General features: G+C 43.2%; 2 protein-coding genes across 2 annotated transcripts; both read left to right on the forward strand.

The window, feature by feature from the left end:
- The first annotated feature begins 29,935 nt into the window (after positions 1–29,935).
- LOC127314230 (putative methylesterase 12, chloroplastic) lies at positions 29,936–33,909 on the forward strand. Its single transcript, XM_051344683.2, has 5 exons — positions 29,936–30,862; positions 32,528–32,767; positions 32,854–32,997; positions 33,076–33,210; positions 33,329–33,909. Exons 1-5 carry the CDS (start codon positions 30,554–30,556, stop codon positions 33,665–33,667), a joined length of 1,167 nt encoding a protein of 388 aa, XP_051200643.1. The 5' UTR covers positions 29,936–30,553; the 3' UTR covers positions 33,668–33,909.
- Positions 33,910–34,528: 619 nt separating this feature from the next.
- On the forward strand, positions 34,529–35,226 carry LOC127312276 (putative ripening-related protein 5). The gene has a single exon (XM_051342824.2). It carries the CDS (start codon positions 34,624–34,626, stop codon positions 35,197–35,199), a length of 576 nt encoding a protein of 191 aa, XP_051198784.1. The 5' UTR covers positions 34,529–34,623; the 3' UTR covers positions 35,200–35,226.
- Positions 35,227–72,089: the final 36,863 nt, after the last annotated feature.

Here is a 72,089-nt window from a genome sequence, read left to right on the forward strand (position 1 = left end):
TTGTTAACAAGGGTGATCAAGTCTTGCCACCAAATAAATTTTACATAACATAAGAAGAATTAAACCTCAAATCAATCATGTTACCTTGAATTGTATTGACATTGATCCAATCATAATATTTTGATATCCTTGTTCAGGCTCATATATAGGACAATCAATGGTTCCCACTTTGATAGTTCTCACATTAGAAATTGTATTGACTCCACATGCTTTCTCAATCCTCTTGGGAAAATAAACGGTATGCTCCTTGTCATCAACATTGAAAGTAACTTTTTCTTTATTGCAATCAATAACAGTCCCTGCGGTGTTAAGAAAAGGTCTCCCAAGAATAATAGACATATTATCATCTTCAGGCATTTCCAACACAACAAAATCAGTTAATATCAAGCAGTTATTAGTAACTTGAACAGGAACATCCTCACATATACCAACAGGAATAGCAGTAGATTTATCAGCCATTTGCAAAGATATATCAGTTGGTATCAACTTATCTAAATAAAGTCTCTTATAGAGAGAGAAAGGCATAACACTAACACCCGCTCCCAAATCACGTAGAGCAGTTCTAACATAATTATTCTTAATAGAACAAGGAATAGTCGGTATACCTGGGTCGCCAAGCTTCTTTGGAACCTTACCATTGAAAGAATAATTAGCAAGCATAGTGGAAATCTCCTCATTAGGAATTTTCCTTTTGTTAGAGACAATATCTTTCATATACTTTGAATAAGGAGGCAATTTAATAGCATCAGTCAAAGGGATTTGCAGGAATAAAGGTTTCATCCAATCACAAAATTTATTATAGTGTTCTTCTTCTTTGATTTTAGTTTCTTAGCAGGAAAAGGCATTTGCTTTTGAACCCAAGGTTCTCTTTCATTACCATGTTTATTTGCAATAAAATCTTCTTTAGTATACTTTTTATTTTTAGCATGCTTTTCAGGTTCATCTCCAACCTCTTCTTTATCAGAAGCATCATTCTTATCGTTATCTTTATCATGTTCATTACCACTTTCAGTTTCAGCATCTGAAATAGAAATACTATTAGGATCATTAACAGGCTCAGAGGATTCTACAACAGTTTTATGTTTCTTTTTCTTTTTCTTAGATGGAGCACTAGTTTCAGTTCGTTGAGAATCTTGTTCAACTCTTTTGGGATGCCCTTCAGGATATAGAGGATCCTGAGTAGAAACACCGCCTCTAGTTGTTACTTCATAAGCGTGTTTTTCTTTAGAATTATCTTTTAACAAGTCATTTTGCACTTTAGTGAGTTGATCAATTTGAGTTTGAACCATATGAAAATGTTTAACAAGCATCTTAACATCATTGGAGGTTCTCTCCACAATGCCATGCAATTCACTAATAGCTTGAGAATTTTCCATTAAATGATTCTCTATTCTCATATTAAAATTTTCTTGCTTAACAATATAATTATCAAACTCATCTAAGCATTGAGCAGGAGGTTTTGAATACGGAATATCTTCTCTAGTAAAGCGTTGAAGAGAGTGTACCTCAATCATGGATGAAGGGGGAGTTATCTTACATAAATCTTCTATGGGAGGTAAATTCTTCACATCTTCGGATTTAATACCCTTCTCTTTAAGATATTTCTTGGCTTCCCTCATATCTTCATCATTTAATTTAATCACACCCCTCTTCTTCAATATCGGTGTCGGGGTTGGTTCAGGTGTAGACCAATCATCATGATTCCGGCCTATTTTAGCCAATAATTCTTCAGCTTCGTCTGGAGTTCTTTTCCTGAAACCACAACCAGCACAACTATCCAGGTATGCCCTAGACTCAATGGTTAGTCCACTATAAAATATATCAAGTAAATCATGCTTTTCCAAATCATGGTCAGGCCGAGCTCTAATAAGAGAGCAAAATCTCGCCCAAGCCTCAGGCAATTTCTCTCCATCTTCCTGGTCAAAATTATAAATTCTCTGCAAAGCAATATGTTGAGCACTAGCAGGAAAGTATTTCCGGAAGAAAACATCAAGCAATTCTTTTGGACTATTAATAGAATCAGGTGGCAAACTATTATACCAAGTTTTAGCATCATCCTTTAATGAGAATGGAAAAATTTTAGCAACGAAATAAGTACGCTTCTTAACATCATCAGAAAACAAGCTACTCAAAGTAGATAGCTCAATCATGTGCTCTACATCACTTTCTTTTTCAGTACCACAAAAAGGTGTTTTCTCAACAATAGCTATATGAGATAGATCAAGAGAAAAATCATAATCCTTATCCTTAATGTTTATAGGAGATGTGGCAAATTTAGGATCAGGAGACAGTTTATATCTAACAGTATGTTCTGCAAGTAACTTTTTAATTTTTCTTGCATCAGTAGTAGCATTGCATTTTTCAATAAAATCATCATCAAGTTCTACATAATCTTCATCAAGATCATCACTAGAGTATTCAACAGACTCAGGTGAATTAACAGGTGTAGCAGCATTTTCATTAGGAGTTTCAGCATTTTCAATTTGTCTAGACCTAGCAATTGTAGCATCTAGAAAAGATCCCAATGAACCACTATCATCAAGCACAGCAGAAGCATCATCAATATTATAAGAATTTTCAGATCTAGCAGAAGTACCAGCATGTGAAGCATGTGGTGGTGAAACAAGTTTATCAATCACAGATGGTGAATCAAGAGCAGCAGAGGTACTCAGAGTTGTACCTTTTCTTGTAGTGGATGGTAATATGGCGACCTTAGTATCGCGAGGTTTACCCATGATGGAGAATTTGCAGCGAACAATATCAATCCAAGTGAACTTCCAAATAAAGCTATGCTCCCCGGCAACGGCGCCAGAAAATAGTCTTGATGACCCACAAGTATAGGGGATCGCAACAGTCTTCGAGGGAAGTAAAACCCAATTTATTGATTCGACACAAGGGGAGACAAAGAATACTTGAAAGCCTTAATAGCGAAGTTGTCAATTCAGCTGCACCTGGAAACAGACTTGCTCGCAAGAGTTTATCAGTAGTAACAGTTTTATAGCAGTAGCAGTAGTGAAATAACAGCAGTAGAGTAACAAAGACAGCAGTAGTGATTATAGTAAACGGCAGGATTAAAATACTGTAGGCACAGGGATGGATAAATGGGCGTTGCATGGATGAGAGAAACTCATGTAACAATCAAAGCAGGGCATTTGCAGATAATAATAAAACGGTATCCAAGTACTAATCAATCAATAGGCATGTGTTCCATATATAGTCGTACGTGCTCGCAATGAGAAACTTGCACAACATCTTTTGTCCTACCAGCCGGTGGCAACCGGGCCTCTAGGGAATCTACTGGATATTAAGGTACTCCTTTTAATAGAGTACCGGAGCAAAGCATTAACACTCCGTGAACACATGTGATCCTCACATCACCGCCTTCCCCTCCGGTTGTCCCAATTTCTGTCACTTTGGGGCCTCGGGTTCCGGACAGCAACATGTGTATACAACTTGCAGGTAAGATCATAAACAACGAATATCTTCATGAATCAATAACATGTTCAGATCTGAGATCATGGCACTCGGGCCCTAGTGACAAGCATTAAGCATAACAAGTTGCAACAATATCATAAAAGTAACATCTACGGATACTAGGCACCATGCCCTAACAATCTTATGACTATTACATGACCAATCTCATCCAATCCCTACCATCCCCTTCGGCCTACAGCGGGGGAACTACTCACACATGGATGGGGGAAACATGGCTTGTCGATGGAGAGGCGTCGGTGGTGATGATGGCGATGATCTCCTCCAATTCCCCGTCCCGGCGGAGTGCCAGAACGGAGTTTCTGGTCCCGAGACGGAGTTTCGCGACAGTGGCGGCGTACTGGATGGTTTCTGGCGATTTCGACTAACTCCCGTGCGTTTTTAGGTCGAAGGCGTTAAGTAGTCCAAAGGAGGGCGTCGGGGGCCAGCCGAGGCCGCCACACACTAGGGCCGCGCGCCCCCCTCCTGGACCGCGCCGGCCTAACGTGTGGGGCCCTCGGGCCCCCACCTGGCTTGCCCTTCTGGCTCCGCCCATATTCTGGGAAAATAGGACCTTCCGCATAAATTCCGAGGATTTTCCTGAAAGTTGGATTTCTGCACAAAAACGAGACACCAGAGCAGTTCTGCTGAAAACAGCGTTAGTCCGTGTTAGTTGCATCCAAAATACACAAATTACAGGCAAAACAATAGCAAAAGTGTTCGGGAAAGTAGATACGTTTTGGACGTATCATTGTGTACAGACAACCAACTTACCGCCCGCCACCTTCACCCTAAAGGTCCCCCCTCCCTAGTCTAGACCACCCTATCGCTCAAGTCCTCTCCAAAACCACTCACACTCTCCTACGTGTTTCTTCGCCCAAGCTGCCCTCACCATCTGAATTCCCTCCTTTCCGGTGCTTCTCTGACCTCTTCCATCCCTAGAGTGTAGTTTCATCATCATACCCCTCACCACACAGAAAACAAAAAAACAAGAAGAATGGCTCCCCGTGGCGAAAGTCGACATTCAATCCCTTATAATCAGCATTGCTCCCGTGCAAACGGGTCAATCGCTCCCGAACCTAGCACAAACAAAACCCATCGAAGATAATAGGACAGATGGGTCAATCATGCACACACTCGAACGAGGAATTAAACCCAACAATCCACATACATAGACACCGCATATCTACAAGCCATGCCACAACAAAAATCCTTCCCCTAAATTTCTACGGATCTACACCACCAGGATCACCGATGGAAGCTACATCTAAACTGGAACAACAGAACACGGACCCGATAGAGCTCCGCATGTGTGCAAGCCACATCCCTACCATGCTCCGCTCGGCCTCAGGCCATGCACTGACAGCTCGTATCGCACCAACCATAGCACCCTCCACTCCGATTCAATCTGCGCGCGCGCCAAGACACCAATCGTCGCCACACTCACGCGGTGCTACGCTAGCCGCCTGCCTGGCCCCCAATTTTTACCCGCACGCAGGCCTAGTGGCACTACCGCTCGATCCGCTCCAGTACGACACTATCGGGAAAGTGCAGCGGCACTGCCGCGTCACCCAAGCAGCACAACTGGGCCACCAACAACGACACTACCACCTGGCCCAAGGGGCACTGTCTGCACAAACCAGCGGCAGTACTTCTCCTGTACAAGCTTGACCCACAATTTTGACCTCAATTTTGACAATTTTTAAGATCCCATTTTGACTTAAATTACTGGGCATTGACAAATCGTTACATACTTTTCCGTGCCTACATGAACATCACGACAACGACGTCGGCACACAGATTTTCGAGTGGTTCATTGACACTATTATCGAAATGGCAAGTTGTGTGTTTCAACACTGCCTAACGTTTTCATCTATGTATAACTTTCTCTAAACTTGTAATGCAATTTCCTTTGTTTGGGTATCTAGTCTATTGAGAGTGGCTTCAGAGTGTTAAGAAGCATTGCACAAGTGCCCTGACTGTGAGAGGGTGTGTACGTTGAGTTGAGCAAAGTTCCGAGGCAAGCTCAGTGATAAAGATATACAAAAGAAAAAGTGTGACATATAGAGAAATAAATCTTATAAGCATATAATAAAAGTGGAAAAAAAAGAAATACAAAAAAGTGTGTGTTCCACCAATACAAAGGAGTCCAAAGCTTCTAAGCGCAAAGAGAGAAAAGAAAAGAGTGGCATCTTGTGCAAATCTTGTTATTTCTTTCTTATGCAACTGAGCTACGGTTTATCTTGTGTTGGCATGACACCGAGCTAATAGTATTCGTTAGGATAGTTTTAGTTACTTGCTCACTTCCTTGGTCACGCTAAACTCATTGTGCCTTGTTCCGCGTGTTTCCGTGTTTCATTGACATAGATCACCATTATTGACATTTGGCTTTGGATTTTACCCACATTTGACAATAGACTCTTTCTTTGGTCTTTTTTGTTTGATATCCACATCGATCCTACCACATATAGAAGCTAGCCTTTTTGCGTGTGCTTTTGCGTGAGTAACCCATTACAGTTTTGACTTTGCTCTTGGTGTGAACCATTTTCCCGATGTTATCTCGAAAGGTGAGATACTTGTGTAGTTTTCCTTCCACCATATAAATATACACATTTCCTTGTGAGTGCAATGTGTAGGCACGAGATGGAGCTATACTTTGCCGAGTTAGATGCCCGAGTAGCTAAGATGACCCCTCTAGACAAGAATGCTTGTAAAGCGTACTTCATACGCCTTGAGAGGAAGAGTGATACACCGCATGAGTTGTATGAGGATACTTTGATTTCTAAGAACTTAACCTCTACTCCTCTTGTGTTGTATTTCTATTTTCTAGGTTGCTCGGATAATGATGACGTCCATCCCACGGAGATGAGGGACCCTACCATATGTGAGATGAGTGACTCCACAAGATGTGAGAATAAGTTCTACCACTTTGAGGACATGAGCGATACACCAAGTGAGTTGAGAGAAGTAGGTGATAGGTCAAGTGAGGCCATTTCAATTTCTAAGAACTTACCCTCTACCTCTAGTATGTTCTCTTATGTTTCAATAGGTTACATGGATGATGAGATGCCAATCATGCAGAAGATGTACATGGTTCATAAATATGATGATACCACATCATGCTTACATGAAGATGAGTATGTCGGCTACATGGAGCCAAGCACTACCACAACACCTACCTCATATGAGCGAGACTACAAAGGTACATATATGGGTGTTCATGATGCCATGATCCCACTAGTAGACATGATGACTTATGAGTGCATGCATGATGATAATGATGCAATTTATTTGCCATATGCTTCTTTCATGTCCCCATGTGATGCTTTGCTTGATAACATTGTTGATCATGTGGAATTAGTTGCTAAAGATAAAATGACGATGCCATTCTACGAGAGTTTCACTTTCTACCCAATTGCTTGCAATATGTTGAACAATTGTTCTTTCCCATGTATTGCGTGCAATTATAACGATGATGCTTGTGTTGTGAAAACCATGATGAAAAATTTCTCTTTCCTTAGGTTTTCCGACAATAGTGATAAAACTTTGAACGTGTTTTGCGCAAAATGCTTGCAATATTATCGCATTAATGCAACCAAAATGTTGAATAATTGCTCTTTCTAATGCTTGATTTGCAGTAATGTTAATATGCTTGTGAACAAGATTTCCCCCATAGCTCTCTCAAATAATGGAGATTTTGCCTTTGTCCATGTTGAGCATGTTCCCAAGTTTACCCCGTGATACGTTGCAAACGTATCTATAATTTTTGATGCTCCATGCTTGTTTTACACCAATTTATATATATTTTGCTTACACTTCGTTGCACTTTTATACATTTTTCGGCACTAACCTATTGACAAGATGTCACAGTACCAGTTCCCTATTTTATGTTATTTTGTATTTCAGAAAAGTTGTACAGGAAATATTGTCGAAATTGGACGAAACAAAAGCCAAAGATCTTATTTTACTGTAACAAAGACAAAGTCCTGAGTAGAGACGAAGAGGCTCCACAGGGCAGCCAGACCATGCCTGGCGCGGACCTGGCCCTGGCCGCGCCAAGGGGTGGTGTGCCCCCCAGGCACCCACCGACCTCGCTCTTCCGCCTATTTATCCACAATCTCGGGAAAAAACTAAATACCCGAGCCTCCATCCACAAAAAGTTTCGTCGCTGCCGCCATCGCCGACCCTAGCTCGGGAGGGTTCTGAAGCTCTTCCCGGCACCCTGCCGGAGAGGGAGATCATCACCGGAGGCCTCTTCATCGCCATGCCCCGCCTCCGAAGTGATGCGTGAGTATTTCATCCCTGGACTATGGGTCCATAGCAGTAGCTAGATGGTTGTCTTCTCCAATTTGTGCCCCATGTTTAGATCTTGTGAGCTGCCTATCATGATCAAAATCATCTTTATATAATGCTATATGTTGTGTTTGCTGGGATCCAATGAGTATTGAATACTATGTTGAGATTGATATATACTTGTCATATGTTATTTGTGATTTTGCATGCTCTCCGTTGCTAGTAGATACTCTGGCCAAGTAAATACTTGTGACTCCAAGAGGGAGTATTTATGCTCGATAGTAGGTTCATGCCTCTAGTTTTCTGGAAGACTGGAAATAACTTCTAAGATTGTAGATGTGTTGTTGCTACTAGGGAGAAAACAACAATGTTTTGTCTAAGCATAATTCTATTGTTTACTTTACACACACTGCTTAATGCGATAATCTGTTGCTTGCAACTTAATACTGGAAGGCGTTCAGATGATAACTTGAAGGTGATTATTAGTCATAGACGCAGTTGGATTACGGTCTATGTATTACGTTGTAATGCCCAAACGAATCTCATAGTAATCATCTTGTCATGTATGGCCTTGATTCTGTCAATTTCCCAGCTGTAATTTATTCACCCAGCATGTTATTTATATTTACAGAGAGACACCTGTAGTGAACTGTGGACCCCGGTCCTTTATTTTACACTGCAAATACATGTTCTTGTTGTTTCCAACTCCCACGGCAACAACTCTTTTATTGTTCTCTTTAATTTCACTGCAAACAAACATATCTTTCCACACTATACATTTATTCCTTTGTTTTCAGCAAAACCGGTGAGATTGACAACCTCACTCTAAGTTCGGGCAAAGTACTTTGGTTGTGTTGTGTGCAGGTTCCACATTGTTGATGACGTCGATAGTGCGCCCTGCCACAAGTCAGCTAGCAACACCTTCAGAAGTCACGCCTTTCTCATACTAGTTGATTAATCCTTGGTTTCTTACTGACTTGCTACTGTGCTCATCATACCTTCCTATTGGGGTTCCCCAGCGGTGTGCAATCTGCGCTCATTACCCCGCATATTCACAATATCTATTATGATGCTTTTCTTAATAATAATGATGTTGTGCAAATGAAATGGTGTATCATGATGGATGATGTGTTCATATAACATGCACACATATTGTTCTTCTTGTCACTCTTGAAACCAACGCAATTGAAGCCATTAGAACAAATGTCCCAATCTCCACCCCCACAATTTGAACCAGGAACTTTTGCTGAAGAAGATCGTGCACAACTAGATAGGCTTTGCTTTGTAAATCTCCGTTCTCTTATAACGTTTTGTTTCTCTACTCTAGTGGTGATTTGCGACCACACAAGGCACTGCCATCCTTCAAAGGAAGACGTTGCACCACCACCATTTGATTTGCATGGAATAGAGATATTTTTTTCTCCTCTAGTAACTCGGGCGCTTTTGCTTCTTAGTGTGTATCCCATCATTGGAGGAAACAAACTCCAGACCTTCCGAGTGTTCAAATCACATGGAGCTTCGACTGTATTGAGCATGTCCATGATTAGCCTCATACGTATTTTCTTCTTCACATGACTTGTGGTAGAAGCACCAATGTTGGTAAGTGATGCCTCATAGATTTGGCGATTACCTGATGTAACACCCCATGTTTAGAGGCCACAAATAAACAGAATATATATATGTGTATTGCATTCATGCATAAAAATCAGGTGGAAATTTAGAACTTTTTCATAGAACCTATCTAAGTAATGAAGCTTCACTTGAGTTGATGATTTAGAGTTAGTTCATCAATTTGCTTGTTACAAACTTTGAAATTACCTTTTCTAAAACTCTATTTTAGGAGGGTAGAAGTAACAATCAATGATAAAAGGTAACCAACAGATGAACAAATCATTACAAGAACAAAGATAAAACCCATTCTTAACTTATCTCATCATGTCGATTGTCACTTGTGATGTACAATTGTCTTGCGCATAGGAAATCATCTTGTATTACAATAAACATGTAATCTTCCAAATGTTGATCACATCTATTCTTCCTTATTTAAAACATAAACCACTCAAAAATATATTTTAACACCTCATACATAAATAAGGAGAACCATAAGGCCTAAAGTGCATAATAGCCATACATTATTAAACCACTCATGACTTAATAAATATATGGAATTCAATAAAACTAAGCTTATTTACATTATGTTAAATGGATCAAACAACTTGAATAAAATTAACTACGAGGGTTTTGCAACTCATATGATCATGCCTCAGGAAAATCAAAACCATTGGAACTAAAGTAATATTTAAATCCTATTTGATCATTCAAATTATTAATTATTTTATGAATTAATTATTATGGCCTAAAATGATCAGCCCACATTTGCAATTTAAGCTTTTAGCTTAAAGATGCAAATCAACTCACATATCCAATTCAGCCTCAAGCCCATCTAGTGACAAAAGCCACTTGTCATGACGAAAAAAGGCTATAAGGGGCAATAATCATGCCACCTAAGTTATCTCATCCCTAAGAAATTTCTATGAGCATGAAATCAAATAGCTTAGTCACACATGCAAGTGAGGAGTCATCACATAGGTGTCACCTTACTATGCATTCCAAAGAGAGACCTTGACATCAAGCAGCTTAGTCACACATGCAAGTGAGGAGTCATCACATACGTGTTAACTTTTTATGCATTCGAAGGCACCATAAATATCTCACCCATTGAACCTCAAGCCACACAAACTAGAGACCCCATGGGAAGAAGTTAGCGAGAGATTGAGAGAGAGCCAAGTGAAGCATCTAGGAGGAGAAGAGCAATAAGAAGAACAAGGTTTTTCATCATCATGTTGAACAAACTACTAAAGTTAGGAAGGTAGAGTCAGAAAATTAACACAAGCCTAGGAATTAGCATTAGAGGTACTTGAAGAGTAGGAAATCCTAATTAGTTAATCTTAACATTAATCCAACAAACTTAATCAAGCCATTAAGAAAATAATTTTCTTTATACAATATTTTTAAATGAGTCTAATACATAATATACTAAAAACAATATACAAATGAAAAAGAAGCCACCACATTTATCCAGATAAGATCTAAATATCTGCTTCATTGATCTTAAATTTAAGGGTCTCTCGATGACTATTTCTATTGAGAACGAACTGAATGATGTTAGTGTCACGCTGGGCTGCAGATGGCCCATTGACGTACTGCAGTGCCGACTTCACTTGTTTAGCTCCTACACGGTGGTGCGTCGTATTCTTAGGCCCGCCTGATGCTTGCCCATGTCTGACATTTCTTCTTTAGCACAAACGGAGAAGTGGCGTGTTAGTATGGACCTTCAATGTCTTTGTGATGTCTACAAAGCTATTGAGTATCAACTCATTTACAAGAAACAAGATTAAAAACCGAAACACACAGAAAGAGGACCAAGCCCACGTAAAGCACACAACCACTCACACTCACATCTACGCCTAACAGACCCAAACAATAGGGTTGCACCCACACTAGCCAACATAAGCATCCACAAAACGACATGAACGAAACTCGGAACACGACACTCGAACACCGCGTCGACAAAGACATGCCATGACATTCGGGGGCACCCATCAATCAACTGCGGATCCAGAGTAGGCAACAACCAAGGTAGGGAGAAAAATGCAATCCTCTCCGATGACGATAGCTCTGGGCACCGTTGCTGACTTAGCAACCCCATCACCTATAGGGACAACATGCCTGCCGGACTCAGTCGAGAGATACTACAACGTCAACAACACCACTCTTCTCAAAGCTAAGAGCCTGACTCGGAGGAGAAGCCAGAACAAAGATCTCGTGCGAGTCGGACCTCACTTTCTCGACGGAAGGGGGCATAACCACACCACCATACAACTCCAAGAGCTCGGGCATGATCAGCATGATCGGAGTCGTGACCGCCGAGATCCCCTTAGCAAAAGGAGAGAAACAGCCGTAAAGATCCGCTCCGCCCACAACCACTTTCCAACATCAGGCGGAACCAAGGGATCGACATGCGTTTGAAAGAGCCTATCCAACGTAGCTTTCGCCCGCTCTAGAAAACATCCAAACGCAAGCAACCGGCCATGCAATGAGTCAACAACCATGTGGAGATGATGGATGGCCTCCTGTAACAACTCTGCATTCTTCTCCAAAGAAGATTGCATATCCGCTGGGACCAAAGAGACAATAAGAGCAGAAACAACTCACGCCTAAGACCGACGACGAGGCACATTGGACGGGAGTGAGACCTCAACCTGGACGTGGCAAAGAGCATGCGCTTGGCGGAGCGACGATGTGGCAGGGCCTACCAACAAGATGAGAGGACGCCAAGCGTTACATTAGTCACGTGCCCGATAACCGTTCAAAAGGCATCGAGAGCATAATAGTTTAATGCATGCGTACGATTAGGTATGTTGTAATCTTAAATTTTACTTGATTCACATGCGGAAGGGAAACATGCATGTGTGTGGACCGCCCACTGCACTCGCATGCTTGTAGGTTATGTTCACATGTTTTCAATGCGCATGCGGGTTGCGGGTGGTTGGGATTTTCGGAACGTCAACATTTTTCCGTGTAGACCTTCCGTGTGCCATGGAGAGTTTTAAAAAGCCCAATATGTATTAGTGTTGGTACCCATACATTTCTTTCATGTGGATAACTCGTTGGGCCTCAATGTGCAATGCAATGGTTCATAATATGTAGCAAGTTCTTTTTTTTTCTTCATTAGGCCAGTGATATGACGTTTATCAATCGGTGATGGATCATTAGGTCAATGCATGTAATTGGAATGTATTTTCTTAAACCGCATACGATTAGATATATTCTTAAAGTTTACTTGATTCATGTGCGGAAGCGGAACATGTATCATATGTGTGTGGACCGCCTACGTACTGCACTCACGTGCTTGCAGGTAATGGTCACGTGTTTAGTACCACAAGAAGATGGTTTCAGTGATTAGAACTCTTGAAATTTATATGGCTTTGTACTGCTGAAATAGGAGAATCGGTTAGATGGCCGTTGGGTGTTGGCACCAGCTGACGGTGCGAGTCATCGAAGCAACCCGTTGATTGGACTAACACTCAGAGCAGCCATTCCGGCCATTAAAAAAAGGTTGATCCAGATTGATTGCTGAAAGCAACAGAAATTAGGAAAAAAGTGTCCATTTCATCGTGAAAAGACTATAACGCAACATGCATTTCTTTCCGGGAGAAAATCGGATTGCCATGCACGACGTGGAAACGCGTTGCGCAGAAAGAATAATAATCCTCTTGATTCGTGGGTTGGATTAGTGGCTGGTGAATCCCTTGACAGAGGATTATGTCTCCTGGACAGGATTACGTCTCATGACAGAGTACTGTACTTAGTTGTTTTCCCCCTTCCTTCCTTCGTTTTCTTTTCTTTTTGGGTGTGTCTTCTTTCGACGAGCCAGTGCCCTTTCCCGTTTAGTTTGACAACAATCTGTTTTTAAAATTACAAAGTATTATAAAACCATACTCCATTCGTTCAATAAATAACGTCTCAACTTTATTGGACAGAGTGAGTAGTATTTAACTGCCTGGACAAAAAAGGGAGGTCTCGAGTTGTTTTCCAATACTTCGAAAATGGTACGTTTTGAGAGATACTGAGATACTAATACTCCGTACAAAGTTTCTAGTCACAGCTAAACACATTAAACTAGTCCCTCCGTGCCATAAAACTTGTTTTAGATTGTCAAAATTTAAATATATCTAGACACTGTTTAGTGTAGATACATTCAAATTTAAATAAATTTAAGGCAAATTTCATAGGATGGAGGGAGTAAAACAATGGTATTTTAGGAAACTACAGTATTGTCAAAATACTTCAAAAATACTTTGCTATCAACTACCTAGTTTGATAACAAACTATTTCTAAAACTGAAGTATTACAAAATCATAGTATTTTATGCATTCCCTGACAATACATAAGTTTCAGAAAAAAAAGGTCTAGAGTTGTTTTTTCAATACCATAAAAATAGCATGTTTTGAGGCATAGTAAAGTATTAATATTGCGGCCTTTAGTCACAGACTCACAGCCAAACACATCAAATTATTTAAGCTGTGATATTTTGAGAAAATGTAGTATTGTTTAAATACTTAAAAATATTTTGCTATACCAAACATAGCCTACATCTCGTGGCAATTAAGCAGACCCACTCAAATCATTGTGTGCGGTTTCATGCCAAGCTTTAAACACCACCGAATAATTGGAGGGAGAATATACGTTCGGTGGCAGACTGGCAGTTAACGTCGGGTGGCGTTGCTACAGGAGAAACTCCATGATTTTGGACTACTATTTTCTTGAAAATAAGAAGGCCTGACATAGACGATGTGACGTTGTTCGCCGTTTTCAGGAGCTGAGCCGGATGGTTTTGCAATCTTGCTCGGTGCTTTCAGGCTTATCCATATCATTCCTTTGGACCGGATGGTTCCGAGCTAGGGCGGCGCTTGCTGTTCGTCACAGAATTTTTCATCGCATTTTAATCGTTTGATTTCTTTTTTACTAGGCGAATTGTTGGATTCATCAATGGATACAAGAAGAGCCAGTATAAAAGCGTGCCGTTGCAACCACGCATCTACTAAATCAAGTTTTAGTGCGCCCGTTTGTGTTAACCTACTGTTTAGCTATCGCCTATCGCCATCAGCTTTAGCAAATAACTAGAAAAAGACACGCACGCACACGTAATACCTGCACATGAATACACCAACTATTTCAACACGCTTGAGCAGACTAATATTTCAAGAAAAGATGCAATAGAAAAAGGCCTCTTCCATTAGACTAGTTAAACTGAAACTGTAGTGATTATTTATTTTTTTCTTGTATGTAGAGGCTTTGATTTACAAACTTGAAAAGCAACAGGGAATTTATGTTCAACCATTTCTCATGCAGTTAGATGTGAAAATTTCGAATGTCCTACCTCCAATAAGATTTGTATTATGTCCAGGAAACTATGGTGAAAACTTGATAGTTCGAAAATTCTATGTACTTTTCATGTGGTGGCCGGAAGCAGATACAATCTTTTATTGTTATTTCTATGTTTCTTTCGTTGAGTTTCAACACGTTTATTTGTTATTATTATAATTATAATTTATATTTATTATGAAGCAACGGCAAATGTGGTGCTTCTAGAGCCCGAGATTATGGGACCTAAGTATTTTGTTTAATACTGATAATGTATTTAACATTTTCAGAAAAAAATTAATTTAGTTTTGCACAAGACAATAAAGTTGTTTCCTATACACGGGTAAAAAGTTATTACATAATACATTGTATTTTAGGCTACACAAAAACAAAACAAAAATACTATGTGTTTCAAAAAAAAAATACTATGTGGCTCTAAAGAGGAAAAATAAAGTTAATTTTGCTCTTCGCACAATCGTCTTTTTTTGTGTGTAGATCACAACCGAAAAGATACTTTATGACAACTTTACACATACACAATAGACTTTTTTATATGTCTTTCGTTGAGTTTCAACGTGTTTATTTTTTTATTATTATAATTACTATTTATATTTATTATGAAGCATATTGATAATGTATTTAACATTTTCCAAAAGATATGAATTTATATTTGCACAAGTTTATACAGTTGTTTTCTATAAACAGGTAAAAAATTATTACATAATATGTTGTATTTTAGGCTACACAAAAACAAACAAAAATACTATGTAGCTCTAAATAGGAAAAAGAAACTCAATTGTGCTCTTCACAATTATCTTTTTTGTGTAGATCATAGCTGAAAAGATACTACAATGAAAATTTAGACATACATACTGGGCATTTGTAAGTAATTGTACATATATTTTAGAACTTATCAAATTTAAAAGACCAAGGTTTTGATTTTACAAAAAATGGGTTCCCTGCACCCTAAGCCCCATTTTCGAATCAACTCTATATAGGGGCCCATTTGGCGGTGAGAGTTCATTGCCAATCCAAACGCCCCATTTCCTCCTCTTCGAGCTACTCCACCCTTCAAAATCCATCGACATAGGCGATAACTTTGTCACCAACTAGGTCTGCGAGGTTGGCGGCGCGACCGACCACCACATATTGGCTTCATCCTCTACCCCTAATCTTCCGGTGGTTCTAAGCATCTCAAACCCTTGTTCTAGCGCGGATGTAAGCATGTGGTAGATGGGGGTAGATCTGATAGCTTCGATTGTATGTTGTGTCTTCTCCCTCGAGCACGGCATCGCTGGTCTTGCCTGGTTCTCCCTCGAGCATGAGGACGTTGGTCTTGCCGGGTTCCCTGCCAGATTCTCCCTGTTCCCTGATGTCGGTGCTATATGAAGTTCTTCTGACGGTAAGAAACGTCTACTCTTTCATCTTGTAGCTAAGACTTGTATGATTGTGGTAGATGTGTCTTATTCGTTCGTACAATTGTTCGGGAGTTTAGCATGCTTACCAATGTTCTTGATTACGTACTATAGACAATCAAACTTATTAGTTTCCCCGATCTGTTTGCCCCCTCTATGAATTATCTCACTAGGTATGCACCCAAACCTTCACTAGTTTGGGAATCTTCTCTGCCAGATTACGCCGTGAACTGTCCAGTTGAGTTCGTGAAGAACGGGGATAGCTGCACCCATGGATTCAGACGAGCCAGATGAAGAGGGTTGTGAATGATGTTCTTAAGTTCACTGGGATTTCAGTGACCAGTCTTCTGTTGTACAGCCACACCCCAGGAAGTGGAGGACCAGGTGAACCTAGATATGCAAGCTTAAAGAGGAAGGCAAACTCAAATGGAGCAACGATGACGAGCAGCTGAGGCAACACCTCCTGGTAAGAAAGCATGGCCATACTGGTACTTACATGTTGAGTTTATTCATACTTACATGTTGATCTGCACTAACACTTTGTCCCTGTCAATCACATTGCTACCCAAAGCATGTTGGATTCGTGGACAAGTCCATAGTGAACTATGCTCGGATGAAGATTATCTTCACGACCAGGTTTCTTAGCAAGAGACAACTTTACGAACCAATATGAATGTATTGAATATGGTAGGCTTCTACCAGGTGAGAGGAGGGCATGGCTATGCAAGCATTTTCCTTGTTGTTGCTTCTTTGTTGATCATCATCATCTGTCGGTGCTGGTCATGATCTCATGATGATATCACATATATTTGGGAGGTGGTCTAATATCCCTGCATTATCTACGGCTTGATTAAACATGGTCTTTGGTCTAAAATTTGATGAAACTTGATGGAGATGGTATATACTAACCCCTCCTATGATAAACTGTGCATCACTGATGCGTGCAGTTAACACACGTCCGTTGGGAACCCCAAGAGGAAGGTGTGATGCGTACAGTAGCAAGTTTTCCCTCAGTAAGAAACCAAGGTTATCGAACCAGTAGGAGTCAAGGAACACGTGAAGGTTGTTGGTGACGGAGTGTAGTGCGGCGCAACACCAGGGGTTCCGGCGCCAACGTGGAACCTGCACAACACAATCAAAGTACCTTGCCCCAACGTAACAGTGAGGTTGTCAATCTCACCGGCTTGCTGAAAACGAAGGATTAACCGTATAGTGTGGAAGATGATGTTTGTTTGCGAAGAACAGTAAAGAACAAGTATTGCAGTAGATTGTATTTCAGATGTAAAGAATGAACCGGGGTCCACAGTTCACTAGTGGTGTCTCTCCCATAAGATAAATAGCATGTTGGGTGAACAAATTACAGTTGGGAAATTGACAAATAAAGAAGGCATAATAATGCACATACATATATCATGATGAGTACTATGAGATTTAATCAGGGCATTACGACAAAGTACATAGACCGCTATCCAGCATGCATCTATGCCTAAAAAGTCCACTTTCAGGTTATCATCCGAACCCCTTCCAGTATTAAGTTGCAAACAACAGACAATTGCATTAAGTATGGTGCGTAATGTAATCAACACAAATATCCTTATACAAAGCATTGATGTTTTATCCCTAGTGGCAACAGCACATCCACAACCTTAGAACTTTTGCATCCTTGTCCCAGATTCAATGGAGGCATGAACCCACTATCGAGCATAAATACTCCCTCTTGGAGTTACAAGTATCAACTTGGCCAGAGCCTCTACTAGCAACGGAGAGCATGCAAGAACATAAACAACATATATGATAGATTGATAATCAACTTGACATAGTATTCAATATTCATTGGATCCCAACAAACACAACATGTAGCATTACAAATAGATGATCTTGATCATGATAGGAAGCTCACAAGATCTAACATGATAGCACAATGAGGAGAAGACAACCATCTAGCTACTGCTATGGACCCATAGTCCAGGGGTGAACTACTCACACATCGATCCGGAGGCGATCATGGCGATGAAGAGCCCTCCGGGAGATGATTTCCCTCTCCGGCAGGATGCCGGAGGCGATCTCCTGAATCCCCCGAGATGGGATTGGCGGCGGCTGCGTCTCTGGAAGGTTTTCCGTATCGTGGCTCTCGGTACTGGGGGTTTCGCGACGAAGGCTTTAAGTAGGCGGAAGGGTAGGTTTAGGGGCGACACGAGGGCCCCACACAACAGGGCGGCGCGGGCCCTAGCCTGGCCGCGCGGCCCTGGTGTGGCGGCGCCTCGTCGCCCCACTTCGTAATCCTTTCGGTCTTCTGGAAGCTTCGTGGAAAAATAAGACCCTGGGCGTTGATTTCGTCCAATTCCGAGAATAATTCCTTTGTAGGATTTCTGAAACCAAAAACGGCAGAAAACAGCAACTGGCTCTTTGGCATCTCGTCAATAGGTTAGTGCCGGAAAATGCATAATAATGACATATAATGTGTATAAAACATGTGAGTATCATCATAAAAGTAGCATGGAACATAAGAAATTATGGATACGTTTGAGACGTGTCAAGCATCCCCAAGCTTAGTTCCTACTCGCCCTCGAGTAGGTAAACGATAACAAAGATAATTTCTGAAGTGACATGCTATCATAATCTTGATCAATACTATTGTAAAGCATATGAGATGAATGCAGCGATTCGAAGCAATGGTAAAGACAATGCGTAAACAACTGAATCATATAGCAAAGACTTTTCGTGAATAACACTTTCAAGACAAGCATCAATAAGACTTGCATAAGAGTTACTCATAAAGCAATAAATTCTTAGTAGAAAGCTTTGAAACAACACAAAGGAAGATATAAGTTTCAGCAGTTGCTTTCAACTTCAACATATATATCTCATGGATAATTGTCAACATAAAGCAATATAACAAGTGCAATAGGTAAACATGTAAGAATCAATGCACACAGTTGACACAAGTGTTTGCTTCTAAGATAGAAGGAAGTAGGTAAACTGACTCAACAATAAAGTAGAAGAATGGCCCTTCGCAGAGGGAAGCATGGATTACTATTTTTGTGCTAGAGCTTTTCATTTTGAAAACATAGAAACAATTTTGTCAACGGTAGTAATAAATCATATGTGTTATGTATAAGACATCCTATAAGTTGCAAGCCTCATGCATAGAATACTAATAGTGCCCGCACCTTGTACTAATTAGCTTGGATTAACACGGATTATCATTGCATAACATATGTTTCAACCAAGTGTCACAAAGGGGTACCTCTATGCCACCTGTACAGAGGTCTAAGGAGAAAGTTCCAATTGGATTTCTCGCTTTTGATTATTCTCAACTTAGACATCCATACCTGGACAACATAGACAACAGATAATGGACTCCTCTTTTAATGCTTAAGCATTTAACAACAGATAATATTCTCATAAGAGATTGAGGATTTGTGTCCAAACTGAAACTTCCACCATGATTCATGGCTTTAGTTAGCGGCCCAAGGTTCTTCTCTAACAATATGCATACTCAAACCATTTGATCATGAAAATCACCCTTACTTCAGACAAGACGAACATGCATAGCAACTCACATGATATTCAACAAAGGTGTAAAAGTTGATGGCGTCCCCAGAAACATGGTTACCGCTCAACAAGCAACTTATAAGAAATAAGATACATAGCAGCATATTCAATACCACAATAGTTTTTAAGGCTATTTTCCCATGAGCTATGTATTGTAAAGGCAAAGAATAGAATTTTAAAGGTAGCACTCAAGTAATGTACTTTGGAATGGCAGAGAAATACCATGTAGTAGGTAGGTATGGTGGACACAAATGGCATAGTTTTTGGCTCAAGGATTTGGATGCACGAGAAGAGTTCCCTCTCAGTACAAGGCTAGGCTAGCAAGGTTGTTTGAAGCAAACTCAAGTATAAACGGGTACAGCAAAACTCACGTATGAACATATTGTAAGCATTATAAGACTTTACATCGTCTTCCTTGTTGTTCAAACACCTTAACCAGAAAATATCTAGACCATAGAGAGATCAATCATGCAATCCAAATTTCAACAAGCTCTACAGTAGTTCTCCACTAATAGGTTTAAACTACATGATGCAAGAGCTTAAACATGATCTATGAGAGCTCAAAACAATTGCCAAGTATCAAATTATTCAAGACATATACCATTTACCACATGAAGCATTTTCTGTTTCCAACCAAATAGCAATCAACGAAGCGGTTTTCAACTCTGCCATGAACAGTAAAGATAGAGCTAAGAACACCAGTGTTCATATGAAAAAGCGGAGCGTGTCTTTCTCCAATACAAGGAATGCTATGATCCGATTTTATTCAAACAAAAAACAAACAGACGCTCCAAGTAAAGCACATAAGATGTGACTGAATAAAAATATAGTTTCACTAGAGGTGACCTGATAAGTTGTCGATGAAGAAGGGGATGCCTTGGGCATCCCCAAGCTTAGATGCTTGAGTCTTCTTGAAATATGCAGGGATGAACCACGGGGGCATCCCCAAGCTTAGACTTTTCACTCTTCTTGATCATATTGTATCATCCTCCTCTCTTGACCCTTGAAAACTTCCTCCACACCAAACTCAAAACAAATTCATTAGAGGGTTAGTGCATAATCGAAAATTCATATATTCAGAGGTGACATAATCATTCTTAACACTTCTGTACATTGCTCAAAGCTACTGAAAGTTAATGGAGCAAAGAAATCCATCAAACATAGCAAAACAGGCAATGCGAAATAAAAGGCAGAATCTGTCAAAACAGAACAGTCCGTAAAGACGAATTTTTCTGGGGCACTTAACTTGCTCAGATGAAAATGCTCAAATTGAATGAAAGTTGCGTACATATCTGAGGATCACGCACGTAAATTGGAAGATTTTTCTAAATTTCCTACAGAAGGGGCTGCTCAATTTCGTGACAGTAAGAAATCTGTTTCTGCACAGTAATCCAAATCTAGTATCAACATTACTATCAAAAACTATACTTGGCACAACAATGCAATAAAATAAAGATAAGGAGAGGTTGCTACAGTAGTAACAACTTCAAAGACTCAAATATAAAACAAAAGTGCTGTAGTAAAATAATGGGTTGTCTCCCATAAGCGCTTTTTTTAACGCCTTTCAGCTAGGCGCAGAAAGTGTGAATCAAGTAACATCAAGAGATGAAGCATTAGCATTCTTACCAGGGGAGTTGGGAGTTTCCTCAACTATGCATTGTATCTTGTCTATGTAAGTAACTCTTCTTTCGTTGCTCCTAGGCTTACTATCCTCATCAAACAAATTTTCGGGAACAAGCCAAACATAGTTATTTTCTAGAGCTTCATGCATTCCTAGGAGCTTACTAGGTATCAGTACTTTAATCTCCCCACCATCATTAATATTATTAGTGTACTTTATTCTATCCATATCCATCTTTTCAAGTGTTCTTGCAAAATCGGTATAAAAGCCAAGCCTCTTATGCTTAATAAAAACTTTTCTAGCTTCTTTAGCTATATCACCAAATTCTCTAAGAAGGACATCTAAAACAAAAACTCTCTTCTCTTCCCTTTCCATATTAGAGAGTGTAAGAAACATATGTTGAATTATAGGATTGAGATTAACAAATCTAGTTTCCAACATGTGTATTAAACAGGCAGTAGCACTTTCATAAGTAGGAATAACTTTTACCAAGGATCTATCTTCAAAATCTTCAACCTTACTAACATGAGTGAAAAATGCTTCTATATTATCTCTTCCAATGATAAACCCTCGTCCTACCGATATGTTTTTCAGAGTGTATTTAGGAGGAAACATGATGAAATAAACAAAAGGTAAATAAAGTAAATGCAAGTAACTAATTTTTTTGTGTTTTTAATATAGAGAACGCAAACAAGACAGTAAATAAAGTAAATCTAGCAACTATTTTTTTTTGTGTTTTTGATATAGAGAACAAACAAAGCAGTAAATAAAGTAAAGTAAAGGAAGACAAAAACAAAGTAAAGATATTGGATGTGGGAGACTCCCCTTGCAGCGTGTCTTGATCTCCCCGGTAACGGCGCCAGAAAAAGAGCTTGATGCGTGCAGTTAACACACGTCCGTTAGGAACCCCAAGAGGAAGGTGTGATGCGTACAGTAGCAAGTTTTCCCTCAGTAAGAAAGTTATCGAACCAGTAGGAGTCAAGGAATACGTGAAGGTTGTTGGTGACGGAGTGTAGTGCGGCGCAACACCAGGGATTCCGGCGCCAACGTGGAATCTGCACAACACAATCAAAGCACCTTGCCCCAACGTAACAGTGAGGTTGTCAATCTCACCGGCTTGCTGAAAACGAAGGATTAACCGTATAGTGTGGAAGATGATGTTTGTTTGCGAAGAACAGTAAAGAACAAGTATTACAGTAGATTGTATTTCAGATGTAAAGAATGGACCGGGGTCCACAGTTCACTAGTGGTGTCTCTTCCATAAGATAAATAGCATGTTGGATGAACAAATGACAGTTGGGCAATTGACAAATAAAGAAGGCATAACAATGCACATACATATATCATGATGAGTACTATGAGATTTAATCAGGGCATTACGACAAAGTACATAGACCGCTATCCAGCATGCATCTATGCCTAAAAAGTCCACTTTCAGGTTATCATCCGAACCCCTTCCAGTATTAAGTTGCAAACAACAGACAATTGCATTAAGTATGGTGCGTAATGTAATCAACACAAATATCCTTAGACAAAGCATTGATGTTTTATCCCTAGTGACAACCTTAGAACTTTCTGTCACTGTCCCAGATTCAATGGAGGCATGAACCCACTATCGAGCATAAATACTCCCTCTTGGAGTTACAAGTATCAACTTGGCCAGAGCCTCTACTAGCAACGGAGAGCATGCAAGAACATAAACAACATATATGATAGATTGATAATCAACTTGACATAGTATTCAATATTCATTGGATCCCAACAAACACAACATGTAGCATTACAAATAGATGATCTTGATCATGATAGGAAGCTCACAAGATCTAACATGATAGCACAATGAGGAGAAGACAACCATCTAGCTACTGCTATGGACCCATAGTCCAGGGGTGAACTACTCACACATCGATCCGGAGGCGATCATGGCGATGAAGAGCCCTCCGGGAGATGATTTCCCTCTCCGGCAGGGTGTCGGAGGTGATCTCCTGAATCCCCCGAGATGGGATTGGCGGCGGCTGCGTCTCTGGAAGGTTTTCCGTATCGTGACTCTCGGTACTGGGGGTTTCGCGACGAAGGCTTTAAGTAGGCGGAAGGGTAGGTTTAGGGGCGACACGAGGGCCCCACACAACAGGGCGGCGCAGGCCCTAGCCTGGCCGCGCGGCCCTGGCGTGGCGGCACCTCGTCGCCCCACTTCGTAATCCTTTCGGTCTTCTGGAAGCTTCGTGGAAAAATAAGACCCTGGGCGTTGATTTCGTCCAATTCCGAGAATATTTCCTTTGTAGGATTTTTGAAACCAAAAACAACAGAAAACAGCAACTGGCTCTTCGGCATCTCGTCAATAGGTTAGTGCCGGAAAATGCATAATAATGACATATAATGTGTATAAAACATGTGAGTATCATCATAAAAGTAGCATGGAACATAAGAAATTATGGATACGTTTGAGACGTATCAATCACCTGTTAGGGTAACTGTTATATAAGTTGGTATTGCCTATTACCACCCCTTTTGATAAACTGAATGTTACAATGTGTTACTATTCAATCACAGTTGCTAGAATAACCTTGTCACTCCAATGAAGAGGTTATCATATCAGCCTCTGCCCTCTGGTGTGCAACCAAACAATAGTTGGCTTGGATGTTCGCAACCAATCAAACAAAAAGGGTAAAATTGCCTCTCCGGTGTAGAATAAGTCATCCTATGCCACTAAGCGAAATGTATATTTTAGCCTAGAGCTTGTTTTGAAGGGGGGAGTGCTTCGGTGTCCCCCCCTTTGTTGAACGGGTAAGTTAGGGAAAGAAGTCTAGATAACCCCAGATTTTTCATATTTTGGACATAACACCTCTAATATTAAAACTGGCACACTTAACCCTGCGCTTGAGCACCAGCGTTCTCGTCCAGCTAAAGGTGCCGAACAGGTCCATGGTTGGCAACCTTCTGTTGCTAAAGAAGTGCACCTTTGTCGCGGTTGCGGCTGCCGTGCAGTGCTGACTAGCTGCCGCCGGCGCCATGCACCCATGTGTGTTGCTCGCTGCTAGTCGTGCCCGCGACAAAGACTTTAGAGGGGGCCAGCGGCAACGTGACCAGCATCGCCGTGCAACTAGGCTTGCCTGGCACTGCCGCTGGACCTATTCGCAGTGTCGCTGTGTAATCATAAATCATGCTCCAAGTTGGTCGCTGGCCAGTCATGCTCCAAGTTAGGGCATCTCCAACGAGACGACCCAAACTGACGCTGAGCGACCGTTTGCGTCCGCCGGGCCGAAAAATGCGTCTGGTACCACCTTCAGCGGGGCGACGCAAAGTGACCGGGTTGTCCACGGTGACGCAAACCTGGCCCAAATATGCGGCTCGGATGCACGCAAAGTGTCCGCTCGCGTCTGGTGGACGTTTCATCGGGCCCGCCTGGCAGCGACCTTGCATCGATGCGTCTTCTCAGGCGCGCCAGCGACTGGCGCCGCTGCGTCGCTTCGGCAGTCTGCGCCACGTTAATGACGATGTCTCGGCTGCCGAGCGGCCGCAGCCCACCTCCACCAACGTAGTAATGGCGAAGCCACGCGTCCCGCGGCCGTCGCATGCCTCCGGCCTATATAAAGAGGAACGCGTTCTTCTTTCTCATCCACTCCTCCAAACAAACCCTAGCCACTGATGGCGCGTGAAGCACACATCCGTTGGGAACCCCAAGAGGAAGGTGTGATGCGTACAGCAGCAAGTTTCCCTCAGTAAGAAACCAAGGTTATCGAACCAGTAGGAGATGAAGGCCACGTGAAGGTTGTTGGTGAAGGAGTGTAGTGCGGCGCAACACCAGGGATTCCGGCGCCAACGTGGAACCTGCACAACACAATCACAATACTTTGCCCCAACTTAACAGTGAGGTTGTCAATCTCACCGGCTTGCTGAAAACAAAGGATTAAACGTATGGTGTGAAGAATGATGTTTGTTTGCAAAGAACAACAAAGAACGGAGATTGCAGTAGATTGTATTTCAGATGTAAAAGAATGGACCGGGGTCCACAGTTCACTAGTGGTGTCTCTCCAATAAGATAAATAGCATGTTGGGTGAACAAATTACAGTTGGGTAATTGGCAAATAGAGATGCACATATATATATCATGATGACTACTATGAGATTTAATTAGGGCATTACGACAAAGAACATAGACCGCTATCCAGCATGCATCTATGCCTAAAAAGTCCACCTTCGGGTTAGCATCCGCACCCCTTCCAGTATTAAGTTGCAAACAACAGACAATTGCATTAAGTACTGTGCGTAATGTAATCAACACAAATATCCTTAGACAAAGCATCGATGTTTTATCCCTAGTGGCAACAGCACATCCACAACCTTAGAACTTTCTGTCACTGTCCCAGATTCAATGGAGGCATGAACCCACTATCGAGCATAAATACTCCCTCTTGGAGTTACAAGTATCAACTTGGCCAGAGCCTCTACTAGCAACGGAGAGCATGCAAGAACATAAACAACACATATATGATAGATTGATAATCAACTTGACATAGTATTCAATATTCATCGGATCCCAACAAACGCAATATGTAGCATTACAAATAGATGATCTTGATCATGATAGGCAGCTCACAAGATCTAAACATGATAGCACAAGAGGAGAAGACAACCATCTAGCTACTGCTATGGACCCATAGTCCAAGGATGAACTACTCACGCATCAGTCCGGAGGCGGGCATGGTGATGTAGAGCCCTCCGGTGATGATTCCCCTCTCCGGCAGGGTGCCGGAGGCGATCTCCTGAATCCCCCGAGATGGGATTGGCGGCGGCGACGTCTCTGGAACTTTTCTCGTATCATGGCTCTCGGTGATAGGGTTTTCGCGACGGAGAGAATTTATAGGCGAAGGGGCAGAGTTTGGAGGCGCCCGAGGGGCCCACCCTATAGGGCGGCGCGCCCAAGGGTGGGGCCGCGCCCCCCTAGGGTGTGGCCGCCTCGTCGCCCCTCTTCGTCTCCTCTTCGGACTTCTGGAAGGCTCCGTGCAAAATAAGACCGTGGGCTTTTGTTTCGTCCAATTCCGAGAATATTTCCTGTGTAGGATTTCTGAAACCAAAAACAGCATAAAACAGGAACTGGCGCTTCGGCATCTTGTTAATAGGTTAGTGCTGGAAAATGCATCAAAATGATGTAAAGTGTATATAAAACATGTGAGTATTGTCATAAAACTAGCATGGAACATAAGAAATTATAGATACGTTTGAGACGTATCAGCCACCACAAGCTCCACCGTAACGCCGCCTAGCTCTTCCTGCGACGCAGCCAGACCCGCAAGGAAATCCATGGCGGGTCCTGGTGGCTGGCAAGGCGATCGAGGCCGCGGGCCGGAGCAGGGGCCGCCGTGGTGGAGCAGCTACGGCCCCACGGCCGCCGTCGAGTACGCCCTCCTCGTCTTCGCAGGAGGACCGCTACTTCGAGTTCCTCCTCCGCATCGACGATGACCCACTCGGCATCAAGCGGCTCCTGGACAAATTTGCCGAGTTCGTCGATGGCGTCGAGCCGACGCACTTGCAGCTACGGGAGGCCAGCTGCAACTTCTGTCGGTGGACTCTCGAGATCTTGTTCGACGGGCAGGGCAAGATGTACCTGCACACGGGGTGGGACAAGTTCACCCGCGACCTCACGCTCGAGCCCGGCTGCCAGCTCACCTTCCTCTACGAGGTGGACGGCGAGATGATCGTCAAGGTGTTCGACGACACCGCGTGCCGCAGGCACTACCACACCGGCGAATTCGGCTCAGACACCGATAGTTAGAACTTAGAGTGTTCTTTCTTTGCAGCGAATATGGCTACAAGCCAGTTGAAGTCAATAGTGAAGGTTTCTGGTTGTTCTTCCTTAATTAAAAGAACCAACATGGGTATTATCACCAGCTGGATTTTCCACTTTGGGTGACTGAGAGTGCATGAGAGTGTTCTTTCTAGGCAGCGAACATACGGAATCAACACAACTGGTTTTCCTTTTTTACAATATTTTTATTTGTGTCAACCATGGTTCAAACTATGTATTAGTTTGTGTAAATCATGTTCCCAATTATGTATTAGTTTGTGTAAAATCATGTTCCAATATGTAATGTTTGGAACTATGTTTAAATGGAGAAGAGGAAAAAAACAAGTACAAAAAAAATGCGTCGCCCCGCTAGAGCCACCCCCAGACGCAAACGGACGCGCGGACAAAAACGATCATTTTCGCGTCCGCGGAACGACGTAAACGGACAATCACGGACAATAAAATGCGTCGCCCCGCTGAAGATGCCCTTAGTACCTGTAGCAGCGGGCGTCCAGACCATGGGGAACAGCTGAGGAGTTCCTAGTCGATTGCTGCTAGCAGCCCTTCTTGCTAGGGGTCCTCGTGGACTTGCTAGTTGCTACCATGAATTATGCGGTAGAGAAGCTCCATGACGTTACACTGAAACAATTTCCTCGGTCAGTTCGGAAATACCGCAGTTCAAAACTGCTAATCAAATTTAGAGATGAATTACATCGTTTTGGAAAGTTTAGGGTCAAGTATGCCGGTTATAATTTATCGGGGTGATGTCTTCAAAATATAAAACATCTGGGGGTTATATGGAATTTTTTTAAATTAGCCTATGAAGAGGTATCGGTACATCCTAGCCATCCATACATACCAAAGTTTAGAGAGGGGGGGACACCGAAGCACATGCCTGTTTTGAACGGGCTAAGAGCATCTCTAACAGAGCCCGTAAACGGGCCAAAACCGAAAAATAACCGCCGTTTTACAGGTTCGGGACGAAAAACGGCGCCATCAGTGACCGTAAAAGGGGCAAAACCGAAAAACTTTTTTCGTGCCGAGACCGAAAACTCAAAACGGCATGTATTTGTAGGGGTCGATCGAGCGAACCGAACGCTCGATCCCTATCTAGGGCGCGCTAAAGTTTCAGCTGACGCAATCGCTCGCTCGCTCCTTCCCCACACTCCCCGCGCCGCCACCACCCCGCCCGATACGCCCGAGCCCTGCATCCCGTAGGTAGCGTCGGTCGCCCCGCACCCCGCCCGATGTTCCTCGCCCAACTCCGGCTGCCGCCCCCACCGCCGCTGCCGCCGCTCCGTCCGAATCGAGGATGAGCTCGGGCAACGATTTGATCTGTCGGATTCGTTGAGCTTCGACGATTACGACCTCGAAGAGCTGCTCCAGGACGGCGAGATGGAGGCCACCATGCTCCTCCTCGCCGTCAAGGACCTGGAGGACCGCGCGAAGCTGCTGAATCGGAGGCGCGGCTCCGTGTTCGGCCGGAACCACATCCAGTGGAATCGCCTCCTCGGCCACGAGCAGCTGATGGAGGACTACTTCGCCGAGGTACCTACCTATCCTCCCCATCTGTTCCGTAGGAGGTATCGCATGCGGCGTAGCTTGTTCGTCCGAATCGGCAAGGCCTGCGAATTGCATTCGAATTACTTCAAGCAACGTAGGAATGCCGCAGGGGTGATGGGTTTCCGCGCTTTCCAAAAGATCTCTGCTGCCATGAGGGTCATTGCGTATGGCATCCCTGCGGATTACACCGACGAGTATCTTCGAATTGGCAAAGATACTACCACGGAGTCAGTCCGCAGGTTTTCTCGCATGATTATCAAGTTGTACGGGCCTACGTATCTCCGAGCTCCCAACGAGGATGACACCAAACGGTGAGATAAATGAGAAAAGAGGTTGGCCTGACATGCTTGGTAGTCTTGATTGTATGCATTGGACATGGAAGAATTGTCCAAAGGCATGGCATGGACAGTACTGTGGCAAGAGCAAAGATGCAACCATTGTCCTTGAGGCCGTAGCATCACAAGATTTGTGGATTTGGCACTGTTTTTTTTGGTTTGCCGGGGACACTCAATGACATCAACGTCCTGCAAAGGTCTCCTTTGTTTGCTAAATTAGCAAATGGGGAAGCACCCACTTGCAACTACAAGGTCATGAACAATGAGTACACAATGGGATATTACCTAGCCGATGGCATCTATCCGGATTGGGCAACTTTTGTTAAGTCTGTCAAGGATCCCCAAGATAGAATAGAAGATGAATTTGCCAAGGCTCAAGAAGTAGCTCGCAAGAACATTGAGAGAGCTTTTGGTGTTTTGCAAGCAAGGTTTGCTATTGTTCGTGGCCCAGCCAGATTTTGGGACAAGAAAACCCTTATCAACATCATGATATGTTGTGTGATTCTTCACAACATGATCATCGAGAATGAAAGAGACTCGTTGTGGAATCGGTTAGGACATAGCCGAACGAATTTACTCCAACAGTGCTTCCAGTTCCGATCATCCCAGGTACCACTATTTCTCGCAATCCACAGGTACAATCACAGTTCCAAAGGATCCTGGAGCTCAAAAGTCAGACACACACCTATTTCCTGGAAAGCCATAAAGGTGTGAGGCAGGACCTTTGGATCCGAGAAAGGCAGACCAGGATATCCTCAGAATGGAAAAAAAAATCAAGAGAAAAAAGAACATTAGTTAAGGGAAAGAATCTTGCTGTCAATTTTATCTTTATCTGAAGAATCAGAGGGGAAGGACGGAGTGGTGGTCAAACCAGACAATTAAGACAACCAAATAAGAAAAAATAGTACTCCAGTGTACTACACCAAGAAAATAACAAGAAAGTGGTCTATTTCTACCTGTGCTGATCCTGATAGAGAGAGAGAGAGGGCAGGAGGACCGGAGGAGAGTGGGAGGAAGACAGACTCACCAGCAAAGCAGCACAACTGCACAAGAGACACGATATCCCGGAGGGAAACCGCACAAAAAGCTTCTTGTCTCTCTTCGCTGTTGCTTCCAAAGATTTGATCATTGTTAGAGCACCGAATTGTTTGTGCGGGGAGATCAGAAGATCCAAAAGATAGTACAGAGGGGAATAATAAATCCTTTTTGGCGAGATTCGCGTGGGGAGTTGGGTGTTAGGACCACTCATAAATTCCGCCTCTTCTTTCAGATCTGCTCCGTGCTCTTCTCGCTTTTGCAACTGCAAGGACTTCTCCCCTCCAGGACAGGGCAACTGCTCCCGCTCCTCGAGCTTGAGTTCTGAGAGAAAAATCCGTTCTTGTTATTCAGTTCATTTTCCCTGGAAAAGACTGATTTTTTTTTGGTTAGGAGTTTGTTGTTCGTGTTGACTTCACTCTTTGTGAGTCCAGTCCCAACCCAGGGGAAGGAGACTGTTCTTGAATCCCATACTGTTGGAGCAGAAATCGGTTTAATCACCTCAGGTCGGCTGCTGCTCAACTCTGCCGATTTGTTCCGACCCACTTCTCCGATGGGCAACGCGTTCGCGTCGTGCATGTCGGGCAAGCAGCACCGGGGGCCGGCCCTGGCGTCGCGCAGCAAGCGGATGGGGAGCGCGCGGACGCCGCGGGGCGGGGCGGCCAAGCTGACGCCGGCGGAGGAGGAGATGCTGCACCGCCAGGCGCTCGCCATGGCCATCCACCAGCACCTCGACGCCGGAGGCTCCATGTCGCGCCGCATCGATGCCGGCGGTGCCTCCATGTCCCGCCGGATCGGCCCTGGCAACACCAGCTCCCGCCGCCACGGCGGCCTCCCGGACTCCGTCACGAATGCCAAGGCTGTAAGGCTCCCCACCCTTCGCTCTTTCTTTCTGCTCTTTCATGTTCCTTGCCTTGCCATGTTTCCTTGCTTCGCAAATATTTACAATCTACCAGCAAGTTCATTGTCAATGCAAGTATGCAATTGCACGATGTTGGTAACATTTTGTTCTTCCATTATCTCAAAGAAGAAATTTTGTGAATTGTAGAGTTCGGTCCAGCTGCAATCTGTGCTTAGTTTAGGTATAGTACCAAACTTTTCAATTGGCAAGTGTTTTGCAGGACCAGTTGGCCTTCTGGCGGTCTGGCCCTAAATGATTTGGCATTTAGCATAGTGAATTATCTCTTTGTTGTTTAAGTTGTTTGGTCGGCAAAATCCTGTCACTATCAGGGTGATACCACAAGATTGTGAGTTACCTGCTTTGCTGAATTGTTTATATTTGTCTGCTCTACGTTTTGCCACTTGACTAGTAAATTGGTTCTTAGTTTGGATTGCCTTAAATGGGTTGGGGATGAGTTGTCTGCCATCTATGTGTGTACTTGTATCTTTGTTGAAGAACACATTCATGTTTTTTTTGTGCATGGTTTCTTTGTTTGGGTTGATTGTGAGTTGTAGTCAGCAGCAAGGTCATGTCTATTATAGAATTGAGCGTCAAAGGTTCTGGAGTATCATCATGAACGGAAGATGTGTTTTACATGCTATCTTCCTGCTGCTATCTTATTAGTACTAAGTTACGCTGATGTAAAGCTCCCAATGGCGACACACTTTGCTGTTTCACTTCCTGATTCTTATTAATGATTAATTATGTTACCTGTTGATAGTTTGAGCTTGTTCTAAGCCTCTGGAATCTCACACTCATATTTTCAAAATTTTAATTATATGGATTATTATGCATACCACTATATTCGAAAAAGCATGTGTGTACAACTGTGTATTCATACATAAGACATGCTATGTATTCATGGTGAAACCTTACAAGTTACATGCCATTAGGACTACAAGACAATACTATGAGTCCATGACCTCTGCAGCTGCCTCACAAGTTGACAGCATTGTTCCCATTTCGTAGTAGCGTTCTCTCAATTGATTAGTCAATCTACTAATTCCGTATATTCTAGTAGGCTTGAATCAGTAGCTTAACTTGCTCCCAACTATATTCAAGTTCTTTGTCTTCAGCCTTCTCTAGTTGTCTACATCCAAATTAAGAAGCAGAGCCACAATATTATCATGCAAGCTATGTTGTTTTTTTAGAAAGTACAGAAGCTTGCATCTCGTGGCCTCGATACTAAGATTAAGCCATCACAACCAAACACCAAAACAAGGCTACAAGAGATGGATACTACAACAGACACATCAACAATGGCTCCAGCCTTCACGCCAATCATCGCTGCCTCACTCGGATAGAAGTTATGTTTATAGTTCTTATAAAAAGTTTTTCAACAGTAGTGCTGGCATATGCTTCTGGATGGTCATGGGCATCTTGCGGTACCTAAACTTAGGAGTTAGGTCCTACCTTACAGTAGTAGTAGTGATCCCCTTTTGCCCTTATACGTATTTATTTGTTCTTCCTTGTTTAACACTTTGCTCTAGCAACCAAAGACTAGTTTTGCATGGGTTGGGGACTATGTGTTCTTTTGAACCGATTACAGTTCTTGTTGTTTATTTCCTTTTGGAATGACACTTTCAGGTCCAAGTTGTTTTAGAGAACTTAGAAACCAAGAAAATCGTTCTTGTCCATGGGGAAGGATTTGGTGCTTGGTGTTGGTACAAGACCATCTCTCTCTTGGAGGAAGCTGGTCTCGACCCTGTTGCCTTAGACCTCGCAGGTTCTGGCATAGACCACACTGATGCAAATAGCATAGCTACATTGGAAGAGTACTCCAAGCCCCTAATTGATTACCTCAGTGAACTCCCTGAGAATGAGAAGGTGAGTACTGCATCTGTTTTTCTTCATATCTGCATTAAGAATGAACTGGGTATCTGAGCGGTGTGTTCATGTTGAAACTTATGCAGGTAGTTTTGGTCGGTCATAGCTGTGGAGGTGCAAGTGTGTCATATGCCTTAGAACACTGCCCAGAAAAGATCTCAAAGGCTGTATTTCTTACCGCCACAATGGTAAAGGATAGCCAGAAGCCCTTTGACGTGTTCTCTGAAGAAGTATGCACTCCCTTGATGTGACCTCTGCACCTTTATGTCCTTGTTGAGCCACAACTCACATGATGTTGTATTTTGCAGCTTGCATCGGCAGATGTTTTCTTGCAAGAATCACAGTTTTTACTGTATGGAAATGGGAAGGACAAGCCTCCAACTGGGCTCAGGTTTGACAAACAGCAGATCAAAGGTTTATATTTCAACCAGAGTCCTTCTAAGGTACAGTCTACTGTACTCATATGTTGATGATTGAGAAGTACTGTGGCATCTATTATCATGCCAATCTCTGTTTTCCGTGGACAAAGTGTAGCTAACAAGTCTTAGCATGTTGTTCTAGGATATCGCACTGGCCGCTGTGTCCATGAGGCCCATCCCCTTAGCCCCAATCATGGAGAAACTCGCCCTCACCGCAGAGAAGTACGGCACTGTCCGCCGCTACTTCATCCAGACGCTCGACGACCACATGCTGTCGCCTGATGCCCAGGAGAAGCTTGTCCGGGAGAACCCGCCTGACGGGATCTTCAAGATAAAGGGCGGCGACCACTGCCCCTTCTTCTCGAAGCCGCAGTCCCTTCATAAGATCTTGGTCGAGATTGCACAGATCCAAGCCCCGGCAACGCTGTTGCCGGGTAAAGCCATTTCAGAAGAAGTAGAAGAAAACGCCGAGAAATCATGACTGCCAGAACGTCATGTATGTACATGAAATGAGTAGCACATAGGTTGCAATTGGCAAAAGGAGATACAGGGGGTAATCGGAATCAGCCACTCTGGCAGTCAGCCAGAGAGCAGAATAAAATGTAGTTAGTTGAAGAGATGTTCCTTTTTTCTTTTGTAACGATTAAGTATAGTGGATGGGCCTGTGAGAGATGTTTTTACCATGTGCATTATATCTTCAGTCATCATCAGAAGTTCACAACATTGTCTTGCCAGGTTTCTCAGGAGTAATTAGTCTTATGTCAAGTCTAAGGACAGCCAATAATAATCTCTCTTTGCAACACATGTCATGTGGCATGCTTGACATGTGTCACAATATAAGAGTTTTGGTGGGATTTATATTCTTCCCAGGTTTAGGATCAATGGGTTGTTGTACAATTTTCTTCCAAATCCAAAATTCAAACTGAAATATGTTTAACCGAGCGTCCAAATATCGAACAGTTTTCACCGTTGTGTTCGCCATGTGGAAATTTCCGGAACTGCATAAGGCATTGGCAACTAAATCTTGAGATCGTCAGCGCCGGCTTTGGCCCAACGAGAGCCCTCAGATGATTTCCAACACCGCATCAACAGTTATAGTAGTTCCATGGACTTATTTTGCGATATTTGATACTCTCTCGTTATGTATCTGTATTAGATTATTTATTTATTTAACCCTCTCTATTCGCATGATCCAGATGACACGCAGTCCCTTGCTTAAAAATTCAGACCGTTAGACACGGCACCGATTGCCTTAACTGAACGTCGCAATGGTTTGCCGTGGAGTCCACCCAATTGGCGTTCATAACTAGCCCGCCGGTTGATCTCTATATAAGATCAATAAGCTTGACTCTCAAACCACAAAGCAACCAAGAATTCATTGTAGCAGCAACCAAAGAAAAGAAGCTCGTTATACTTCAAGAGTGTCAAGTATCTAAGATGGCAGCTGCAAGAGCTCTAGCCACCATGGCAGTCTTCCTCCTGGTGGCACTCTCCACATCCCACATTGCGTCATCCTTTCGCCCGGGGCTTGGCGTCTGCCATGCGAGTGGCTACCTCCCAGGAAAAGCAGGTCATTGTGAGCAGAGCAACGATCCGGACTGCTGCGAGGACGGTAAGAGGTATCCACAGTACCACTGTTCACCTCCGGTCACCGCGAGCACGAAGGCTGTCCTAACTCTCAACAGCTTCGAGAAGGGCAAGGATGGCGGTGGCCCGTCGGAGTGTGACAATGCCTACCATAGCGATGAGGAGATGGTGGTGGCACTCTCCACTGGTTGGTTCAAGAAGAAGGGCCGTTGTGGGCACCGCATCAAGGTCACCGCGAATGGTAAATCTGTGTATGCCAAGGTGGTGGATGAGTGTGACTCCGTGTATGGCTGTGATGATGAGCACAACTACGAACCACCATGCGCCAACAACATCGTTGATGCCTCGCCGGCAGTGTGGAACGCCCTGGGGCTTGACCAGAACGTCGGCATGGAGGGTATCACATGGTCTGACAGCGACAACTGATCAACATACCGTTAATATCACCATCCCTGTTCATGTCTACATTACATTGAGAGCCGTCTCTACCATGTATATATATTGCATCATATATTCATTCATGGCTTGATTACCGCACATGTATATTATGTTTTGTAATATTAATATCAAAATAAGTATTGCTATAATATGCATAACTAATTACGTAGCCCTTGCCCCATTATCGTTGACTTGTGGTTTGACCAACTCATGTCCACAAATATGTGATGTGCACCGTGTCGCCATATGTATTGGGAGGTGCGTGGAGTGAGCTCCTATCGGCCATCCAATCTCACTTAATTGTGAGGTCTAGACCCTCGCAAGTAATTGTTGTGTATCTCTGGAACATTGTTGAAATATTATTTTCACTGCGGTCGAAAGAACAACATATAAAATATTACAATATTAAACATGTATATGTAGTAACAAAAGAAAGACATGTAACAAATCATATTCATTGCATCCATGAATTCAAAAATAATGGCAGCATATGCAACCAAAAAGAATGTTGTCAACAACATCTAGAGAAAGCATGCACAACAATGCCTAAGCACACTTGCAGCATAAGAAAAAAAAATCACTAGAACACACACAAAATCATCGCAACATGACATGCCATACATCTAATGTTGTAAAGTGTATAAGCGGATTGTACTAGCCCTTTCTACCAGTTCAGACTTTTGGTTGTGTTGACTAGTGCATGAAACTTGACATGGTATGAGAGCCCAGGTTAGAGTCTCCGCATGTTGCAACTTCGTCCTAGTTTCGCCACCACTATCATCCTAGAAATCCGAGTCCGGCGTTATCTCCGCTCCGATTCGCGCATGCCTCCCTCGCCGGTCGATGTCTTCATCGCTGTGTCGGCCCTGCATCTGGCTTCCCTCGTCTGGCCCGCCGCGCCCCCCATCGGCGTGGCCCCATCTGGCCGCTGCCGCCCGTCATATCGCAGATCTCGGTGGCTCCGGCCCATTCCGTCCATCCTCATCCCTATTCCGCCCCATGCTATCCAAGATTCGTCCCCGATCAGGTTGGCCTTGCCTGTTTGTCCCTTGTTCAGGCTTGGACGACCTCACCACAAACGGGTGGCCTCTCTGTTCATTTAGATCTGAGCATTGACCAAAAGTGTACCACTATGGCATCCTCTTCATCAGGTTATGTTAGCATCCCTTGCTGCCCGGTGATTTTTTTTGGAACCAACTATGCTGAGTTTGCTGCCTTCATGCGCATTCATATGTGCGGTCTTTGACTTTGGTGTGTTCTCACTAAAAGGACAAGATGTCGCCTAGAGGGGGGATGAATAGGTGTTTTAGAAACTATTACGGATTTGGATTGGAAGAATGCGAAAATAAACTAACGTTCATTTTACAAGAAGAAAACCTAAATATGCTAGGCTCAACTAAGTGCAACAATAACAACTTAGATAAGCAAGATAGGCACAAGATATAAGCAACACAAGTGATAGCAAGGTATATATACTTCAAGCACTATGACTATTGATACGTCTCAAACGTATCTATAATTTTTGATGCTTCATGCTTGTTTTACACCAATTCATATATGTTTTGCTCATACTTCGTTGCACTTTTATACATTTTCCGGCACTAACCTATTAACAAGATTCCACAGTGCCAGTTCCCTGTTTTTTGCTGTTTTTGTATTTCAGAAAAGTTGTACAGGAAATATTCTCGGAATTGGACGAAACAAAAGCCGAAGTCAATATTTTATCGTAACGAAGACAGAGTCCAGAGGGGAGTCGAAGGGGGCAGCAGGGCGGCCACGCCAGCCCTATGCGTGGCCTGACCCTGGCCCGCGCCTAGGGGTGGTGTGGGCCACCCTGGCCTCCACCGACATCGCCCCTCCGCCTATTTATTCACGATCTCGGGAAAACCCTGAAAACCCGAGCCTCCATCCACGAAAAGTTCCGTCGCGGCCGCCATTGCAGAACCCATCTCGGGATGGTTCTGAAGCTCTTCCCGGCACCCTGTCGGAGGGGGAAATCATCACCGGAGGCATCTACATCGCCATGCCCACCTCTGAAGTGATGCGTGAGTAGTTCATCCCTGGACTATGGGTCCATAGCAGTAGCTAGATGGTTGTCTTCTCCAATTTGTGCCTCATGTTTAGATCTTGTGAGCTGCCCTACATGATCAAGATCATCTTTATGTAATGCTATATGTTGTGTTTGCTGGGATCCGATGAATATTGTATACTATGTTGATGTCGATTATATATTCATGTCATATGTTATTTGTGATCTTGCATGCTCTCCGTTGCTAGTAGATACTCTGGTCAAGTAGATGCTTGTGATTCCAAGAGGGGGTACTTATGCTCGATAGTAGGTTCATGCCTAAGATATTAGATGTGTTGTTGCTACTAGGGAGAAAACAACAATGTTTTATCCAAGGGTAATTCTATTGTTTACTTTACACACATTGCTTAATGCGATAATCTGTTGCTTGCAACTTAATACTGGAAGGGGTTCGGACGATAACCGGAAGGTGGATTATTAGTCATAGACGCAGTTGGATTACGGTCTATGTATTATGTTGTAATGCCCAAACAAATCTCATAGTAATCATCTTGTCATGTATGGTCGATATTCTGTCCATTGCCTAGCTGTAATTTGTCCACCCAGCATGTTATTTATCTTTTTGGAGAGACACCTCTAGTGAACTGTGGACCCCGGTCCTTTCCTTTACACTGATAAATTCAACCACTGCAATCATGCTCTTTTACTTACTGCAAAGCTCTGTTCTCTTTAATTACTGCAAACATATCTTTTCACTCGATACGTCTAATCCTTTGTGTTCAGTAAACCGGTGAGATTGACAACCTCACTGTAAATTGGGGAAAAGTATGTTGGTTGTGTTGTGTGCAGGTTCCACGTTGTTGCTGACGCCGGTAGTGCGCCCTGCCACTAGTCTGCTAGCAACACCTTCAGAAGTCACGCCTTTCTCCTACTGGTCGATTAAATCTTGGTTTCTTACTGAGGGAAAACTTGTTGTTGTGCTCATCACACCTTCCTCTTGGGGTTCTCAAGCGCTTCCACAACAACCGCCACCAAGATTGTCTGGCGCAATCACCGGAGCACCATCAAGATTTTCTGGCGCCGTTGCCCGGGAGAAAGAGGATTTCTGCAAGGGGAGTCTCTTATCTCCAATCTTTTTACTTTGTTATAGTTTTGCTTAGTTTACTTTATTTTGTCTTTTTTGCTTCATTATATCAAAAACACAAAAAAATAGTTTCTTTTTATAGTTGTTTTTATATCAAAAATATAAAAATAGTTTCTATTATAGCTGTTATTTCTGTTGCTTAGTTTTAATTTTGCTAAAATGAGTATTCCTGAAGTTGAGGTTCGTTATTTTAGGCAACAAGGGGGAGAAAGTTTGAAAGATGCTTGGTATAGAATAAGTAGTGCTCATCATATATGTACTAAAAAATATTCTACCATGATCCTCCTTAGAAATTTTTATGTTGGTTTATCTAGCTGGAATAGATATGTTTTGGATACTCTCACGGGGGTAATTTTCTAGGTACTCCCGCTTTGAAAGCCTGCAATTTAATTGAAAACTTGGTAGGAATCCCACCTACTAATGTTGTTAAAACTGAGAACACTTTGGAGGATGTTATAGAAAGACTAAGCTCTCTAGATAAAAGTTTGCCAAATTTTCGTGATAATGCTAGTCAAATTAATGAACAATAGAAAATATCAATAAAAGAATCATTGTTTTAGAGGCTAGCAATATCCATGATAGTATAAACCTTACGATTGTTAAACTAGAGGAGGCTATGGAAACTTTAAGTTCAACCTTTTTCTCTCTTTGGTTTAAGAAGGAGAAAGCTTTTGTGGGAAAACAGAAAAAAATTGTGTATGTTCCCAAGGCACCTAAACCAAAACCTCATAATATGTTTAAAATTGATAAAACTTTTAGTACAACTAAGAGTGGTTTACATGTTGAATCATCTCCAGGGGTATCTAAAGTTCCTATTTTGACAAATTGTGTTTAGAGGAAGTGATCGATGTTGATGCTTCTTCACTTGATAATACTTGATGCTCACTCTTTTTCTGCGTCTAGCTGAAATGCGTTACAGAAAAACACTCTTGGGAGATAACCCATGTTTTATTTCTGTAATTTTTCCTTTGGTTAGTCTTGGAAGTTATTACCTCTGTAGTAACCTATCCTTATCATTTTTATTTCGTTTTTGTGCCAAGAATAGCCTCTAATAGGAAGAAAGTAAGATTTGGGGAAGTTGTTATCCTGAAAACAGATTATGTGTTGTCACCATAAAAATTCGTAAAAATAACCAAAGTGGAATTTTGAGCTGCCATGTTTTATGAATAATCCCCAGGTTATTATCTAACTTTCGTTAGTTGACCACTTTTCGAGATGAACAACAGAGGATTTTCAGAAAAATCAATCTTTACCCGCTGTTCTGTTTTGATAGATTTCTGCACTATTTGCATTTGCCTCTTAAATCTCTTTCTTTATGAGTTCTTTTGATCAAAGAGATTTTTGAAGAGTTTCTACAGTAGCTAATTCTTTAATAGATGTTTGATATATGTTAGAACTGAACCCAAGTTAATTTGTTTATTTTGATTGTACTAATGCTGCTAATAGAGAATTGTGTGAAGTTTTGTATGAAGGAAATTTTCAAGTGTAGGAAAAAAAAAGAATGATGTGATGAGATGAAGAATTGACAAAAGCTGAAGCTTGGGGATGCCCCTGTACCCCAAAAAATATTCAAGAGGTACAAGCGTCAAAGCTTGGGGATGCCCAAGGCATCCCCTCTTTATCAACAAAGCAACATGTCATCTTTCTATGCACTATATTTTTATTGCTTCATACGCTATGTGTTATTCTTGGAGCATCTTTATTTTTGTTTTTAGTTTAGTTTTGTTTTTTTCTGTAGCATATGTTGGATCCCGGCACATTTGTTTTGGCGAAAGACCCGCTTCGTTTTAATTGCATAGAACGCTCTAGTTTTCGCTGTTATTGTTCTGCGAGTATTCTAGTTTGCTAGTACTGTGTTTAGCTCTTGTTCTTTCACTTGAATGTTGTTCAGAGCTCGTTAGTATTCTTTATTTGTGTATGATTAGCTCTCTGGTCCATATTGTATTTCATCTCTGAGAGCTATTTCAAATAAGTTGATTGTTGTTGGATACGAGTAAAATGTTTCATGACTATAGTGATGCAAAAGGAAGCTTGTCTAGACTGTGGCGTAGACTTTGGCATGTCATGTTGGATATTATTCTTGTCATGTGCTTAGTATTTATTGTTGTAGCATGACTTGTCTTAAATAGCTGAGAGTGCATAATGTGCTATTGAAAGATTCATGTGTTGTTTCCATCATAAAAGCATAATATTGTGGTATTCTCCTTTGATGCATTATTGGGTTGACTTGGCGCATGATAACCAGTCAACTAAAACCTCTATGATCATTTAGTTTTTTACTTGTAATATCATTTTATGCTTTGATTGATAATGTTTTGTCGCTATGCATGATTATGGCCATTATTGCCCTCTTAGTTGATCGCTCCCAGTCTTTTGCTAGCCTCCGCATGTACTGAGTATGAACTCTACTCGTGCATCCAACCACCAATAACCATAGTTTGCCAATTCTGTCCACCATATCTACCTAGTAGCATTATTTCTATTCCAAGTATATTCATCATGTTTTTATTTATCTTCCAAATTAAATTTTGGCATGAGAAAATTAGTCAGTAAAGCTCTCACGAACTTGATGGCACATTTACTTTCTTGCACTTAATAAACTTAATCATTGTGACTATCTTATGAAGTTTATATGTTTGCAAATTGCAAGTTGGGAGTTAGCATAACCATGCTTTCATGGGAAACGCTTCCGATATTGCACTTATTCATATTTAGTTGATGTCATGTTCTTTTGTTTATGGATGCCTAGCGGTGCGAAATAAAATGGAAACTTGTAAGTGCATGGAGTTTGTACATGAGTTAGAGAAACGTCTGGACCGCTAATCTAAGCCATGCATTATTCGTGGTGGAAATTTACAGGGAACCATAGTGAGCATTCTATGAAGCATTTTCAATAAAAAGCTATACCCATAGTAAATAAAAAATTGCTGAGATGCTCATTGTCTGTTTGTGTTGTCATTTTGGCATGGGATTGCTCCTACAAGAGTACTTCCGTATCATTGGGCAAGAGGTACCTCGTTGGTGGTTCTCAATGATACACGTATACTTACAATGACAAGAACTTATTTGGGACCTAATTTGAGTAGCATGAGGTTTAGGTACTCGTATTCAAGGGGCATGAGATTTTCAACTTGTGATTTGTCAAGCATATAGCTCATATTTGCCATCACATTAACTTTAACCATTCAAGATGCTTATGATAGGGGCAATGGGAGCTCAAAACTAATGAGTACCATACTTTTTGGAAGGTTTATAAAACTTGTTTATCTTGCTTACTCTGCAAAGAGTCTCTCTTTTACTTTTATGTTGAGTCTTCACCTTCTTCTTTATGCACCGATTAAGAGAGCATAGTTGTCATTCTTAGTGCAACATGCATAATCCCAAAACTATTATTGACTGATTCATGATTATGACTATTGCTTGTTCTTAAATTAATTGTATCCAGACACCCTTTGAACTTTAAAGGTGTCCTAGCATTTATGTTTTGCTACCTCATAAAGGACATGTTGAGTACCACTTTGTTATGTTTACTCTATGCTCACAAACAAACAGTTGCTTTCAATGTAATATTATTCATGATCCTTTGTTTGAGTTACACTTCATGTTATAACATAGTTGCTAAGTTCTATTGAATTATATCTATCATGTCTATGTTTAGAGTACTTTGATCCCAGCTCACAATGCTTTACAATGCTTGATCAAGATTGTGTTGGTTGCATGTCACCTTAAAAATTATTTTGTTATGACTTACCTACTCGAGGATGAGCATGAGTTAAGCTTGGGGATGCTTGATACGTCTCAAACGTATCTATAATTTTTGATGCTCCATGCTTGTTTTACATCAATTCATATATGTTTTGCTCATACTTTGTTGCACTTTTATACATTTTCCGGCACTAACCTATTAGCAAGATGCCACAGTGCCAGTTTCCTGTTTTCTGCTGTTTTTTGTATTTCAGAGAAGTTGTACAGGAAATATTCTCGAAATTGGACGAAACAAAAGCCGAAGTCAATATTTTACTATAACAAAGACAAAGTCCAGAGGGAAGTCAAAGGGGGGCAGCAGGGCGGCAACGCCAGCCCTAGGCGCGGCCTGACCCTGGCCCGCGCCTAGGGGTGGTGTGGGCCACCCTGGCCTCCACCGACGTCGCCCATCCACCTATTTATTCACGATCTCGGGAAAACCCTGAAGACTCGAGCCTCCATCCTAGAAAAGTTCCGTCATGGCCTCCATTACAGAACCCATCTAGGGAGGGTTCTGAAGCCCCGGCACCCTACCGGAGGGGGAAATCATCGCCGGAGGCATCTACATCGCCAGGCCCACCTCCAAGTGATTCGTGAGTAGTTCATCCCTGGACTATAGGTCTATAGCAGAAGCTAGATGGTTGTCTTCTCCAATTTGTGCCTCATGCACTACAAGAAAAGTTGCCATGGCCGACGAAGTTGAAGTCGCACCGTGGTTGCTGGTGTACTATGGCCGACGATTTTTGGTCTCTCCGTTGTGCATGTCAAAACGTATTTTTTCTCGTTTTTGAGGCCACCTAGCCCGACGAAAACGGCCAAAACGTCGCGTATGGTGCCCCAGGACGTGGTGCATCTCGAATTCTCGGGTTCGCCGGCCGAGTCAACACAAATCCGCACCGCCCAGGGATGTAGGGCCCAGATGGCAGCCTCTCTGGCATTGTTTTTTTTCTCGATCGCGCCATCTCATTCAACGCTCTCCGATCGAGCCGTTTACGATGCAGGATCATGGGTCCCGCATGTCATCCTCTTTGAACCAAAATTCTTTCTATTCTTGGATTTTTTTGACCCCCTGATTTCTGGCTACTTCCTTTTTCTTTTGATCCCTTGCCGCCTTGGAAACGTTGAGACCGCTGCTGCTAAATGGTACCCGCATGTCATCCTCTATGTGCAATCAACTTTCTTTTCTTGGAGTTTTTTTTGGCACCTCATATTTGGTCACTTGCCTTTTTCTTTCGATCCCGTCCCGCCTCTCAAACGGTGATACCGCTGCTGCTAAATGGGACCCGCATGTCATCCTCTATGTACTATAAAACTTTCTTTTCGTGAATTATTTTTGGCTCCTCATATTTGGTTGATGACCCACAAGTATAGGGGGTGTATCGCAGTATCTTCGATAAGTAAGAATGTCGATCCCAACGAGGAGCAGAAGGTGTTGACAAGCAGTTTCGATGAAGGATTCACTGTAAATGCTCACAGACAAGTATTCAGGGAGTTTTGATGTAATAGATGAATAAAGTACGAGTAAGTAAAGTGCGAGAGTAACAATTGCAGCGAGTGGCCCAATCCTTTTTAGCACAAAGGACAAGCCGGTTTGTTTACTTATAATGACCAAACGTTCTCGAGGACACACGGGATTTTAGTCTAGTGCTTTCGCTACATACGGCTAATTAATCTTCATTGTTTTGATAAGTGTTGTGTGGGTGAACCTATGCTAATGTACCGCCCTTCCTAGGACTAATACATACTTGTGATTATACCCCTTGCAAGCATCCGCAACTACAAGAAAGTAATTAAGATAAATCTAACCACAGCCTTAAACTCTGAGATCCTGCGATCCCTCCTGCATCGATATACCAACGGGGGCTCAGGTTTACATCACTCCGGCCACCCCGCACTCGGCAAACGAGTACAAGATGCATTCCCCTAGGCCCATAAAGGTGAAGTGTCGTGTAGTCGACGTTCACACGACACCACTAGAAGAATAACACCACAACTTAAATATCATAACATTGAATACTACTCAACCATACTTCACTACTAACATTTAGACTTCACCCATGTCCTCAAGAACTAAACGAACTACTCACGAGACATCATATGGAACATGATCAGAGGTGATATGATAATGAATAACAATCTGAACATAAACCTTGGTTCAACGGTTTCACTCAATAGCATCAATAACAAGTAGAAATCAACACCGGGAGAGTTTCCCCTATCAAACAATCAAGATCAAACCCAAATTGCTACAGCGGTGACGAGGTGCAGCGGTGGAGACGGCGGTGATGATGATGAAGATGATGGTGATGGTGATGGAGATGATGTCCAGCTCGATGGAGGTGACAATGGCGTCGATTTCCCCCTCCGGGAGGGAATTTCCCCGGCGGATTCTTGCCCGCCGGAGAGCTCTTTTCTCTCTGGTGTTCTCCGCCCCGCAGAGGCGGCTGTGGCTCCTCGCGACGTACCCCCTCTGGCTTAGGTTTTCGGGACGAAGGAGTACGCGAAGAAAAGGAGGCGAGAGGAGGCTGTGGGCCCCCTCCTCACAGGGCGGCGCGGCCAGGGTAGGGCCCGCGCCGGCCTGTGAGGGGGGCCCATGGCGGCCCTCCTCAGCTCCCCCTTCTGGCTCCCTTCATCATCTGGAAAAATAGGAGTTTTCGTGTAATTCCCGTCAATTGTTGATCTTCCGAAATATTGCGTTCTGACGATGCTTTTTCCAGCAGAATCCTGGCTCCGGTGCGCGATCCTCCAATAATCATGAAACATGCAAAATAGATGAAATAACATGAGTATTATCTCCAAATATGAAATATATCAATGAATAACAGCAAATTATGATATAAAATAGTGATGCAAATTGGACGTATCAACTCCCCCCAAGCTTAGACCTCGCTTGTCCCCAAGCGAAACTGAACTCGGTAAACAGGACCACATGTTTATGGAGTGAAGAGTCGATAAATCAAATACGGACAAGAATCATCATGTTCATTCACACAAGACATTCTAGTAAACAACTTCCTCATATAACTCAACTTGAAACAAGTATAAGGTAATCACAAATAAAGGTGCATAAGAAATCATAATTGGTGATGGCAAACTTTGTTCTTGGTCGAGAGAAACGATTAACAGATTATACTTATCTATTGAGCAGCGCTCTCATATTAAAGCTTATGTGGCTCATCTTGCATACTCAATCATAATGATCATTGATAACTTTCAAAGCTATATTCATTCAGATAAAACTTGTACTAAACAAGGAAGAATAAAAGCATGATGAAGCAAATCACAATATATTGGTTCGATCACAACAACTCAAATGCTTGCTTGAGATGGAGGGAAATAGGTGTACTGACTCAACATAAAGTAAAAGACAGGCCCTTCGCAGAGGGAAGCAGGGATTAAATCATGTGCTAGAGCTTTTTCAGTTTTGAAATCATATAAAGAGAATAAAAGTAAAGTTTTGAGAGGTGTTTGTTGTTGTCAACGACTGGTAGCGGGTACTCTAACCCCCTTGCCAAACAGACCTCCAAAGAGCGGCTCCCATGAAGGACGTTATCTCTACCAGCAAGGTAGATCATCCCTCTTCTCTTTTGTTTATACATGTACTTTAGTTTATTTAGGGATGACACTCCCCCCAACCTTTGCTTACACAAGCCATGGCTAACCAAATCCTCGGGTGCCTTCCAACAATCTCATACCATGGAGGAGTGTCTATTGCAAAATTAAGTTGCCTACTGATGAATCAGAGCAAAACATGTGAAGAGAATTATTAATGAAAGTTGATTAATTTGGGGCTGGGAACCCCGTTGCCAGCTCTTATTGCAAAATTATAGGATAAGTGGATGAAGCCACTAGTCCATTAGTGGAGGCTGCCTAACAAGACTGAAAGATAAAACACCACATACTTCCTCATGAGCTATAAAACATTGACACAAATAAGAAGTAATAAATTTTGAATTGTTTGAAGGTAGTACATGAAGTATTTACTTGGAATGGCAGGAAATACCATGCAGTAGGTAGATATGGTGGACACAAATGGCATAAGTTTGGGTTCAGGTTTGGATGCACGAGAAGCATTCCCTCTCAGTACATGTCTTTGGCTAGCAAGGTTAATTAGCAAGCATAAGAGTTGAGGGAAACAAGCAAATATACATGTGATAGACATAATCATGCATCTTTCTTGCAAGCACAAACAATTTTAACTTCAGAATAATAAGCTATGAGCTAACAAGAAAGGAAGACAATGAAACAACTATATGTATTTCTCTTTTCTACTTAAACCTCAAGGTGTTGTTGCTATTGACCAATGCTAAGTTTGCCAAAACCAAATAGATTTACTCAATGCTCCCAAAGTGGTACCAATACTAAAATCAAGATCAATCATATAGTAGAAATTGCAAACTAAAATAAGGTGTGCAATATGTAAATGATAAGACTTCTCATTAATATTTCATAACGATAACTCACCCCAAGGGATACACAGACAACCAACTAAAGGAGAGATACTTCCTAACTGCAACCCATCTTATATGATAACTTCCCTACTCATGACATGACACTACTTGATAGTAAAAAGTAAAAGATAGTGATGATGTGATACCGCGGCACTCCCCCAAGCTTGGAACAAACCAAGGGGATGCCAATACCGATGATGAATTAACCCTTTGGCAATGGTGGTGATGAATTCCCGACAAGCTTCTCCACAAGCTCCTGAAGCTCATCAATCTTGTACATGAGGTTGCGGATCATCTCTGAATTGTGCTCGACGCGATTAAGAAGTATATCAAACGGTGAGTCCCAATCCTTGGAGTTATTTCCCCATCCTTCAGCTTCAGGCTTCGTCCTTCCTGCAGTGTTAGAACGATCTATATCCCAATTGCTAGGCAATGCTGCCTTGGGAGTCCTTTCAATTTGATTATTGTAGATTAGATTGCGGAAGGGATGGTAAGTGCCTGAAGAAGATGTCTTTGGAGCTAGGTAATGACGTGGAACTCCTCCTCCGGTGCTAATCCGTGCACTCTTCTTGGCGTTGAACGGGTTTGACACCACTCCGATACTTGCAATGGTGGTGCGCGGGCATACTCGCGGAACTTCTTCGACTTCCTCTTCATCCTCCTTCACTTCTTCCTTCAACTCGGGGTCTTGAATACCTTCCTCAGAAGGCTCCTTGTCCTTGTTGTTGGAGACCATGGTGCTCCTAGATTGAAAATAGATCCTGGCAGAAACAGCTCGAAACAAAACACGTCGAGAAAATGATATACGGACCTCCAGGGGTCCGGGGGATTATATAGCAGTAATTTTTACGACAGAAGGAAAGTACCAGATCGAACAAGAGTCGGGGAGGGACAACGAGGCGGTGTCCTCATAGGGCGGCGCGGCCAGGCTGGGGCCCGCGCCGGCCTATGGGGGCACGCCCTCGTGCGTCTCCTCCACTCCGTTTCGATCTCGTAATTTTTCATATTTTCCAAAAACAGCAAAAACATTGTTCGAAAAGTAAATCGCGAACTTTTTATTACCTATACTGTTACCTATTCAAAGTCGAGTTCTGGCGGACTGCCAATTTGACCTTTGATGAAAGCCTCCGGTGTTTCCACTCGAATAACATCAACATCTACATTATAAGAATCACCTGAGATATAATGCTTGAGTCTTTGTCCATTCACCACTTGCGTGGCATTGCCTTGGAGAGAACTAATTTTAATTGCTCCTGAACGATACACCTCCTCAACAACATATGGTCCTTCCCATTTCGAGAGTAATTTCCCTACAAAGAATCTGAGACGAGACCGATACAATAGGACTTTATCCCCAATATTAAACTCTCTTTTGATAATCCTTCTATCATGCCATTTCTTAACTTTCTCTTTAAAGAGTTTAGCATTTTCATAAGCTTCACTTCTCCATTCATCTAGAGAACTTAATTGCAACAACCTCTTATCACCGGCTAGTTTAGGATCTTTGTTTAGTTCTCTAACAGCCCAATAAGCTTTGTGCTCTAGTTCTAAAGGTAAATGACAAGCTTTCCCATAAACCATTTTATAAGGTGACATTCCCATGGGGTTTTTATAAGCAGTTCTATAAGCCCATAGTGCTTCCTTGAATTTACTAGCCCAATTCTTTCTAGTTTTATTAACAGTCTTTTGCAAGATAGATTTAATTTCTCTATTTGATAGTTCTACTTGCCCACTAGTTTGAGGATGATAAGCAGAAGCAATTCTATGATTAATACCATATTTAGCAAGAGTTTTTCTAAAACCACCATGAATAAAATGAGAACCTCCATCTGTCATAATATATCTAGGAACTCCAAATCTAGGAAAAATAATATCTAAAAGCATTCTTAAAGAGGTCTCACCATCAGCACTTTTTGTAGGTATGGCTTCCACCCATTTAGTAACATAATCAACAGCAACAAGTATATGAGTGTTACCTTCTGAAGAGGGAAAAGGTCCCATGAAGTCAAATCCCCAACAATCAAACGGTTCAATAACAAGAGTATAATTCATAGGCATTTCATTGCGTCTGGAGATATTACCAACCCTTTGACATTCATCACAAGATAAAATAAACTTCCTTGCATCTTTGAAGAGAGTTGGCCAATAAAAACCTGATTGTAGAACCTTTTGCGCGGTTCTATCTCCGGCGTGATGTCCTCCATAAGCGCTACCATGACATTTACTCAATATTTCTTGTTGTTCATATTCGGGAACACACCTTCGCAGGATACCATCCACTCATTCTTTATATAAGTGTGGGTCATCCCAAAAATAATGCCTCAAGTCATAAAAGAATTTCCTCCTTTGCTGAGCTGAAAAGGTTGGAGGCAAGTACTTGGAAACAATAAAGTTAGCATAATCAGCATACCAAGGACTGTCTCGCGAGCTCACCTTTATTACAGCCAATTGCTCATTTGGAAAACTATCATTAACAGGAACAGGGTCATAAGCAATATTTTCCAATCTAGACAAATTATCAGCGATAGGATTATCAGCACCTTTCCTATCTATAATATGTAAATCAAATTCTTGCAAAAGAAGTACCCATCTAATAAGCCTCGGCTTAGCATCTTTCTTTGTCATAAGGTATCTAATTGCAGCATGATCAGTATGAATTGTAACTTTTGAATCAACAATATAGGATCTAAATTTATCACAAGCAAAGACTACAGCTAACAATTCTTTTTCAGTAGTAGCATAATTTCTTTGAGCAGCATCAAGAGTTTTACTAGCATAATGAATAACATTCAGTTTTTTATCTACTCGCTGTCCAAGAACAGCGCCTACAGCAAAATCACTAGCACCACACATAATTTCAAATGGTAAATTCCAATCAGGAGGTTCAATTATAGGGGCAGTTTGTAACAGAACCACTTTGCTAATAAAGTAATTGTTGCTAGTTTGTTCATGTGCATTGCATGCATTTGCATTAATTTGAGAAACTTTGCACTAAAATGTTTTGAAACAATGTTGCAAAAGGTTGTAGTTTTGCTCTAATAAAATTTTGTGCAAAAATCCCCTCCAAATCTGGGTCAAATTACCCTAACATCATCAAAATTTGGCCTATCTTTATTTTTCCAAAGAAATCCCTAAAATCCAGGGGGTTTTCTGCAAAACCCCCTTTCTTCTTCGTCTACTGGAAGCAGCTTGGTGGCGCACGCGCGGCCGCCCGATGGCGCCGGCGGCCACGATAGCTGCGCCAAGCCTCGCCGCCCCCGGCGGCCTATAAAGTCGCCGCCGCCCGCCGGAGCAAACCCTAGCACGCCCCAGTTCTTCTCCCGTCCTCTTCTCTGAGCCGCGCGGCCAAACCCTAGCCCCGGCCAACCTCGCCGTCGCCGCCGCTCTGAGCTTCCCCGCGCCAAGCCGACGGCACCACTAGCTCCGCCTCGACGCCCTCTTCCTCCTCCGCCAGACCCGGCGCACGCAGGGAGCCCTCACTCGCGCCAATCGGGAGGAGCCGGCGCGAGCCTCCGCCGTTCGCCGGCGTTCCCAGCCACCTTCGGCGACGCCGTCTTCACCGGCGTGCTCAGGGTGAGCAGGCGGTCCTCCCCGTGCCCCTGGTTCCCCCTCTCTCGCCCTCTAGCGCCACCGCCACGCGGGCCTGCAAGCCCCGCCGTCGGACGTCGTCGCCGGCGACGTTCCGGCGACAATTAGCGGGCGGCGCCGCTACCAAATGGCTCGTCGCGTCGAGCTGCGTCGAATGCCCCCACGCGCGCGCCCTAATTTGGCCTCAATCGGCCGATTGATGCTCCACCTGCGAGCTCAAGCTCGTGCTGACGTCATCATGACGTCAGCATGACGCAATAAAGTGTTTTCTATTTTCTGTTTATTTCAGTAATTGTTAAATAATTCATATTAATTCAGAAAAATGCAAAGTTATATATCAATTCGATCAGAAAAAAATTTCCTATTTACCTATCCATGTTTCATACATGTTTGAACCCATTAAAGGTGGAGCTTAGTAGAAAACCCTAATACACCCCTCTCATATGGCGGTGTCCGATGTCGGAACCCCTTTAATTTGACGATGCACCTAGGGTTACTCAATTCCATTCACATGACATGTCATTCATATTGTATGCGCATTGCATTATGCCATGTCGTGAATGTTTGTTTCCCTTTCCGGTATTTGGTTCTTCGCGATAGGATCTGAGCCGGAATCCGACGTCAACGCCACCGAAGAACAGTACTCATCCGCTGAGGGACAAGGCAAGCCCTAACCTGGTTCATCCATGTTTTTGAAATGCTTTTATCTGTGGTTCCTACATATCGCATACGATTCAACTGTCTTTTATCAATAGATAGAGTTACCCTATCTGTTGCATGTCCGACCTTTGTAGCCTCGATACCCTGATCCACTGCTCCTAGCATAACTAGGTTTGGCATGTGTGCGTCGCGAGAGCCTTTATCTCTTATGCTTAGCCATGCTTAGTTTGTTACGCTACTACTCCGGTCTTCGGACTGGAGCCTTACAATGAAATGAATCTAGCATGATAGGTTGACGTGGTAAGTATAGAGATGATGATGATAAACATGATTAAAGGCTCAGACGAGAGGCCACATTGGGATGTGGTGGGTTGTTTCGTTTCTGCCGACCCTAGGAACCGAGTTCTCGCCTCTTGAACCAAGACCGAGCGTACAACCACACGAGGCCCTATTATGGTACCCTCTCGACTCACTAACTTGCCTAGTAGATTCCATGAGTCACATAGTTTGCGCGTTACCTGGTCATATGCATTGCATTTTGCTTGGGGGTTAAAGGTACATAACAGGCAGGTAAGCGTGGTCGTGGTGGCTGGGGGTTGCGGCCTCTGGGGAAACCCACCTCGGCTCACATCGTTAAGGACCGACTTCGGGACTTGACCCGTTACGGCGGAATAATCCTTAGCGCGTGACTCATGGTCTCGGCGACAGCAAGGTAAAGGTCGTGGTCAACCACCCTCTGCCGGCTTTCCAAGGAAGAGAGCTTATACGTTGGCACTAAGAGTCGGTTGGCGCGTGTGGGTAAAGTTGTGCACCCCTGCAGGGTTAAATCTTTTCGAAAAGCCGTGTCCACGGTTACGGACGACTTGGGAATGGATTCTGTGATCATAGACAACTTTAACCTGATCGTAAAACTTGGCAAACAATGTGTGTTTACGGACACCTTCTTCGGGTGTTGAGGGGGTGATCCGAGGATAGTGGTTCGAGATGATGAAGATTGGTGGATACAAGATGATGATCAATAGAGATAGAGATGTCGCTCTCTTATCCCCTTTCAAAGGTTCTGAGTAGTCGAGCTTCTCTTCTCTCTTATCTTACAAAGCAAAACTGGCTTTACGCAAAAGATGATCTACCAGAAAGCCCGCATACCCGCTTTGCTAAAAGGTTGTACTAAGTCTTGCTGAGTCCCTGTACTCAGCTTTGCATGCTTTTGTTTCAGATGAAGTCGCTACATCCGAAGGTGGTTTCTACGTTAACATCGATGGTTAGTTTGGAGTTCCCAGGCAGCAGCCTGCGACTTATGGGCTGGGACGTCGCTTTATGTTATGGCTTCTTAAGCCCTTTGCTATCTTGTTATTTAGAATAACATATTTTGCTTCCGTTGTTTGTTGAATGTTGGGTCAGTGACCTCTGCGTGTAATAATTTGGATCTTACTCTGCTAAGAGTTGTAATATATTCTTTTGAGTCGTAGAGTCACTGTTGTGTTATCGATTCCCTCACTGTAATCTCTCGAGCTTGAGGTTAGGCTTATGTCAGACGAAGATCTGGTATTTGTCTAACCCTGATCCCGGGGGTGCCACAGGTTTTGGTATCGAGCGGGAATTTGCTGTAGGAAACCCTTGTTCACTGGTCGATGTTGAGTCTAGCTGTTGCGAAAACTATTTGAAAGCTAAAGATTACTTGCAAAACTCTGAATAGGATTCTTTTTACTCCTTACCTGGTGTCACTCTAATGCTGAGTCATCTTACCTGGTTTTGATTGGAAAAAGATTTCACTTCTTTCCTCTCAATTCAAATCTCTAGGATACGCGGGTTTGGGTTATTTTTCTCCAGTACTTCGTATCTGGTTGCTTGTCTCAGAGTTTCCAGAATGCCTCAGTTAATCTGAAGCATTGTTCCTTTATTCTTGCTTCGGGTACTTAGCATCCAATTGTTTGCCTTTATGTGACATGGTGATGGTATGTCATCTTTGCATTCCATCTTCATGGTTTGTGAGTCGGTTAGTAGTGTGTACATTTTGTATGCTTGTTTAACTACTATGATCGATACGATGATATATCCTCATATCACATGTCTTGTCTTTTAGCATGCTCATTGCATTCGGTACATGCTATCCTTCTGTTGAATCCTTCCGGTGAATCCGTGTCTCATGGTTTTTGTCTTCTCCTCAGGATGTCAAGCAGTACTAGAAGTGGTGCTGGCCGTGGTCGTGGTCGTGGTCATGGCCGTGGCAATGGCCACGAGGAGAATCCTGACCTTCCTCCTCCTCCTTCTATGGTCCAACTTATGGCCATGTATGAAGCCAATCACGCAGACAACATTAGGCTCCTTGAAAGGATTGAGCGTAACACAGCTCAGCGTCATGAGGAACAAGTGGGGATCCGAAGCTTCATCCGCCTCACCCCACCAGTGTTCAGTTATTCCACTGAGCCACTTGATGCTGACTACTGGCTCCGTACCATCGAGCGCAAGCTTGAGGTTGCCCACGCTGCTCAAGCAGATTGGGTGAACTTTGCCACCTACCATCTTGAAGGAGCTGCTGGTTCATGGTGGGAAAACTTCCTGTTGATGCAGCCTGCCGGTCATGTCGTAACTTGGCCAGAATTCAAAGCTGCTTTCCGTGCATATCATATCCCAGAGGGTCTGATGGATGAGGAAAGAGAAGAGTTTCTGAAGCTGATGCAGGGCAGTGGTTCTATCTGTGATTACCAAGGTAATTTCTATCGTCTTGCCTGCTATGCTCCTGAAGAAACTTCCACTGATGCCAAGAAGCAAGCCTTGTTCCACAAGGGACTAGATCCTGATCTTCGTCGAGATCTTCATCTCCTGGACTTCCCAACCTGCCAAGATCTTGTCAACAAGGCTATGAAGGCAGAAAGAGGAAAGGTGGAGTATGAGGAAACTCGCAAGCGTCCTCGAGATACTTCTCAGTCTTCTGGATCAGGCAATCAGCGCCGTCGTGTTTTCATTCCATACAGTGCTGTGCCTCGTGCTCCTAATGCACCGAAGTCTTCTGGTTATGCTCCTCGCCCACAAGCTCCAAACAATGCTGGTGGAAAAAACTATCGTCCCGCTATGGGTACTCCAGGCAGTGGTGCGTGCTTCACTTGTGGTCAACCTGGTCACTACATGAAAGAGTGCCCCCACAATACTTCTGTTCGTGGTGCTCCACCACCAAAGAAGTTTACTAAGCCTCCAGTTGCTGGTCATGGTCGTCTGACCCATGTTACTGCTGAAGAAGCTGAAGCAGATCCAAGCGTCATAATGGGTACGCTTCGAATCAACTCCATTATAGCTACAGTTCTGTTTTATTCTGGAGCATCGCATTCATTCATATCCCAAGAGTTTGCTCAGTTGCATGGGATTCCTTTTAAAGATATGCCTACCCCTCTTATGGTTCATTCCCCTGGTTCTAGTTGGTATACCGCTATGGTCAGTCATGGGAATAAAATCGAGATTGGATATCTTCTTTTTCCGATTCCCCTCATTGCCCTCAAGTCAACCGACATTGATATCATTTTGGGCATGGATTGGCTAGCTAAATATCAGGCTGTCATTGATTGTGCAGCCAGGTCTCTTACTCTGACCGATCTTTCCGAAAGCTCCATTCTGTATTGGTCTTCGTCAGCAACATCTCCATCAGCAGTACATATTCCCGATGCTGAGTTGTATGCCCTTGATGTCTTACCTCCGCTTGAAATTTATGATGTTCCGGTGGTTTGTGACTTCCCTGATGTCTTTCCGGAAGAATTACCTGGCATGCCACCTGATAGAAGTGTGGAGTTTGTCATCGAGCTGGTTCCTGGAACTGCTCCTGTTTCTCGACGTCCTTATCGTATGCCTCGAGAAGAGTTGGTTGAACTGAAGAAGCAGTTGGAAGAGTTAGAAGGGAAAAGATACATCCAACCTAGTACTTCTTCTTGGGGATGTCCTGCACTCTTTGTCAAGAAGAGGGATACCAATGTTCCACTTCTGGTTGTTGATTACCGGCCGCTCAACGCAGTAACCATCAAGAACAAGTATCCTCTACCTCGAATCAATGATCTTTTCGATCAATTGAGTGGTGCCACAGTCTTTTCCAAGATGGATTTGAGATCAAGCTACCATCAAATCAAAATCCGAACGGAGGACATTCCAAAAACGGCGTTCATGACTCGTTATGGTCTTTACGAATACACAGTCATGTCCTTTGGTCTCACAAATGCTCCAGCCACTTTTATGTGGCTCATGAACTCAGTGTTTATGGAGTATCTTGACAAATTCGTCATTATCTACATTGATGATATTCTGGTCTACTCCAAAACCGAAGAAGAACACACTGAACACTTGCGTTTGGTGCTGACCAAGCTTCGTGAGCATCGTCTCTATGCCAAGTTTTCTAAATGTGAGTTTTGGCTACAAGAGCTCATCTTCCTAGGCCATGTGGTCTCTGCAAAAGGTGTTGCAGTCATTCCAGATAAAGTTCAATCCGTTCTTGACTGGAAGACTCCTAAGTCAGCCAAAGAGATTCGGAGTTTTTTTGGATTGGCGGGGTATTACCGTCGATACATCGAGAATTTCTCCAAGATCGCCAAACCAATGACTGATCTTCTGAAGAAAGATAAGAAGTTTGAGTGGTCAGAAAAGGCTGAAGAAAGTTTTCAGACACTGAAAATAAAGCTGACTACCGCTCCTGTACTTGTCCTTCCAGACACAAGCAAAGACTTTGTCATCTTCTGTGATGCATCTCTTCAAGGGCTCGGATGTGTGTTGATGCAAGATGGCCATGTAGTGGCTTATGCCTCTCGACAGTTGAAACCACATGAGCTCAATTATCCAACTCATGATCTAGAGCTTGCAGCTGTGGTACATGCTCTTAAGCAATGGCGACCTTACCTTTACGGTAATCGTTGCGAGTTGTACTCGGATCATCAAAGCCTGAAGTATCTCTTTACCCAACCGGATCTGAATCTCAGGCAGACAAGATGGTTGGAACTCATCAAGGACTATGATTTGGGTCTTAACTATCAGCCCGGCAAGGCCAACGTCGTTGCTGACGCCCTAAGTCGGAAGTCTTATTGCAACAATCTCATGCTCAAGCAATGTCAACCTGCCCTCCATGAGGAATTTGCAAGACTCAATCTTGAAGTTGTTCCTCAGGGATTCCTTGCTAACCTAGAGGTAAAACCCTCTCTTGAAGACCAGATCAAAGCCGCTCAGAAGCGTGATTTGGGTATCACTAAGATCAAAGAGAACATTGCTAGCGGAGATGCTAAATGTTTCTCCGTCAACGATCAAGGTGTTGTCTACTTTGGTAACCGCTTGGTGGTGCCGAAGAAAAAGAACCTGAGAGAGCTTATCCTTCGAGAAGCTCATGAGTCTCCTCTATCTATTCATCCTGGAAGTACAAAGATGTATCAGGATCTTCGCCAAAGGTTCTGGTGGACCCGGATGAAAAGAGAAATCGTTCGCTTTGTAGCTGAATGCGACGTTTGCCGTCGTGTAAAAGCTGAACATCAAAGACCAGCTGGTACTCTTCAACCTCTATCTACTCCTGAATGGAAATGGGATGAAATTGGTATGGATTTCATTACTGGACTTCCCAAAACTCAGAAAGGAAGCAATGCTATATGGGTAATTGTTGATCGCCTATCCAAGGTTGCTCACTTCCTTCCTATCCGAGAAGACATTACTGCTAGCAAGTTGGCAGATCTATATGTTTCTCGAATAGTATCTCTTCATGGTGTTCCAAAGAAGATTATCTCTGACCGAGGAAGCTTGTTTACTTCCAAGTTCTGGGCCAGTTTCCAACAAGCTATGGGAACTCGTCTTTCCTTTAGCACGGCCTATCATCCTCAAACCGGTGGTCAAACCGAGAGGGTGAATCAAATCCTTGAAGACATGCTCAGGGCCTGTGTTATATCCTTCGGCAAGAATTGGGAAAAGTGCCTTCCGTTTGCTGAATTCTCCTATAACAACAGTTTCCAATCTAGCCTAGGCATGGCGCCTTTTGAAGCTCTTTATGGACGGAAATGTCGAACCCCTCTGAATTGGTCAGAAACAGGTGAAAGACAGTTCTTTGGACCGGACATGATCAAGGAAGCAGAAGATCAAGTTGGCATTATCCGAGAACGTTTGAAAGCTGCTCAGTCTCGTCAAAAGAGCAATTATGATCGTCATCATCAAGAAGTTCGCTATGAAGTTGGCGAGCAAGCTTATCTTCGAGTCACTCCTTTAAGAGGTGTCCATCGTTTCGGTATAAAAGGCAAACTAGCTCCTCGCTATGTTGGTCCTTTCCGCATCCTTGCAAAACGAGGTACACTTGCTTACAAGTTGGAACTCCCTCCAACTTTTCCTGAAGTTCATGACGTCTTCCATGTCTCCCAACTCAAACATTGCTTCAAAGATCCCATCCGTGGTGTTGATCACGAGACACTTGACCTCCAAGAGGATCTGACCTATCGAGAGTATCCTATCTGTATCCTTGATGAAGCTGAGCGTAAAACTCGGCGTCAAACCATCAAGTTCCTGAAAGTTCAGTGGTCTCATCACTCTGAGTCAGAAGCAACCTGGGAACGAGAGGATCGTCTCCGATCTGAGTACCCTGCCTTCTTTTCTAAAACTTAGGAATCTCGGGGACGAGATTCTTGTAAGGGGGGTAGAGTTGTAACAGAACCACTTTGCTAATAAAGTAATTGTTGCTAGTTTGTTCATGTGCATTGCATGCATTTGCATTAATTTGAGAAACTTTGCACTAAAATGTTTTGAAACAATGTTGCAAAAGGTTGTAGTTTTGCTCTAATAAAATTTTGTGCAAAAATCCCCTCCAAATCTGGGTCAAATTACCCTAACATCATCAAAATTTAGCCTATCTTTATTTTTCCAAAGAAATCCCTAAAATCCAGGGGGTTTTCTGCAAAACCCCCTTTCTTCTTCGTCTACTGGAAGCAGCTTGGTGGCGCACGCGCGGCCGCCCGATGGCGCCGGCGGCCACGATAGCTGCGCCAAGCCTCGCCGCCCCCGGCGGCCTATAAAGTCGCCGCCGCCCGCCGGAGCAAACCCTAGCACGCCCCAGTTCTTCCCCCCTCCTCTTCTCTGAGCCGCGCGGCCAAACCCTAGCCCCGGCCAACCTCGCCGTCGCCGCCGCTCTGAGCTTCCCCGCGCCAAGCCGATGGCACCACCAGCTCCGCCTCGACGCCCTCTTCCTCCTCCGCCAGCCAGCGCACGCCGGGGAGCCCTCACTCGCGCCAATCGGGAGGAGCCCGAGCCGCAGGCCTCCGCCGTTCGCCGGCGTTCCCGGCCACCTCCGGCGACGCCGTCTTCACCGGCGTGCTCAGGGTGAGCAGGCGGTCCTCCCCATGCCCCTGGTTCCCCCTCTCTCGCCCTCTAGCGCCACCGCCACGCGGGCCTGCAAGCCCCGCCGTCGGACGTCGTCGCCGGCGACGTTCCGGCGACAATTAGCGGGCGGCGCCGCTACCAAATGGCTCGTCGCGTCGAGCTGCGTCGAATGCCCCCACGCGCGCGCCCTAATTTGGCCTCAATCGGCCGATTGATGCTCCACCTGCGAGCTCAAGCTCGCGCTGACGTCATCATGACGTCAGCATGACGCAATAAAGTGTTTTCTATTTTCTTTTTATTTCAGTAATTGTTAAATAATTCATATTAATTCAGAAAAATGCAAAGTTATATATCAATTCGATCAGAAAAAAATTTCCTATTTACCTATCCATGTTTCATACATGTTTGAACCCATTAAAGGTGGAGCTTAGTAGAAAACCCTAATACACCCCTCTCATATGGCGGTGTCCGATGTCGGAACCCCTTTAATTTGACGATGCACCTAGGGTTACTCAATTCCATTCACATGACATGTCATTCATATTGTATGCGCATTGCATTATGCCATGTCATGAATGTTTGTTTCCCTTTCCGGTATTTGGTTCTTCGCGATAGGATCTGAGCCGGAATCCGACGTCAACGCCACCGAAGAACAGTACTCATCCGCTGAGGGACAAGGCAAGCCCTAACCTGGTTCATCCATGTTTTTGAAATGCTTTTATCTGTGGTTCCTACATATCGCATACGATTCAACTGTCTTTTATCAATAGATAGAGTTACCCTATCTGTTGCATGTCCGACCTTTGTAGCCTCGATACCCTGATCCACTGCTCCTAGCATAACTAGGTTTGGCATGTGTGCGTCGCGAGAGCCTTTATCTCTTATGCTTAGCCATGCTTAGTTTGTTACGCTACTACTCCGGTCTTCGGACTGGAGCCTTACAATGAAATGAATCTAGCATGATAGGTTGACGTGGTAAGTATAGAGATGATGATGATAAACATGATTAAAGGCTCAGACGAGAGGCCACATTGGGATGTGGTGGGTTGTTTCGTTTCTGCCGACCCTAGGAACCGAGTTCTCGCCTCTTGAACCAAGACCGAGCGTACAACCACACGAGGCCCTATTATGGTACCCTCTCGACTCACTAACTTGCCTAGTAGATTCCATGAGTCACATAGTTTGCGCGTTACCTGGTCATATGCATTGCATTTTGCTTGGGGGTTAAAGGTACATAACAGGCAGGTAAGCGTGGTCGTGGTGGGTGGGGTTGCGGCCTGCGGGGAAACCCACCTCGGCTCACATCGTTAAGGACCGACTTCGGGACTTGACCCGTTCTGACGGAATAATCCTTAGCGCGTGACTCATGGTCTCGGCGACAGCAAGGTAAAGGTCGTGGTCAACCACCCTCTGCCGGCTTTCCAAGGAAGAGAGCTTATACGTTGGCACTAAGAGTCGGTTGGCGCGTGTGGGTAAAGTTGTGCACCCCTGCAGGGTTAAATCTTTTCGAAAAGTCGTGTCCACGGTTACGGACGACTTGGGAATGGATTCTGTGATCATAGACAACTTTAACCTGATCGTAAAACTTGGCAAACAATGTGTGTTTACGGACACCTTCTTCGGGTGTTGAGGGGGTGATCCGAGGATAGTGGTTCGAGATGATGAAGATTGGTGGATACAAGATGATGATCAATAGAGATAGAGATGTCGCTCTCTTATCCCCTTTCAAAGGTTCTGAGTAGTCGAGCTTCTCTTCTCTCTTATCTTACAAAGCAAAACTGGCTTTACGCAAAAGAAGATCTACCAGAAAGCCCGCATACCCGCTTTGCTAAAAGGTTGTACTAAGTCTTCTTTGAGTCCTGTACTCAGCTTTGCATGCTTTTGTTTCAGATGAAGTCGCTACAGCCGAAGGTGGTTTCTACGTTAACATCGATGGTTAGTTTGGAGTTCCCAGGCAGCAGCCTGCGACTTATGGGCTGGGACGTCGCTTTATGTTATGGCTTCTTAAGCCCTTTGCTATCTTGTTATTTAGAATAACATAATTTGCTTCCGTTGCTTGTTGAATGTTGGGTCAGTGACCTCTGCGTGTAATAATTTGGATCTTACTCTGCTAAGAGTTGTAATATATTCTTTTGAGTCGTAGAGTCACTGTTGTGTTACCGATTCCCTCACTGTAATCTCTCGAGCTCGAGGTTAGGCTTATGTCAGACGAAGATCTGGTATTTGTCTAACCCTGATCCCGTGGGTGCCACACAGTTTTTAAGGCTTTCTTTAGAGTTTCAAAAGCTTCCTTACAATCATCATCAAAAACAAAAGGTACGTCTTTTTGAAGAAGATTAGTAAGAGGCTTTGAAATCTTAGAGAAGTCTTTAATAAACCTCCTATAAAACCCAGCATGACCAAGAACACTACGAATACCTTTAACATCCCTCGGATAGGGCATCTTCTCAATTGCTTCAACTTTAGCTCTATCAACTTCAATACCTCTCTCAGAAATTTTATGTCCCAATACAATTCCTTCATTAACCATAAAGTGGCATTTCTCCCAATTAAGAACAAGGTTAGTTTCTTCACATCTCTGCAAAACTTTATCAAGGTTTCGCAAGCAACTATCAAAAGAATTCCCATAGACAGAAAAATCATCCATGAATACCTCTACAATACTCTCACAAAAGCCATGAAAAATAGCAGACATGCATCTTTGAAAAGTAGCAGGAGCATTACATAAACCAAAAGGCATACGCCTATAAGCATAAGTTCCATAGGGACAAGTGAAAGTGGTTTTCTCTTGATCTTTAGTTTTAACAGCAATTTGTGAAAACCCAGAATAACCATCAAGAAAGCAAAAATGAGTATTTTTAGATAACCTTTCTAACATTTGATCAATAAAAGGCAAAGGGTAATGATCTTTCTTAGTAACCTTATTAACTTTTCGATAATCAATGCACATTCTATAACCTACAACTACTCTTTGAGGTATGAGCTCATCATTATCATTAGGCACAACAGTCATTCCTCCTTTCTTAGGAACACAATGCACAGGACTAACCCATCTACTATCAGCAATAGGATATATAATACCAGCTTCAAGGAGTCTTAATACCTCATTTCTTACCACATCCTTCATCTTAGGAATTAGGCAGCCCGAGGTTCAACAACAGGCTTCGCATCATCTTCCATATTAATGGCGTGTTGGCAAATAGAGGGAGAAATCCCCTTCAAGTCATCAAGAGTGTAGCCAATAGCACCTCGGTGTTTCTTCAGTATTTCCAATAACCTTTCTTCTTCAAACTCTGAAAGCTTAGAACTAATAATAACAGGATATATTTTCTTATCATCAATATGAGCATATTTAAGATTATCAGGCAATGGTTTTAAATCAAAGACAGGATCTTCCTTTGGTGGTGGCACTAGTAGGAAAACCCTTATAGGCGGAGCTTATTTCTGTGGCGCACCACTAAAAATGCGCCACAGAATATTATTTTGTGGCGCACCATTCTGGGTGCGCCACAGAAATAGGTTAATTTTGTGGCGCACGCTTGGGTAGTGCGCCACAGAAACTATGTGGGGCCCACATCCTGCCACCACCATTTATTACTGTAGGTATTTCTGTGGCGCACATGTCGTGCTGCGCCACAGAAATAACTTTTTCTGTGGCGCACTGGCTTTGGTGCGCCACAGAAGTAGTTGATTCTGTGGCGCACCTTCGGGACTTATATCATCTCGCCCGTGCCCTCCCCCGCCTGTTCACCTCTCCCCTCCCGAGCCCCTCCCCTCTCCTCCGTGGTCGCCTGGATCCGCCACCGCCGCCTTCCTCCGTGGTCGCCTGGAGGATTCCTCCCCTCTCCCCTCTCCCCTCTCCTCCGTGGTCGCCTGGATCCGCCGCCGCCGCCTTCCTCCGTGGTCGCCTGGATCCTCCATGGTCGTCGCCGCCGCCGTCGCCGCCGCCTTCCTCCGCGAGGGGCGCATGCCGCCGCGGTCCTCCCATCCCCGCCACCTGCAGCACAAGCTGCCCCTACGGCGAGGAGGGGCCGCCGCGAGGAGGGGCCGCCGTCGCGGCAAGGTGGAGGATCCGCCGCCTCCTCCTCCTCCTCCACCCCTGCCGTCATCTTCAAGCTCGTCCTCCACCCCTGGCATCGGTGCTCTCTCTCCCCTCCCCTCCTCTCCCTCTTAATTCCTCCTCCGCTGCCCCTATGGCTTGTGTTTGCAAGCTCTGGTGATCATTTGATCACCAATTGGTTGATAATTACTTACTACTTTCTCTATCTATGCATGTTGCTTGATATACTGTGTTGTTGCTTGATTTGTATAGCTTCTCACCATGTACTGGTGGTTGCTTATGCTTTGAAAAGCATATGAATGGAGGCATGATGCTTGCCAAGCATCCCTGTTGCCTAGCGAGTTGACTAATTCATTTATACGTGAAACTTTATCTTGTTAATGTAGATAATTGAGATGAACTACTTTGCAGTAATGATTCTATTACTGTATTTACTTAAGCTAGATGGATGCCAACTATTGTTGGGGACCCTAGCTTCATTTTGAATCCTGTTGGGTAATGATAAGTGTGTAGGCTTGGTGGTTTGGATGGTTTGGTGGTTGAATTGGCCTTTGCGGTCATGAAGCTGGCTTGGTAAATCATCTGGGATGGTTTCCTTCCTAGTTCCATTTGGAAGATGCTACTATTCAATTGGTTGGCATAACCATGGTGACTTGAGTTGGTCAAATTCCTGGTCCTTGCCATTTGTACCAGGCTTCACTTGGTCTATGATTAAATGATGACCAAACATTGTTATTCCACCCTATGTGCTTGTGTTTGACATGGCTGTTGCTATGTCTCTGTACATATTTACTTGATGGATTCTTGTGAGCTTATGGTATGCTAAAATAGAGATATCCACAGTAGGAGATCATGTAAATGAATGCCACTGTGGTATCCTTTGAAGAAAATGGGAAGTTTCTGATGGTTTAAAAGACTAGGTGATGCTAGGTTATTAAGTTGGCTGTCAAGGTTGGTTTTATCTGGTTAACTTGGATAGGCTATGTGTTCTTGCTTACTTATGCATATCCATCTCTACTGGATTGACTAGCTCAGGCTTGGCCTATCTCTTGCCAGCATCACTTGGTTACTACCAAGTGATGAATAATCCCTTATGGTACCCCAGCTTTGTTTTGAACTCAACTGAGTAATGATAAATTTCTATTTCTTGTTGGCTTTGATGAAAATAGAGATATCCACAGTAGGGGATCATGTAAATGAATGCCACTGTGGTATCCTTTGAAGAAAAAGGACTGTTTCTGATGGTTTTAAAAGGCTAGGTGGTGCTAGGTGATTCAGTTGGCTACCAAGACTTGTCTCATCTGGTTAGCTGGGATATGCTATGTGTTGTTGCTTGTTTAGGCATATCTATCACTTCTTGGATTTCTTGGTTCTTGATTGGCCTCTCTTTTGCCAGCATCACTTGGTCTATATACCAAGTGATGAATAATCCCTTTGGAGCATCTGCTCCATGCATGCTATGTGTGTTTGAGCATCTTGACTTATGTCACCATGGTTGCTGGTTTGTTGGTGTTTTTGTACTTGTCGATGATTAGATGGTTGGTCGATCACTCGTACACTCGGGGGTGGAGCAAGTGAGGCTTGGTGTGATGGCACAAATATCAATATCTTGTGCATCCTACCTGGCCTCACTTACTCCATCCCTGGATGTTAATATTTGTTTCGACCAACAAAGTATGAGGCATTCCATTTAGTTCATACTAGCTACTTCTTAATTGCATTGGCCTTTCTTCCATTTTAGTGCCGATGATTAAATTGTTTGGTCACTTGTACACTCTGGGGTGGGGCCAGTGAGCCTGGTGCGATGGCATAAATATCAATCTCTTGTGCATCCTACCTGGCCTCCGGCCCCATCCCGGAATGTTAATATTTCTTTTGACCAACAAAGTATGAGGCATATGATATCTAGTTGAGATACCACTTGGCTCTTTCTTCCATTTTAGTGCCGATGATTAGAATGTTTGGTCACCTATACGCCGCAATATACTTTGTAGACGAGCCCCCCTTTCCCTGGCCGCCGTTCCGTGAACGAGTCCTTGACGAGACAACAACGCCGACATGCCTCTCCGGCGCAGCACCAGTTTTCTTCTCTCGCCGTCCAGTACGTGAACGAGTCCTTAATGCCAAGACGGTGCCAGCCTCCCTAGCATCATGCCGACCCCTGTTGTCGCGCTTCAGGCCGTGTCGATCACGCGCCCTGCACTCTTCGCCTTTTTGCCCGATGAACGAATAGACTAATCGTTGGAATAAGGAAGCCGATGACGGCCGATCACAATTTAATCTTGCGACCGGCTGTCATCGGTTTCCTTATTCCAACGATCAGCCTATTGGTTCACCGGGCAAGAAAGCGACGATACGAGCGCGGGACACGGCTTGAAGCGCGGCAACACCCCGGCATAATGCTGGGCAGGCCGGCACGGTCTTTGCATCAAGGACTCGTTCATTTGGACAGCGAGGGACTGGCGTGGTTCTGCGCGAGAGATGCAGATCGGCGTTGTTGTGTCGTCAAGCACCCGTTGACGGAACGCCGACCGGGAAAGGGCCCTTCGCAAAGTATACGGTGGTGTATACTGCAACTATGGTTTCTGACCATAGTATTTGTGTTGACCAACAATGTATGAGGCACATATTCTATTTTGTCATTCCATTTGCTTTGAGATTTTCAAAATGCCGATGATTAAAATGTTTGGTCACCGTACACTCGGGGGTGGCGTAAGTGAGCCTGGTAAGATAGCACAAATATCAATCTCTTGTGCATCCTACATGGACTCTCTTACACCATCCCTAAATGTTAATATTTGTGTTGACCAACAATGTATGAGGCACTTATTCCATTTTGTCATTCCATTTGCTTTGAGATTTTCAAAATGCCGATGATTAAAATGTTTGGTCACCGTACACTTGGGGTGGCGTAAGTGAGCCTGGTAAGATAGCACAAATATCAATCTCTTGTGCATCGGACTTGGTCTCACTTACGCCATCCCTGAATGTTAATATTTGTGTTGACCAACAATGTATGAGGCACTTATTCCATTTTGTCATTCCATTTGCTTTGAGATTTTCAAAATGCCGATGATTAAAATGTTTGGTCACCGTACACTCGGGGGCGGCGTAAGTGAGCCTGGTAAGATAGCACAAATATCAATCTCTTGTGCATCGGACTTGGTCTCACTTACACCGTCCCTGAATGTTAATATTTGTGTTGACCAACAATGTATGAGGCATTTATTCCATTTCTCTTGTGCATCGGACTTGTTGGTCTCACTTTCTTCCATTTTCATCATAGTAGGAACTGGATGAAGGACCCCGATGCAAGCGAGCCTGGTGGGTAGAGATGACGGAGCAAAGGAGGAACCGGATGAAGACTACTTTGTATCTCGAAATTGTGAATTTTGTATGAATTAAGAGTTGTATGCAAAACATTTGACACTTGCCACTATATATGTATCTCGATCGGGCTCTAAGTAATGTGATGATGATGTCTATGTTATATCTGTGCAATGTACATGATATTTATATTGTATCTGAATGTTCTTGTATATAACTTTTGTGTATACGTATTGCTTTGTCTATAAAGCGCATGTGTATAGCGAGCAGCACAAAATCGTGTATAATACAAGCAAATTCTGTGGCGCACTAAAAACCAATTCTGTGGCGCACGCTTTTCTGTGGCGCACCTAAGAACAAGTGCGCCACAGAAACCTTAATTCTGTGGCGCATGGGCAGGTGCGCCACAGAAACCTTATTTTTGTGGCGACGTTTCTGTGGCGCACCTCCCATGCGCCACAGAATCCATTTTTGGTGCGCCACTGATGAGGCTTTTCCTACTAGTGTGGTGTTGTACCCAAGTCTTCCACCGGTAAATCATGCTTAAGAATAGGTTGACGAAGGAAAATTTCATCAAGCTCATTTCTTTCTTCCCTAAAAACTCCACTCTCACTATTCTCCAAATATTGCTGCAAAGGATTATTAGGAGCAAGAGCAATAGATGCACACTGTTCAACTTTAAAATCACTATTAGGCGAATCAATTTTATAAGGAGTTTTGGTAAATTTAGAGAAGTTAAACTCATAAGATTCACCAGCAAATTTAGTCAAAATTTTCTCTTTCTTGCAATCTATAATAGCTCCACATGTATTCAGAAAAGGTCTACCAAAAATGATAGGACAATATTTACTAGCAGCAGAACCAAGTACCAAAAAGTCAGCAGGATATTTAATCTTACCACATAGAACTTCCACATCTCGAATAATACCAATTGGAGAGATAGTTTCTCTATTAGCCAGCCGAATAACCACATCAATATCTTCAAGTTCACAAGAGCCAATTTCGTGCATAATCTCCGTGTAAAGCTCATAAGGAATAGCACTAATACTTGCACCAATATCACATATTCCATAATAACAATGATCACCAATTCTAACAGATAGCATAGGAACACTAGCTTTCCTAGACTTATTAGGATGCGAAACAATATTAGAGGCATCTTCACAGAAAATAATATGACCATCTTCTACATTTTCAGTCACAAGATCTTTAACAATTGCAACAGCAGGTTCAACTTTTATTTGTTCTTCAGGTTCTATAGGTTTCTTTTCACTTTTATGAACCACACTATTTATAACAGAGTACTCCTTCATTTTAGCAGGGAAAGGAGTTTTTTCAATATAAGCTTCAGGAATAACATGATCAACAGTTTCAACTACAACACATTTATTTATAGATGAATCAATTTTATCTTTATACGGTTCATGATACTTATCAAAGTTCTTCTTAGGCAATTCATAATGAGAAGCAAAAGCTTTATAAAGATTTGCAGCAACTTGAGAATCAAGACCATAAGTAGCACTCATATTACGAAATTTATCAGTATCCATGAAAGTTTCAATGCATTTATAATCATAAATTATACCTGATTCTCTATCCTTGTTGTTCTCCCATCCTTCAGTATTTTCTTGGATCCGATTAAGAAGGTCCCTTTTAAACTCTTCCTTGTTGCGTGTAAATGATCCAGAACAAGAAGTATCCAGCAAGGTCTTGTCTTGAAAAGAAAGTCTTGCATAGAAATTATCAATAATAATATTACCAGGAAGCTCATGAATGGGGCATTTGAGCATTAAAGACTTCAATCTCCCCCAAGCTTGGGCAATACTCTCTCCTTCATGAGGCCAAAAATTATATATGCGATTCCGATCTTTGTGAATCTCACTTGGAGGATAGAACTTAGAATAAAACCGGGGCACAATATCATTCCATTCAAGAGAATCCCCATTATCCAGTAATTTATACCAATGCGCCGCTTTACCAGACAGCGATACAGAGAATAGTTTCTTCCTCACTTCATCCATAGCAATACCTGCACACTTGAATAAACCGCATAATTCATGTAAGAACAGTAAATGATCTCCAGGGTGGACAGTTCCATCCCCTGTATAACGGTTACCCACTACACGTTCAATAATTTTCATAGGTATTTTGTATGGTAATTCTTCCTTACCTGGCGCCTCATCCACTACCTTTGCAGTAGTAGTAGATTTCCCAAATAAACACTCAAGAGAAGATCTCTCCATAATGAGTTATAGCAGCAGGCAGAAATAAAATCAGCACAAACAGTAGAAATTTCCCTTACCAATTCCACTTACCAATAGCGCTTCACTCCCCGGCAACGGCGCCAGAAAATAGTCTTGATGACCCACAAGTATAGGGGGTGTATCGCAGTATCTTCGATAAGTAAGAATGTCGATCCCAACGAGGAGCAGAAGGTGTTGACAAGCAGTTTCGATGAAGGATTCACTTTATGGCAGCTCACAGACAAGTATTCAGGGAGTTTTGATGTAACAGATGAATAAAGTACGAGTAAGTAAAGTGCGAGAGTAACAATTGCAGCGAGTGGCCCAATCCTTTTTAGCACAAAGGACAAGCCGGTTTGTTTACTTATAATGACCAAACGTTCTCGAGGACACACGGGATTTTAGTCTAGTGCTTTCGCTACATACGGCTAATTAATCTTCATTGTTTTGATAAGTGTTGTGTGGGTGAACCTATGCTAATGTACCGCCCTTCCTAGGACTAATACATACTTGTGATTATACCCCTTACAAGAATCCGCAACTACAAGAAAGTAATTAAGATAAATCTAACCACAGCCTTAAACTCTGAGATCCTGCGATCCCTCCTGCATCGATATACCAACGGGGCTCAGGTTTCTGTCACTCCGGCAACCCCGCAATTGGCAAACGAGTACAAGATGCATTCCCCTAGGCCCATAAAGGTGAAGTGTCGTGTAGTCGACGTTCACACGACACCACTAGAAGAATAACACCACAACTTAAATATCATAACATTGAATACTACTCAACCATACTTCACTACTAACATTTAGACTTCACCCATGTCCTCAAGAACTAAACGAACTACTCACGAGACATCATATGGAACATGATCAGAGGTGATATGATAATGAATAACAATCTGAACATAAACCTTGGTTCAACGGTTTCACTCAATAGCATCAATAACAAGTAGAAATCAACACCGGGAGAGTTTCCCCTATCAAACAATCAAGATCAAACCCAAATTGCTACAGCGGTGACGAGGTGCAGCGGTGGAGACGGCGGTGATGATGATGAAGATGATGGTGATGGTGATGGAGATGATGTCCAGCTCGATGGCGGTGACAATGGCGTCGATTTCCCCCTCCGGGAGGGAATTTCCCCGGCGGATTCTTGCCCGCCGGAGAGCTCTTTTCTCTCTGGTGTTCTCCGCCCCGCAGAGGCGGCTGTGGCTCCTCGCGGCGTACCCCCTCTGGCTTAGGTTTTCGGGACGAAGGAGTACGCGAAGAAAAGGAGGCGAGAGGGGGCTGTGGGCCCCCTCCTCACAGGGCGGCGTGGCCAGGGCCCGCGCCGGCCTGTGAGGGGGGCCCATGGCGGCCCTCCTCAGCTCCCCCTTCTGGCTCCCTTCGTCATCTGGAAAAATAGGAGTTTTCGTGTAATTCCCGTCAATTGTTGATCTTCCAAAATATTGCGTTATGACGATGCTTTTTCCAGCAGAATCCTGGCTCCGGTGCGCGATCCTCCAATAATCATGAAACATGCAAAATAGATGAAATAACATGAGTATTATCTCCAAATATGAAATATATCAATGAATAACAGCAAATTATGATATAAAATGGTGATGCAAATTGGACGTATCATTGGTCACTTGCCTTTTTCTTTCGATCCCGTGCAGCCTCTCAAACGGTGATACCGCTGCTGCTAAATGGGACCCGCTGATGTCTACGTGTGCTTCTATTCTTGTAGACAGTGTTGGGCCTCCAAGAGCAGAGGTTTGTAGAACAACAGTAAGTTTTCCCTTAAGTGGATCACCCAAGGTTTATCGAACTCAGGGAGGAAGAGGTCAAAGATATCCCTCTCAAGCAACCCTGCAATCACGATACAAGAAGTCTCTTGTGTCCCCAACACACCTAATACACTTGTCAGATGTATAGGTGCACTAGTTCGGCGAAGAGATAGTGAAATACAAGTAGTATGGATGTATATGAGTGGCAATAGCAATCTGAATAAAATATGGCAGCGAGTAAACATGCAACAGAACAGTAAATAAGCGGTGTTTGCAGTATTGGAAACAAGGCCTAGGGATCATACTTTCACTAGTGGACACTCTCAACATTGATCACATAATAAATAAGTTCTCTTCCTTTGTGCTACATATACTCTTGTTGCATGACAAACACCATTCGTTGTGTAGGGCTACAAGAGCACCTCAATGCCGGAGTTAACAAGCGCCACAACATTCGATGTTCATGTTTAAGTAACCTTTAGAGCATAATAGATCTTTGCAATTTAAACCGAGTACTAACATAGCATACACACTGTCACCTTTACACTATGAAGGGGGAATAGATCACATCAATACTATCATAGTAATAATTAACTCCATAACCTACAAGAGATTATGATCATAACCTACGCCAAGAACTACACGATGCACACACTGTCACCATTACACCGTGAAGGAGGAATAGACTACTTTAATAACATCACAAGAGTAGCACATAGACTAATAGCGATACAAAGCTCATCATATGGATCTCAATCATGCAAAGCAATTCATGAGATCATTGTATTGGGGTACAGAGAGAGAGATTAACCACATAGCTACCGGTAGAGCCCTCAGCCTCGATGGAGAACTACTCCCTCCTCATCATAGGAGACAGCAGCGACGATGAAGATGGCGGTGGTGTCGATGGAGATGCCTTCCGGGGGCACTTCCCCGTCCCGGCGGCGTGCCGGAACAGAGACTCATGTCCCCCAGATCTTGGCTTCGCGATGGCGGCGGCTCTGGAAGGTTTCTCGTACCGTGGCTTTTCCGTATCGAAGATTTAGGTCAGGGACCTTTAAATAGGTGAAGAGGTGGAGTCGGAGGGGGTACGGAGCCGCCACACAACAGGGGGGCGTGGGCCCTAGCCTGGCCGCGCCAGCCCCATGTGTGGGCCCCCTGTGGCTCTCCTCTGGTGGCTCTCGGGAGTTCTGGAAGCTTCGTGGAATTCTAAGATGCTGGGCGTTGATTTCGTCCAATTCCGAGAATATTTCCTTACTAGGATTTCTGAAACCAAAAACAGCAGAAAACAGGAACTGGCACTTCGGCATCTTGTCAATAGGTTAGTTCCAGAAAATGCATAAATATGACATAAAGTGTGTATAAAACATGTAGGTATTGTCATAAAACAAGCATGGAACATAAGAAATTATCGATACGTTGGAGACGTATCAGCATCCCCAAGCTTAGTTCCTACTCGCCCTCGAGTAGGTAAACGATAACAAGGATAATTTCTTAAGTGACATGCTACCAACATAATCTTGATCCAATAATGATGTAAAGCATGTGAACTGAGATCAAATCACTCAAAGCAAATGTCTATATTGATATAAGAGATGATAATGCAAGAGTTAAACAAGCTAGAAGTTTTCATGAACTATTGCTTCAAAGACATGAAACCGTACAAAGTTCATTAAAGATGTGTTAAGTATTCAGCGTAGAAGTTCTATCCTTCATTCCAAGTATCAAGTAAATTTTCACAACATAAGAAGGATTCAGTCAAGTAAACATAAACATGAACGTCATGAATCAACTGTTTCGAAGTCTACTCAACCGGTGAGCGCAAGCATTTGGTATTAGCACCAGGATTTTATGGCATAAAGAACGTTAATGGGGGTTTGGAAGGCCAAATGGAAGAAAGTCTCACAAAGCTATAAGTGATTACTAGACAAGAGGAAGTCTTATAATCGAAGCTAAGCAAGGAGTAGTGATTGCCATGCAACGGATGCACATAGAGCTATATGTGTATGAAAGCTCTCCAATGGAACTAGTGGGGGTGCATCCAACTTGGTTGCTCACGAAGACCTAGAGCACTTTTGAGGAGGCTCATCATTGGAATATACAACCCAAGTTCTATAGTGTAAATTCCCCACATAGTTATACTAGTAAAACATGAAAACTCTCTCATATGGAGTGTAGGTGCTAAACATGAGCACAAATGATGACTATGAATATGCAGGTGCTAAAACATGAGCACAAGTGTGGATAAAAGATAGTAATGCTGCCCCTTTTTCTTTATTCTCTTTTTTTCTTTATTCTTTTTCTTTTCTATTTTTTTTCTTTCTTTTCTTTTTCTCTTTTTGATGGCCTCCATGGCTCTTTTCACTTTTAGGGGCAACATCCTAATATGACAACACACTTTTTGGTACAAATAACTCATAACGAATAAAACATGATGTATGAAACTGTATGCCTCTGCCAGTGTAGCAGGATGTGCAATGATCTAGCGTAACATGGGTAACCACACATCAGCTATATAGAATCATGCAAAGCAATATACAAATAATA

The sequence above is a fragment of the Lolium perenne genome, chromosome 7 (assembly GCF_019359855.2).
Source record: "Lolium perenne isolate Kyuss_39 chromosome 7, Kyuss_2.0, whole genome shotgun sequence".
Lineage (NCBI taxonomy): Eukaryota > Viridiplantae > Streptophyta > Magnoliopsida > Poales > Poaceae > Lolium > Lolium perenne.

Excerpts from the sequence above, each read along its gene's own strand:
- LOC127314230 (XM_051344683.2), top strand. The coding sequence starts at position 30,554 with ATGGGCAACGCGTTCGCGTCGTGCATGTCGGGCAAGCAGCACCGGGGG. Across the intron at positions 32,768-32,853 it reads AACTCCCTGAGAATGAGAAG|GTAGTTTTGGTCGGTCATAG; the intron begins GTGAGTACTGCA and ends AAACTTATGCAG. Across the intron at positions 32,998-33,075 it reads TTGACGTGTTCTCTGAAGAA|CTTGCATCGGCAGATGTTTT; the intron begins GTATGCACTCCC and ends TGTATTTTGCAG.
- LOC127312276 (XM_051342824.2), top strand. The coding sequence starts at position 34,624 with ATGGCAGCTGCAAGAGCTCTAGCCACCATGGCAGTCTTCCTCCTGGTG.